Below are 72,089 nucleotides of genomic sequence, written 5' to 3' on the forward strand. Positions count from 1 at the left end.
TATTTCTCTGTGCACAATGCAAATAAATATATATAATTTTGATTATGTGATTTTGTTTTGTTTTTTATATATATAATCTATCTCTCACTGGTAAAATTTACCCAGCCTAAAAATTCTAGACTGTTCATGTCTTTGACAGTGGGCAAACTTATAAAATCAGCAAGGGATCAAATACTTATTTCCTTCACTGTATGGGCAGTGATGTCAGGGGCTTCCCCAGAGAAGAAGTCCCAGAGCAGAGACTATACTAGCGCTCTGCTCCAAGACTCCTGCTCTGGGGAGCCCCAGACATCACTGTCCATATATGGACAATATGTCAGGAGCAGAACACGAGTCCCAGGCAAAGTGCTAGAAGCGGCTCTGCTCCAGGACTCCGGCTAGGGAAGCCCCTGACATAACTGTCCATATATGGACAGTATGTCTTGAGCAGAGCAGGAGTCCCAGGCAGAGTGCTAGAAGCGGCTCTGCTCCAGGACTCCGGCTGGGGAAGCCCCTGACATCACTGTCCATATATGGACAGAGATGTCAGGAGCAGAGCTGCAGTCCCAAAAAGAGTTCTAGTAGCTCTCTGTCCGGGTCTCCTGCTCTGGGGTTGCCCCTGACATCACATTCCAGTCCAGGAGGATCCCCTGACGTCACTGTCTATGGACAGTGACATCAGGGACTCCTCCAGCAGAGGAATCCCCGGCCAAAGCGTGGCATCTACAGGGGGGCTATGTGGCATCATCTACAGGGGGGCTGTGTGGCATCTGGTACAGGGGGCTGTGTGGCATCATCTACAGGGAGGGCTGTGTGGCTCTATCTACAGGGGGGCCGTGTGGCTCTATCTTCAGGGGGGCTGTGTGACTAACTACAGAGGGCTGTGTGGCACTATCTACAGAGGGTATTGTGCTATTATCTACAGAGGGCACTGTGGCACTATCTAAAAAACAGTGCCCTATCTACAGGAGGGCCATGTGGCACTATCTACGGGAAGCAGTGTGTGGCAATAACTGCAAGGAGCAGTGTGCGGCAATATCTACTGAGAGCAGTGTGTGGCAATATTTACAGGGCGGCCATGTGGCATTATCTACAGGGAACAGTGCGTGCCACTATCTACTGGGGGCAGTGTGAAGCACCATCTATAAGGGGCACTGAGTGTGGCACTATCTACGCTGGTTTTTACACTATCAGTAGTGGTCAGCACATATCGCTTAGCCCTAGTGATAATTTGATATTATTGTACTGATGCATATATATTCCATGATGTGTTACGATACGTGTCTCTGTTTGCAAATTTTTGAATCAACTATTGGTGTGATATAATATATTGTAACACTCCCACGAATCAACTATATACATATATGCTGGTCACATGTATCGGAGTGGTGTTTGCACATGCGCACACCACAGGAACGCTTTTGAGCAATGTGGTGTGTTATATGCATGACGCTTGGGGCGTTTCTTTGTCGGCCTCTTACTTTTTGATTTGCTCCGGATGTGTCACATCCCTTTAATCAGCTGTGACTGATTAAATTGGTTAGCTGATCACACTTGTGATTGGTGGCTGGTCACATAAATACCTCCCTTTAGACTCTCTGGCACCACCCCCAGACAAACTCTCTTAACCGAAATGTACGATGGGTGTGACGCCAGACAGCACAAATCTATGGGTAAGTTGCTTATACTATATATCCACATATACTTTTATGTAACCATTTGTTTGGGCCTGGTGCTGACTGCATCTTTGCCTTCAAATGATTACTCAGACCTGGGACTCTGCATATTATCTAGAACACATTACATGTCTCCTGGGTTCATATATTTCATACACTATGTAGAGCACTGAATGTGCTTTCATGGTTGCAGTTACTCCAAGCCTTACTCATGATACTTCCAAAACACATATATGTTTATTTATTATCCAACTATTGACAACTGTCTGGCCTCATCTGCTTCACACTGTGGTAATCATCTTTGATTTTAATGTGTGTGTTTTCTATATTTTCTACCAATAAAATTACATATTTTATCAGTATAAGCATGGTTTTGACTCTATTTTTAGGTTTTTATTCTGATTATGTTATGAGTCACCACTGACATCACCCGTAGTCATTTGCGTTTTCTAATATATGCCCTCCCCCCATATAATATATTATCTATGACCTACTGATATCTATTAAGTTTCTTTATAGAGTGGTATTTGGGTTGTCCTCAATATTGGTTAAGTATAAAGTGAGATATCACCTGCCTGTATACAACAGAAAAACTAGAGAGAGATACTGGCTACCAAAATAGTTGTCAGCCAAACTAGTGCAGACATTTTTGTTAGTTTATTTGTAAGCAGAAATTCTGGAAAGCCACGCCCCATCATATAAGCCACACCCACAATTTGACAAACCCACCAAAGACACCACACCCTAAGTGTCCCTGGAAAAAGATTTCAAATGTTGGCGACAATGCATCAGGTACGATCAAGGAAAAAAGTAATTTTCTAGTCCTCATGTGATCATTTTTATTATAATGTTATAGTGTTATTTATTATAATGTTAAGCCGCACCCATTGAAAAAATAGTGGCTAGATCAGCTGAAAATTGTAAAAAGTGGCAATTATTGTGCAAATATGTTGTGGGCCATATTTAAAGACTTTACCTTAAAGGGGTTGTCCCACTATTAAATGTTGTTGCAATATAATTCAGCATTTAAAATGAATTTGGTCTCATGCACACGACAGTAGCTGTGTGCACGGCCCGTGATTGCGGCACGGACAGCTGCGGAGTGTCACCTGATGGGGCTGCCCGCAAATCATGGACCGTGCACACATTGATTTCAATGGTTTCCGGCCAATGCACGGACCGTGGAAACCACGGTCGTGTGCATGGTCCCATAGAGATGAATGGGTCCGCAATTCACCCGCAGATTTGCCGTTTGATGTTCAATCTGTATAGTAATGTGCCTGTCCTGCTACTGAGCGGATTAAGGGAGGATGCACATGCTCAGTTCGATTCTTCAACTGCCACCAGCCAATATAAATGGCTTCACTGCAGTAGAAAGAACACGCCCCCTCAGCTGCAAACCTGAAGAAAATCTAGCAGAGCAATTGAAGCAATGAAAGGGGAGAGCTCTAAATCCATGTAAGACACAGGGCTAGTTTTAGCTTTGTTAGAAAAATGTTGTCATGCATTATATTATGTCTGTTTGTTTATTTTTCCCATTAATTCTGGGACAACCCCTTTAAGTGGCGTAAACCTTATATTGAAAGCTCCCCTTAGGCTTTTAAGGATGATTTAAATATCTTAAATTCTGTAGTGGCTACCTACAGCACAATTAAGATGCAAAATGTGTTCTGCAACTCGCAAATGAAATCTTTGCCAACACATTAGACATTAAAACTGGATTTAACCCCCTTCCTGACATCCGCTGTATATATACGTCGGGTGGGGGAGTATGGAGCGGGCTCACGGGTTGAGCCTGCTCCATTGAACGAACGTGTTGGCTGCGTGTTACAGCCAACACTTCCGGGTAACGAGCGGGATCCCACTCGACCACAATCCCGCTCGTGTAACCCATTAAATACCGCGGCTAATAGCGACCGCAGCATTTAAATGACTAAAAACAGGGCTTCTTAGGAGACTGTCAGTATCACAATATACTGCAATACATTAGTATTGCAGTATATCGTGCAAGTGATCCAGCGATCACTGGTTCAAGTCCCCTAGGCGGACAAGTAAAATAACAGTAAAATAAGTTGTTTTTTTTAATAAATAAAAAAAAAAAGTAAAAATAAACCCTTTTCCCATTTTCCCTCAAGCACAATGTTGAAAAAAATGAAAAATTAACATAACTGGTATCGACGCGTCCGTAACAGTCTGAACTATGATATATCATTATTTAGTCTTCACGGTGAACACCGTAAAAAAATAATACAATTTAAAATGTCAGAATTTCTGTTTTGTGGTCACTTCATTTCCCACAAAAAATGAAATAAAATGTGATCAAAAAGTCTCATGTACCCCAAAATGGTACCAAGACAGTTTGCCCCACAAAACATAAGCCCTCATACCGCTAAATAGACGGAAAAAGTTATGGCTGACAAAACCAAGACTATGGTGACAACTCAAATTTTATTTTTAACAATCATTTTTTTCCTGGTAAAAGTAGTAAAACATAAGAAAAACTATATGAATTTGGTATCGCTGTAATCGTATTGACCCGCAGAATAAAGTTAACATGCCATTCTTACTGCATAGTGAACACTGTAAAAACAAAGCCACCCAAAATATAATCAGTTGGCCTGATGAAGACATCAGTTCGATGTCGTAACGCGTAGCCTACCTACCAATAAAACATATATTTATTTATATACCTTGATTTTAAAACTTCATTACAGCAGCGCCGTTATAAGTCCTTATTTGGTCTTTTTCTCACATTACTCTGGCGGTAACAATCCTTGTTTCCCGGATCGGACCTTGGCAGCAGCTATTCTTCTATTAACCCATGCACACATCAGACTTGTGCCTGACCTAGCACAACTCCTATAGGTGAGCTTATACCTCACCCTGTGTTTTATTTTTGTTTTTTACCATTTTTATCTGCACTATTGTGGCGCCGTGCATTTTTTTCTTTTTCTCCCTTACAACATAGAAGTTTAACGTATACTTGTGATGGATGCCGTACAGTAGCATCCATCATCCATAGGGTACCATACTAAAAAAAAAAGTATGCTGCGCAGTATATTCCACCCTTCAAAACAAAGGTATACCTATGTTTACCAGCCTATGGAGGCTGAAAGAACACTATATATCAGGCTAATAGATCCCTATGGACACGTTTATCGTGTATGTCAGGAGCTTTCCCGACGTTCACAATAAACGTAGTGCAGAAATGTGATCTGAAGAGTGCTTCACAGTTGAATAAAAATATGCAATGAAAAGTCCTCCTACACATTGTAAAAACATTAATTTATTTTTCTATTTTGACAGATCCTGCAGATCTTGATGAAATCTTCTGACGACTGATGTCTATAGAGCCTGGTAAACGCTTAGCTAAAGGCTGCTGTTAGCAGAAACAAGCATTCAATAGGATGGATTTTGCCTGCACAATCCTTTAGATTTCCTCAGATATAAGCTTCACTTTTGGGTGAATTGCTTCTGCACACTGCCCTCTATTCTCTATTGACATAACATGCCAAGTCACATGTTCATAGGAGAATTAAGATTGATCGTTCAGCTGATGATCATACATGTCTATGGCTAACTTACTCACTTGACTGCTTTACAATTAATAAAATATATATATATTTTTTTTCAATGTAGTTGTTATAAAGGACTTCCATGTTGCCATGGAGCTCAAATGAATGGATTATGTACATACTATTACTGCATTTTAATCCTACATGATAACCATATAGATGAACTCAACATGGAGCCACTTGGGGGTCTAAAATAGACAATTTAAAGTAAGGGGAAATCTTACAAGGCACCTTCTGAGAAATGACTAATTTGTACTTTAGGCTTAGTGTCTTCAATGAGATATAATTCTCTGTAAGTGATTATGTTGGAGACATTGTAAAGAAAATGATGGGGAATTAAACAGTAATAAGATTTTACAGAGCATAAATGTAACATATTGTATCAAATTGGAATATATTTAAGATTCAATTTTCAATGTACAAAGGAGCATAAATTAGGACGTGGAAACAGCAATAAAATTATTGTAAGAGGCGGGTTTATGGTTACATATAATACCATGGGTTTAGACAGACTGCGTGTTGGTCTGATCCAGAGAGATTGAGAATGTGTCAGGCTCAGGAAGGATTAGCAAAGGCTTAATAACCTCAAGTTTAGGACAAAGAACAAGTCATCCAAGAGGATATTGCAGGAGATGTTTGAAGTTGTACTGCAGGACTGCACATTTTAATGTTTTTCTAAATCCTTTGTAATAAAAAGTGTAATTGGTCATTTTAATTCTGATTAAAGTTTCCTAAAGTTGTCTATGATTAATAAAGAATTTAAAGGGTTTGTCCCAAATTCATTCTTTTTCCTAAAAGCACAGTACACTTTTAACTTCTGAAAATATACTGCCCCAAGCATAAAAAAAACTTAGTTTGATCTTCCCATTTATGTATTTCGATTCCTCTTCTCTCGTTGGGGCAGCTCTATTCATAGAGCTAACTGAGCGGTCTTGTTGCTCCTACCACAGGTATGCTGATTGTAACTTGGGAACTACAGTTCCAAAAAGCAATCTGTGTCTATCCTTGCCTGAAGGTAACGCCCTTTCATTGGTGGTTCAAGTGGATCTTCCAGTGCACACACTTGGCTGTGGCTGTCAAACAGCCGAGTGATGCATACCGCTTGTATGGGAGAGAGATATGGCAGAAAGACACAAGAACGAAAGAATGGGGATACTCCTCATATGCAGAGATCAAAGCACAGGGAGAGCCAGCTATTTAATAAGCAGTACGCATGATGTGGGAAGACAAGCTGGATAGAGAAGAAGGGTATCTGTCTGACAAAGAAGATGGCATGTGCAACGTTTGATGTTGGCAATTCTAAACTAAGGTGAGGCAGATACAGGCTTTTTGTCACCTAAACATGTCACCGCGGCTGTGTTTGCTAGGCTCTGTAACAGGGTGATGACAGACACACGTGCATGCTTACGTCACCACGCCTGGGGGCGGCGGTGTGTCTATAAAACAGCGGTGAGCCTGCCAAACTGGGTTCAGTATTGGGAGAGAGTTAGGAGTGACCTGAACTGCATTCTGTGAAGAGAGGAGAGTGTGGTGGCTTTTGAAGGAGTGAGCATGTTGCCATTTCCATTGCTGTGGTGGGCCGGACTAGAGAAGCGCTGAGTTTGAGGAACGGACTGGAACTGAGGTGTCATATGAGGACTGGTGAGAACTTGCCTAGTCTGTACCTGTTCTAGGGCCCGTGGCTTCAGCAAGGTCCCGGAGGACATGAAGTCCTTGGGTAGGAAGACCACACTGTGGAGAGAGCTAGCTAGGTAGTTAGAGGAGGAACATAAAGTAGACGCTCAAAATAGTCAAAGTAAAGAGTGAGCCTGCAGTGTCCAGCCAAATGAAAATAAGTTATAAATAGCCGGTTCTCTCTCTATGTCTCATGGGTTATTCAGATGACATTAGTGCTGAGCTCTCTTGCTGATCTTATGCTCTGTTCATATCTGCGTCATGGGTTCCGCTTAAAATCCCTAAACCAACATAAATAAACAATTAACCTTTAGACCTCCAAGGATATTTATCAACTTACTAACTACCAGGAATATTATTTATTAATTCCTAGACCACCAATGATATTGTCTATGTAATGGAATCACTAGTTGAGCAATTCCCCAGAGTGCAAGTTATGGAATTGCTCTGTAAGTGATTCCCCAAAGGCAGCTGGAGACTGTCTGAATAAAGCATGCAGGTAATCCGCTACCTCAATTCCGTCACTACTCTGATCAGCAGAGTCTAAGGCTACTTCTATGGTCTTCACCAGAGCCCACCGCAAGGCAGGTTCGATTTGGCTGCATAGAACCCAGGTTGCATTAACAGAATACAGTGTTGGACAGGAGGTGCAATGCTTGCAATACCAGAATGGAAACCAGACAGACAGAGGGTAAACAGCAAACAGAATAACTAACCAGGAGAGGCTATAAGTCAAAATCAGAAAGCATAGGAATATCAGGACTTGCAGCAGTCAAAACCAGCTCAGAGCAGAATGTCCAAATCCGAGAGCAAAGGGTTAATCCAAAGACAAGCTGAGGTTCAGTTCCAAGAATCTAAATAGTTAGGTGATACAGGGTATAGCCAGGAGCTTGATGAGAAACTTGCATACACAAAGAAATTCACAAGCAACAATCAAAGAACTGGACCAGACTTAAATACTCCACCCTAGAGTCTGATAGGAAGAAGACTGAGAAATTATATTGGCTCTGCAACTCAAACCAGAGCCACCCAGAAGCTAGGCTAGTAGGCATGACAATATTAAAGAAACGGACATTTCCTAACAGTCTTTTTATGCTGGACCACCAGGGATAATATTGATTGACCTACTGTTTATTACTAGGTCTATTACACATTATGGTCGTGAGAATATGCCATTTACTACACAGTCCCCCATCCTCAGAATCCAAAGCAATGACTACTATGCCGCTCTGACATGATGTTCATGAAACACAACCTTGATGTGTTTGATTTTATTAGATTGGACACATATTTTTGCCATCGTAAGGGCACATTCACATGCTTATGTTTTTTGTAATTAAAGGGTAACTAAAGTTTTTCGGAAAACTTCTGACATGTTATAGTGACATATCAGAAGTTTTGATTGATGGGGGTCTGAGCACTGAGACCCTCACCAATCGCTAAAACACAGTGGCAGAAGCGCTCGCGTGAATGCTGAGCCACTTGGTTTCTGATCGTCTTTTCTCAGAAAGCCGAGCAGTTGGTGTACAGACTCAATAGAAAGTCTATGGGTCCGTACACCAACTGCTCGGCTTTCCGAGAAAAGCCGATTAGAAACTAAGTGGCACAGCGCTCACCTGAGTGATGTCACTATGACTTGTCAGAAGTTTTCTGAAAGTTTAGTTACCCTTTAACATCTCTGTTAACATCAGTAAAAAGATGTATATACAAAACAGGTGGAGACATTCTACATGCTCCGATGCACATGCATTTTTCAATAAAGACATTTAATAAATACATATGTTGTGTCTGATAGAAAGCACTATATATTTATTTAGGCCTCATGCACACAAACATATTTTTTCCCTCCCGTAAATACGGGTCCTTGGTCACACGTATTCGACCCGGATTGCACCAGTATTTACGGACCCATGCCCGTAAATACGGGTCCGGTGTCACCAGTATTACACCCGTATTTACGGGCACGTTTTCGCTGCAAAATTGCACTGCACTAATCGGCAGCCCCTTCTCTGTATCAGTGCAGGATAGAGAGAAGGGGCAGCCCTTTCCGAAGTAAAAGTAAAATAAATTCATACTTACCCGGCCGTTGCCTTGGTGACGCGTCCCTCTCTTGACATCCAGCCCGACCTCCCTGGATGACGCGGCAGTCCATGTGACCGCTGCAGACAGTGATTGGCCTGTGATTGGCTGCAGCGGTCACATGGGCTAAAACGTCATTCCGGGAGGCCGGACTGGAGGAAGAAGCCGGGAGTTCTGGGTAAGTATGAACGTCTTTTTTTTTTTACAGGTTGATCTATATTGTGATCGTTAGTCACTGTCCAGGGTGCTGAAACAGTTACTGCCGATCGTTTAACTCTGTCAGCACCCTGGACAGTGACTATTTACTGACGTCGTCTAGCAACGCTCCCGTAATTACGGATGCACACACATAGTCACCCGTAATTACGGGAGCCCCATAGACTTCTATGGGCCTGCCCGTGCCGTAATTACGGCCTGAAATAGGACATGTTCTATATTTTTCAACAGCACGGACACCTTCGCATACGGGGAGGTACACGTGGCCAATAGAAGTCCATGGGCCCATAAAAACGTGCCGTAATTACGGGCATTTTTACGTTCGTGTGCATGGGGCCTAACACTGTGTCTTTAATATGCTGCAGGAATTTTACTGTTTTCTATAGTCATGTTATTTGCTCTGTTCTAAAGTCATGTGATACTTATGGTGTTGGCTTCTTTGTTCTGACTTGTGACTGGAAATCCCCTACCAGGATCCTATCCTCATGTACATTCAAAGCAGACAGGAGTGGCTAAAGTTCTATTTTTTGGTCTACTTGAGTGGTACAGCGTGTTTAGCTGAGAGATGTGTTAGGGTATGTTCACACGGCGGGGGTCCGTAACGGCTGAAATTACGGGGATGTTTCAGCCTGAAAACATCCCCGTAATTTCAGCCGTACCGGCATGTGCAGGCGCTTGAACGCCGCGTCAATTACGGCCGTAATTAGCGCTGCTATTCATTGGAGTCAATGAATAGCGGCTCCAATTACGGCCAAAGAAGTGACAGGTCACTTCTTCTACGCGGGCGTCTATTTACGCGCCGTCATTTGACAGCGGCGCGTAAATATACGCCTCGTGTGAACAGACAAACGTCTGCCCATTGCTTTCAATGGGCAGATGTTTGTCAGCGCTATTGAGGCGCTATTTTCAGACGTAATTCGGGGCCAAAACGCCCGAATTACGTCCGTAAATAGGCCGTGTGAACATACCCTTAATGTGCAGAGCTGCTAAGCAGTATGGAGAAGTGGCCCCAAAGTTCATTCCTAGTAAGACCAGCTTCCGAGGATTTCGGAGGACAAACTAGTGATCTGCTTTAGGATGAGGGTACGGAGGTAGCCATCTTTATCTTGAATCTGATAACTTGCTGCAGCGTTATATCCCACAACAATAGCCATTGAAAAAGTTAAGATAAAGGATCTTACCACTGTGTATTCAATACATTAAAAGTCAAGATAAAGACGGCTACATCTGTACCATAAGACAGCAAAAATTGCTGAAACCGGGAGCACACAAGGGCCATACAAGCCTGAGGGCCTAGATACAACAGATGAGCCATAAGCATCTGGGATAGTTATTGCGAAATTACAAGCACCAAGCACTATCCATATGTAGGGAAAGTAGCAGGTAAGAAAACCTTCACTTATCAAGACTTGTGCCTCTGTATCAGAAGAAATCATTAGGCTGTGTTCACACAGTTTTTTGCAGGAGGAAAATTCTGCCTGAAAATCCGTTTGAGATATTGAGGCAGATTTTGACCTTCCTGCACGGCGTTTGCCGTTATTTTCGCCGGGTTTTTTGCAGCGTTTTTCGCTCGCGCCCATTGAGTGCTATGGGCCAAAAACTCAGCGAAATACGCTTTCTCTGCCTCCCATTGATGTCAATGGGAGGTCAGAGGCGTAAACGTGCGGAGATAGGGCATTTCCCTTCTTTCTCCCACGAGGCGGTTTTACCGCTCGCGGGAGAAAACCACCTCTGCCTCGCATTGAAATCAATGGGAGGGATTTTCGGACGATTTTTGACGAGTTTTGCGGAGTGGTTTCCGCGCCAAAAATTTTGTCAAAATACTCTGTGTGAACAGAGCCTTATGCTTATCGTGCCCAGTAAAGATACTGTGAGTTTTGTTTACAACTGACAACTTGTCTCCTGGACTATTTTGTGTTATTTGGGATACACCACAACAAACATCTACTATACACAGCTTCATCTTATTTTCACTAGTACTCGTGTAGGAAGCAGTAAAAAAATGGCCACTGTGAGAGGCGGGTCAGTGACAAGACCCAAAGCCTCGCCTAGCATCTCCTTAACTAGCACTCGTACCACACATTCATATAGGTCCTATGTTGTTCTGATGACAAAGGGCCAACCCCTAAATCTATGGCATTAGCGAGGAAAAGTTTTTAAAATACGAACTGTCTGGTGAATAGGTAATTAGTTGTCCGGTAGTGGACAACCCCTTTAAAAAAAGACTTTTATCGATGCACTTAATACATTTCAATTTTGCTAACCATAACATAATTCTTCTATACATATATATGTTTTTACAACATAAAATGTATGTTATTAATAAATGTTTGAGTTTTAAAAGTGTGCAAACTATACCTTTGCATAATTTTAGATCCAGGTCATGTACTATAAAACATGACTGTTTGCTATGGAATACATGGACTTGAGGAAGAAATCGATACAATTTAAAAATGCATTGTCCCAATGAAAATCTTTTTATTTTACCTTTAGAGCTTTATTTAACAGCAGATTTTTTTTTAATTCCTCATTTTTTTTAATAGATAGGGCTTGTTATCCCCTTAATGACCGCCGATACGTCTTTTTACGGCGGTCATTAGTGGGCTTTATTCTAGAGCGCCGCTATTCTACGTCGCTGCTGTAGAATAAAGTAAACAGAGCAGGGAGCCGTGAAATCTCCCTGCTCTCAGCTGCCAGAGGCAGCTGAGGGCTGGGGGCGTCCCTGCTCTGCCGGGTGAGATCGATATTAGTATCGATCTCACCCGTTTAACCCTTCAGATGCGGTGCACAATAGCGAGCACCGCATCTGAATGGTTTTGGAGAGAGGGAGGGAGCTCCCTCTCATCTCACTGACACCCGGCGATAAAATCGCCGAGTGTCTGTGTCTTCTATGACAGCCAGGGGTCTAATAAAGACCCCCAGGTCTGCCTGGAGCGAATGCCTGCTAGATCATGCCACAGGCATGACCTAGCAGATGCCTGTCCGTTTTAAACGGACAGGCAGTAATACACTGCAATACAAAAGTATTGCAGTGTATTATAATAGCGATCGGAGGATAGTGAAGTCCCCTAGTGGGACTTGTAAAAAAGTAAAAAAGTTTAATAAAGTTAATTAAAAAACAAAAGTGAAACCAAAAAAATGAAAAACCCACTTTTTCCCCTTACAAAATGCTTTACTATTAAAAAAAACTACAATAAAGCAAAAAAGTTACACATATTTGGTATCGCCGCGTCCGTAACGACCCCGACTATAAAGCTGTTACATTATTTAACCCGCACTGTGAACGCCGTAAAAAATAAAATAAAAAACAATGGAAAAATTGCTGTTTTCTGTTAATCCTGACTTTAAAAAAATGTGATAAAAAGTGATCAAAAAGTCGCATCTACTCTCAAATGGTACCAATAAAAACTGCAAGTCGTCCCGCAAAAAACAAGACCTTATACAGCTATGCCGACGCAAAAATAAAAAAGTTATAGCTCTTTGAATGTGACAATGTAAAAATGTAAAAAATGGCTTGGACATTAGGGCCCAGAATGCAAGCAGGGGGAAGGGGTTAACATGGTGAGAGCATGGTGTGTTGTTGCTTGGCATAGCAAGCAGGGTAGCCCGCTCTATGAAATATCAAGGCGTCACAAATAGGCTTCTACCTGGCTATACACGTTGTGCCTCATAACGTACACACTATCCCTCCATGTTTCACACACTTGCACCCCATTATCCATTTATTTCTATTGAGGCACTTCACTCATTACTGCCCCCTATATTTCACTTATAGTATTACACTTGCACACACACTAGTCATTTATTATTTCTTACTACACATCCCATGCACCACACACCACTCCCCTCAAGACTAGTGGGAATGGCTATTATTATTTAAAGCACCTGCTCACACTCCTTCATCAGCGTTTCTGACCTGGCTGTGTCCATTTGTAAGTATGGCCTTTTTCGGTGTTCTTGTTAACATCACGTTACAGCCCTAGGTTTAAGCCAAAATCATACATAGACTCCGATTCCCCCTGGGTTATGCCAAAAATGTGTCCTTTTGGCAAATGACGGGCCAGCATACCTTATTTTTGCAGTATTGAATAGCGTAGCAAACTAATGTACGTTTTTACAATGGTAGCCTACTAGTGACGTATACCACTGTATGTCTATCCAGTGGAATACTTCGCAGTCTTCTGGCTGATGTATACTTTGGGAGATACTTCAGATGTACCGTATACCTCCGACATAGGGCCGTTACATGATGTGAACACAGCCTAAGGGGTAGTTCACACAGAGTATTTTGAAGCTGTTTTTGACGTGGAAACCGTGTCGGAAACCGCACCAAAAAATCCCTGAAATCGCGATCGAGCAGAAAAAGAAGCGACATGCCCTATCTACGGGCGTTTCCGTCTCTAAACTCCCATTGACAACAATGCAGTTTTCACCGTTTCTTGGCCGCGGTGCTCAATGGCCGCGACTGACAAACGCAGCAAAAAATTTGGCAAACAGCGTGCAGGCAGGTCAAAATCTTTTCTCAATGATTTTTCCGGCTGCAAAAAACTCAGTGTGAACAGGGCCTTACAGTCCAGTCCAGTAATGAGCCATGCACATGTGTGATCATCTGCTGACCATGGCAGATTCTTGATGAACAACGTAGGATCCTGTACAATGACAGCAAAATAAGTGTATTTTCTGGCTCAACATTCGACAGACTGATTATTATAATTTTGAAGAAACCTAAATCTCTGAAGCATGTTTTTAACCACGTTAATGGCCAATAAATGGTCCCCTGTGACCCGTGAGAAAGCCACAGGCAGGGGCAATTTGAGTGTAGACAGCATGGACATTTCCTTCATTGCTTAAAAAACTCTTTGGTGATATTACTCTTTGGTGATATCCTTAACCCTTTACACATTTTCATGGTTGTGACGTTATTTGATATTATATACAACTATACTTTCTTGTATGTGGCAAATACTTTGTATCTGATATTTTGTTATAGGCACACTATTTGCTACTTATATTCCTTGGAAGTTTGGTTCGGGAGGCAGTAGCGTATCGGGGTATGCACCCCCATGTACCTGTTAGGTGCTTTTTAAATGATTGTAGTCTTTGTCTGTGTGTATGTTTATTAAATCAATTAAAACGCCTTTGTACTTTTTGGAATATAGCACAATTGCATTTTTTGACACATCTTTTCGTCTTTGTTTTTCATATTGTTTTCAGATGTGTGGCAATTGATGCCCCAGTATTCGTATCTGTGTAGGGCTAGGTGTAGTTGCAGCAGGGAAAGTAGGAGCTGCAGGAGCGGCAGTATGGAACATGACGGACAGGCAAACACCAGCAGTGGCATCATTGGGCTGGTGTTAAATAGCCAGTCCACACTGTCAGCAATGGCAGATTTTTTAATTGGCATCAGGTGTGTAAAATTGGTGGTTTTGTGTGAAAATCCTCAGAGGGGGCTGTATTTTACATCCCTGGTGTGCTGGGACAGGTTGGTGGAGAAGTTTATGGTGCACCGGCCCTTTAAGAGTGGAGGCAAGCGTGCACACCCTATGCACATCAGCTGGGGAAGAGAGCAGTGTGCGCCGCCGTCTCTGGGGGAGGACAAGCCGGCAAAGGCTTCAGTGTACTGTGGTCGTGGCTACCGGTGAGTGTGGGTATTCCGGCGGTCAACGATCGCAGATATTACAGCAATTTATAGTGGTTATGACTCATATGACATCCACACTGTCATCAGTTATTCTTTTCTATCCCTGTGAGGAAGAATTGTAGATATTTATTACATTTCTCATATAGAGCAGAAAATTCAGTCAGACAAAAGTTCTCTTAGTCGTTTCTCCATTTATTTCACTTTATTGAATATTTGCAATCAGAGATTGGAAAAGGTATCAACATTTAATAAAATAATGTCCAGAGAATATTTATTGGATAAATGTTCAAATCCGGTACAAAACATTGTGTTGTGTTGAAAGAGCGCTGGGTGCAAATCGTAAACCCTGTTGGATTCTTTGTGCTCTATAATATTCGCTCAGAGAAGATAAGGGCGGGTTCACACGTGGCGGAATTTCACTAAAATTCCGCTGCGGACACTCCGCAGCGTTAATCCGCAGCGGTGCCGTTTGTCCATTGACTTACACTTTAATTTAGCAGTGTTCGTTTAGACGAGGCGTAAAATTCCGCTGCGGAGCATAGGCTGCGGAGCGGAATTTGGTGTCCGCAGCATGCTCTGTCTGTTGCGGAGCAGTGGCGGACTCATGGCGGAATTTCTCCATTGACTTCAATGGAGAGTCAAAATTCCGCAATGAAGTCCGCAGATCTTATGTGTGCTGCGGAGCGTATTGTTTTTACTACCATGACATTTCTTCATTCTGGCTGGACCTATGTATTTCTAGGTCTACAGCCAGACTGAGGAAGTCAATGGGGCTCCCGTAATGACGGGAGCGTTGCTAGGAGACGTCTGTAAATAGTCACTGTCCAGGGTGCTGAAAGAGTTAAGCGATCGGCAGTAACTGTTTCTGCACCCGGGACAGTGACTACCGATCTCAATATACATGTATCTGTAAAAAACATATAAGTTCATACTTACCGAGAACTCCCTGCTTCTGTCTCCAGTCCAGCCTCCCAGGATGACGTTTCAGTCTAAGTGACGGCTGCAGCCAATCACAGGCCAAGCACAGGCTGCAGCGGTCACATGGACTGGTGCGTCATCCAGGGAGGTCGGGCTGGATGCCGAAAGAGGGACGCGTCACCAAGACAACGGCCGGTAAGTATGAAATTCTTTTACTTTCCCTAGGGAAAGTGCTGTCCCTTCTCTCTATCCTGCACTGATAGGGAGAAGGGAAGCACTTTTCCCGCAGTCCGCAGCAGCTAGTCCGCATCAATTTTCTGCACATTTTGTGCAGATCCGCAGCAGAATCTGCAACGCAGATTCTGTGCGGCATTGATGCGGACAGTTGCGGAGCAAATCCGCCACGTGTGGTCATGCCCTAAATGTACTTCCAGAGTAACATGACATTTCTTTTCATTTTCCCATTTTCTGCATATCACATCAATAGTCTACAAAGTATTTGAAAAAAAAACCAATTTATTTATAGTAGTGTTCTTCACTTGGGTAGATGTTGTGAAAGGGTTTTTCTTCACTATGGAAAGGATTCTGCGATCATCCACCATTGTTTCCTTCCGTGGACGTCCAGGCCTTTTGGAGTTCACGAGATCACCAGTGCGCTCTTTTTTTTCAAGAATGTACCAAACTGTTGATTTGGCCACTCCTAACATTTTTGCTATCTCTCTGATGGATTTCTTCATTTTTTTCAGCATAGCGATGGTCTGTTTCACTTGCAGTGAGGGCTCCTTTGACCTCATGTTGTGGGTTCACAGCAACAGCTTCCAAATGCAAATGCCACACCTGAAATCAACTCCAGACCTTTTGCCTGCCTAATTGATGATGGACTAATGAGGGAATAGCCCATGCGGCCCATTAAATAGCTTTTGAGATAATTGTCCAATTACCTTTGGTCCCTTGAAAAAGAGGCAGCTACATATTAAAGAGCTGTAATTCCTAAACCCTTCCTCAAATTAGGATGTAAATGCCCTCAAATTTAATCTGAGAGTCTGCACTTTAAGCCCATATTGATTATATAACTGTATATTCAATACGTTTTGGTAAACAACTAAAATGCCAAAACTTGTGTCACTGTCCAAATAATTCTGGACCTAACTGTATGTATGCGGTTGGAAACTGGGGGGGGGGCTGAATTGGGTACACTTGTTGGATGGATATGGTCCATCAATGCCTGCGAACTCCTTCATATGTGGAACCACCGACATGGGATTCCTTTTACAATACCAGATGTGATGCTGTGTTGATCCGAGTCCTCCATTATAGATGGAGGGGGAGGAGGATCGGAGCTCCACCTTAATGTGCGTTTAGTGGGACATATGGAAGGAGATATGGTTCATGATATAGTGATCTGAGCCTGATGTGCCCTATCTCTGCAAATGATGCAATATTGTTGTGTGTATTACTTGGCACCTGTCCCATTTATATACAGGTATTACGTAGTCAGGTTTCAGCCACCACTGTCAGATAATCTGTATAGATTATAATCCTTGTTATAGTAATATATCCTTATACTAGCAATAGTTAATTCCGCTACCCAGGAAATAGCCATGTGACGAGGGGTCGGGACCTGGGTTGCCAGGATACGGACAACGCCATTTCCCTGGTGAACAGTTTGCGCATGCGCCAGTAAATGAAACACGGATGTGATGTGCTCCATCCAGTGTAGAGAAGCTAGAGACACTGCTGCTTGGCAACCGGACGCTTCGAGAGTGCTCGCTTGCACAGTTCCAACTACCAGATGCCGTCTGCAATGTATACTTGACAGAATGCAATCTTTGCTAATTTTAGCTCCTATTTTCACCTCTTAACTTTAAGGACACATTGTTGATATTAATACTGATAGTATTATTTGTGTATGTACATTGAATATGCATATTATGGATTTAATTGAATTGATAACTGATTTGCATATGTAACACTATAAATGCTTGACTCTTGCATGATGCAATAACTTGACAAAGACCTCATGAAGGTTGAAACATTGCAAGTGCTCCAGTCTTATTTATTTTAACCTACACTTCACATGATTGGCTTTCCGAGATGGGGAACTACCTGTAAGGCATTATGGAGAATCCAGCAGGCCAACACCTGAGGTTATGTGATTCTTCTTCTCTGTCTTCTTGTCTTCTTCTGATCTGTAAAGTGACAGCCCCCATTTTTAGCGATACCTGCGATTTATGTCCCTGTCTCGTGAGTCCATTCTATATTTAATTCACGACAGTATCCTTCTGGCCTTAGGGGCAGCTGATTGACATTGCATGCTGTTATTTAGTCTATGATCTACAAGTACAACCAGATCCCTGCTAACAAGTGACTCTCCCAGTTTAACTCCCCCCTAGGACATATGATGCATGCAGGTTTTTAGTACCCAGATACATAAATTTAAATTTATACATTCATGTATCTGAAAATAGAAACAGAGAAATTAATCCGATACTCTATATAATTAATAGATAAGTTGAATAATAGAGTTACCAGCACTGAACCTTGGGGTAGACCACGTATAACCAGGGACCATTCAGGGTAAGAATCATTGACCAGAACCTCTGGATACAGTCCTTGAGCCAAATTTTAATCCAATTACAGACTATAATTTCTAAACCAATAGACCTTAATTTACTCATTAGACATCCATAAAAAACAGTGGGCCTTTGCAAAGTCCAAAAACATTATTTACACAACAGCCCCTCTGTCTGGGCTTCTACTCAGAGCTTTATAAAAACCAATTTGGTTGGTTTGACAACTTCTGCTCTTAGTAAAACCGTGCAGATTGTCATATACTATTATATGTCACATACTCCTGTATACTGTATATGTTATGTTAAATCCTGCTGACGATCCAGTGGTCCCTGCCGGGCTTTATTTACTTGACCTGCATTGATGATGTCACACACATCCACGTGAACACTACAGCCAATCACTTGCCTCAGCGGTCTCGTGCCATACATGCATCATGCTTTTTTTTAATCACATTTCCTACTTCAGAGTTATTTTTCTAAACTCCCAGAAAACCTGTTTAATTATTATTAATTAAAGAAGCACTCCAGCAATTATTTTTTTTTGCCTATATAGTGCAGCATAGGCTATAGTTTAAAAATAATGTATCGACTCTTATGTATGCCTTGTGAATACTTGTTCTAGTTAATGTGCCATTTATGGGTTGTCTGCCAGTCTCATCACACTGCACTTGCTTTACTCTGAGTCCTATCTAAGTGCAGCAAATTATAGATCAGTGACATTAACTTCTGTCTTTATACTGCAGAGTCTCAGTTTAGTCCTATGTGCAGCTTCAGTCTGTCCCCTCTGCCTCCTGCTTGTGATAGGTTTCTATCTCTTTCAGTTTTTACACAGGAGACACTGCACTCTCTGCACACAGCACTCACGGATAGTATAGACAGGCAGTGTGAGTCAGGGGAGTTTTATAACTCTGCAATTAATCATTGCATCGACTCATCTATCACTCCTGGTGCCTAAGATAGGGCAGAAATATTCTCATCAGCAGCACTATATACATAGTGGGACATAAACAGGAACAAGGAGGGGGGAGCTGGGTGGGGATGGATGGGGTCTCAGAGCAGCCAGGAGGGATTTGATGGGTTATTATGTAATCCTGTAGTCCACAGGAAGTCATCCACACAGGAGAAATTACCTCCTGTCTACATATGAAAGCAACGTCTATTTTGGTGGTCAGACTGAGATCACATGACACAGCTGCCCATAATGAAATGATTAAAAATGTATAGGTGTAACTGAGCTGGGAAGAAAAAAATGACACTGCTAGAATAATGCTGGTGAGTTAGAATTGTATGTGCAAAAAAAATAATTCCGGAGTGCTTCTTTAAACTGAACACTGCTTGTCACTGTACCAAGAAAAGACAAACAGTCTCACTTGAGTAACAACAGATAGGGTTTTTCTCCGACAATGAGAACTTTCAGAGGAAAATTATCCACCATTCATTTACATGGAATATGATATGTTTCATTTGAAAAATACAGTATCCAATAATGACATCAGTTAATTTGAAGAAAGCCTTAAGTGTTCCAAGAATTACTCAAGTATTTATTCTTTCTGGAGAATGATTTATTTCTGTCCTGCCATGGACTGTGTTGAAGGGAGGTGTTTGGGGAGTTTTTGAAGTTTGATAGACAAGATTGGAAAAAAAATTTGAACAAAGGACATAAAAAAATTCTATAGGTGTTTATAATAGAAATAACTACTTCTTGTACATAGACATATAAAGCACATGGTGAAGGGGCAAGAACATAACCAAGCCGCATTATTAAAAATGAGTAGGTTCAAAGTGTCATGTCACAAGTTGGCTAAAGCCCTATAATTGTAACCCTTTCAGGACCAAGGATCATTGATGCCTCAATGCTCAGGCCAAATGTTTCATGTTTGGCATGCATTGCTTTTCACACCAATATCTTTTTTTTTTTTTTTTTAAATCAACACATGTTTTCATAGTATACAAACAAGTAACACATGAGACAATAACATCCCACCCACCCCCCTTCCCAACCCACCCACTTGCAAAGAGCACTATGCACCGCATGACTTTACCAAATTGCATCAAACCTCCCAACAGTTCCCTACCTACGCACCATCTCCCTGCAGATAATATCAAGTCTAGTCCAATAGCCTGACAGATACACTGTTCAGATGGGAAGCTGACGGCAACCATGGTGACTTCAACCACTCTGTCCATTGGCCTTCAAACTTTTTAACCACGTTTGAGGTAAATTGCCTTTTCCAACTGTATAATACCATTCATATGATTAACCAATTCACTATATGCAGGTGCAGATGAGTCCAACCACCTTATAGCTATCAGCTTACGAGCCTGATATAATACTTTTTGGATTGCCAATTTTTGGAAATTAGTAACTTCAAGATCCTCCACATAACCCAGAATACCTATGGAGCAAGTGACATCCGAAAACCAAATACCCTATCTATCAATGCGAAAATCTCTTCCCAATACCTCTACAAAACAGACACCAATATATTTTTAACAGCTTTGCATGCCTAAACTATTTTTAGCATGTTTTTTTCAGGACATATAAGGCTTAAAATATGTGGCCTTATTTGAGAAATAACCTGAATATTTTTCCGTTAAAAGCAGACAAATGGTGTACAATGTGAAAAAATGTCTTTGCTACTTTTGTCATACCTAGGTCCTCTACCGAACACATATATTGAATTACTGACAGCTTACCTATAGTATGTATCCCATTGTGGGATGTTGATGTAATCTTTGACAGACATCATTGTGTGTTATTTACTGCTTCTAGACTCAGTTGCTTGGGCTTTGCGTTTTTCTCTCTATGTTATTATGTTACTGATAGCTTATTCAGTATACGTTGTTCCACCATGGGTTTAAAATTAATAACCATTTGATATTCAATCAGCTAGATTTATATATTAGCACCATTGGCATATTATCACTATGTCCTCCCCCAGGTATATTATTCTTGCACTGTATAATCAATTTTTAATACATTTTTATGTATTGCATATCTAATAAAGTATTTTTTGCACTTTGTCTAGTGTGATTACAGAAGTTTTCTCTGTAGGTCTACTTTTGTCTAAAGCGAAACAAAAATTATATATACACTATAGTACATACATATATTAAAATATGCTTCTCTGTTTCTTCTGATTACAGGGACCACATATTTTATTAGTTTTGTGTACATTTCTGTTTTTCAAATGCATTTTTGCATGGCTTATTTTATGACCCCTTAGTGGCTTTGTAGTTGACCAGGGGTTGTAAAACATTAAAAAAAATCCACCAACGAGGAAAATAGACATCTCAGGGTATTTATTAAGGTATATATTGGAAAGTAAGTGCTTTTTGGTTAGTTTCCAATTTTATTAGAAGATAGTGGAATAAAATAACAAAAAAAATTGTTTCAATTTGGTATTGTTTCACCTGTACTTTTTTTTGTACACGCTGTATGCTGGCAGGTGATGTCTCACTTTATCACTAGGACTAGGTGATGGGCAGTGGCGGATTAAGTAGACCATAGGCCCTGAGCTGTTATCCAAACTTGGGCCCCCCTTCTCCACCGCCACCCTGTAACTATTGTTAACACTTCCTTTTTGTCCAGACATTAACAAATGGGTGTTAAACTCCCCTTGTCAAAAGGCTGTGTCCCCACATACTGACAGTCTCCAACCATCGCTGACAGTATCGCACCGTGTAGGGACACATTCTCCTGACAAGGGGAATAGTAACACTTATGTGTCTATCAGTCCTGGACTGCACAAAAACTTTGTGAAATACAAGGATTTCCTATAATAAACATGTCAGTAGAGATGACAGATTGTCTATAAATCTAGTGACTCACAGGTGACGACGTAGTTTTTTTCCCCTTTTCTTCTCCATCCAGTCCAGACTTCATGACGACTTTTCCCAGCCATGACCCATTTCTGCAGAATTTGCCACTCAGATGTCTTTGGCTCCTCACTTTTCCAACATTTCCACACCTATAAACAAAGATAATATTATCATGGTGCCACACACTGTGCCCCCTAAATATAATAGCACCAAACACTGCGCCCCTGAATAAAATAGTACAAACACTGTGCCCCTAAATATTATAGCACCATAGACTGCGCCCCTGAATATAATTGTGTCAAACACTGTAGATAGCACCACACACAGCCCCCTGTAAATAGCGCTACACAGTCCTCCCCCTCTGTAAATAGCATCACATAGCCCTCCCCCTCTTGTATATAGTGCTACACAGCAATCCCCCTTAGATATAGTGATACACAGCGCTCCCTTCTATATAGTGCTATACAACAATCCCCCCTTGTATATTGTGCTATACAGCGTCTCCCCCCTTGGACCTGCAGCTCTTGTAATTGATCAGTATAATGTCCCCCATAGCTGCCCTCACAGTATATTGCCACCCATAGCTGCCCCCACAGTATAATGTCCTTCATAGCTGCCTCTACACAGTATAATTTTCCCCTTAGCTGACCCTACACAGTATATTGCCTCCATAGCTGCGACACAGTATAATGCCCCATAGCTGTGACACAGTATAATGCCCCATAGCTGTGACACAGTATAATGCCCCCATAGCTGCAACACAGTATATTGCCTCCATAGCTGTGACACAGTATAATGCATCCATAGCTGTGACACAGTATAATGCCCCCATAGCAGTGACACAGTATAATGCCCCCATAGCTGCTACACAGTATAATGCCCCCATAGCTGCTACACAGTATAATGCCCCCATAGCTACTACACAGTATAATGCCCCCATAGCTGTGACACAGTATAATGCCCCATAGCTGTGACACAGTATAATGCCCCATAGCTGCTACACAGTATAATGCCCCCATAGCTGTGACACAGTATAATGCCTCCATAGCTGTGACACAGTATAATGCCCCGATAGCTGCTACACAGTATAATGCCCCCATAGCTGCAACACAGTATAATGCCTCCATAGCTGCAACACAGTATAATGCCTCCATAGCTGCAACACAGTATAATGCCCCATAGCTGCTACACAGTATAATGCCCCCATAGCTGTGACACAGTATAATGCCTCCATAGCTGTGACACAGTATAATGCCCCCATAGCTGCTACACAGTATAATGCCCCCATAGCTGTGACACAGTATAATGCCTCCATAGCTGTGAGACAGTATAATGCCTCCATAGCTGCCCTCACAGTATATTGCCACCCATAGCTGCCCCCACAGTATAATGTCCTTCATAGCTGGCTCTACACAGTATAATTTTCCCCTTAGCTGACCCTACACAGTATATTGCCTCCATAGCTGCGACACAGTATAATGCCCCATAGCTGTGACACAGTATAATGCCCCATAGCTGTGACACAGTATAATGCCCCCATAGCTGCAACACAGTATATTGCCTCCATAGCTGTGACACAGTATAATGCATCCATAGCTGTGACACAGTATAATGCCCCCATAGCTGTGACACAGTATAATGCCTCCATAGCTGCTACACAGTATAATGCCCCCATAGCTGCTACACAGTATAATGCCCCCATAGCTGCTACACAGTATAATGCCCCCATAGCTACTACACAGTATAATGCCCCCATAGCTGTGACACAGTATAATGCCCCATAGCTGTGACACAGTATAATGCCCCATAGCTGCTACACAGTATAATGCCCCCATAGCTGTGACACAGTATAATGCCTCCATAGCTGTGACACAGTATAATGCCCCGATAGCTGCTACACAGTATAATGCCCCCATAGCTGCAACACAGTATAATGCCTCCATAGCTGCAACACAGTATAATGCCTCCATAGCTGCAACACAGTATAATGCCCCATAGCTGCTACACAGTATAATGCCCCCATAGCTGTGACACAGTATAATGCCTCCATAGCTGCAACACAGTATAATGCCTCCATAGCTGCAACACAGTATAATGCCCCATAGCTGCTACACAGTATAATGCCCCCATAGCTGTGACACAGTATAATGCCTCCATAGCTGTGACACAGTATAATGCCCCCATAGCTGCTACACAGTATAATGCCTCCATAGCTGCTACACAGTATAATGCCCCCATAGCTGTGACACAGTATAATGCCTCCATAGCTGTGAGACAGTATAATGCCTCCATAGCTGCAACACAGTATAATGCCTCCATAGCTGCAACACAGTATAATGCCTCCATAGCTGCAACACAGTATAATGCCCCCATAGCTGCTACACAGTATAATGCCTCCATAGCTGCAACACAGTATAATGCCTCCATAGCTGTGACACAGTATAATGCCTCCATAGCTGTGACACAGTATAATGCCTCCATAGCTGCTACACAGTATAATGCCTCCATAGCTGCTACACAGTATAATGCCTCCATAGTTGTGACACAGTATAATGTCCCATAGCTGCGACACAGTATAATGCCTCCATAGCTGCGACACAGTATAATGCCTCCATAGCTGCTACACAGTATAATGCCCCTATAGCTGCTACACAGTATAATGTCTCCATAGCTGCGACACAGTATAATGCCTCCATAACTGCGACACAGTATAATGCCTCCATAGCTGCAACACAGTATAATGCCTCCATAGCTGCGAAACAGTATAATGCCTCCATAGCTGTGACACAGTATAATGCCCCCATAGCTGCTACACAGTATAATGCCCCCATAGCTGCTACACAGTATAATGCCCCCATAGCTGTGACACAGTATAATGCCTCCATAGCTGTGACACAGTATAATGCCTCCATAGCTGCGACACAGTATAATGCCTCCATAGCTCCGACACAGTATAATGCCCCCATAGCTGCTACACAGTATAATACCCCCATAGCTGCAACACAGTATAATGCCTCCATAGCTGCAACACAGTATAATGCCTCCATAGCTGCAACACAGTATAATGCCCCCATAGCTGCTACACAGTATAATGCCTCCATAGCTGCAACACAGTATAATGCCTCCATAGCTGTACACAGTATAATGCCCCATAGCTGCGACACAGTATAATGCCTCCATAGCTGCTACACAGTATAATGCCTCCATAGCTGCTACACAGTATAATGCCTCCATAGTTGTGACACAGTATAATGTCCCATAGCTGCGACACAGTATAATGCCTCCATAGCTGCGACACAGTATAATGCCTCCATAGCTGCAACACAGTATAATGCCTCCATAGCTGTGACACAGTATAATGCCCCCATAGCTGCTACACAGTATATTGCCTCCATAGCTGCTACACAGCATAATGTCCCCATAGCTGCAACACAGTATAATGCCTCCATAGCTGTGACACAGTATAATGCCTCCATAGCTGCAAGACAGTATATTGCCTCCATAGCTGCTACACAGTATAATGCCCCCATAGCTGCGACACATTATAATGCTCCATAGCTGTGACACATTATAATGCATCCATAACTGCCTCTACACAGTATAATGTCCCCATAGCTGCCTCCACACAGTATAATGCCCCATAGCTGTGACACAGTATAATGCCTCCATAAGTGCGTACCTAATAAATAAAAAAACCTAATTACTTACCTATCCCGGTTCCCACGACGGTGGTGGATGCTTCTCCTCCTCTGCAGTCCCGTGACCGAGCCGCTCACGGCAGAGTGAATGCTGGAGCAACTGAACCCAACCCAGCATTCAACCCAACTGAATCTGCGTCCTGCGGACGCAGATTCAGTTGGAAGCAGGACAGCGCGGCAGCTAGCAGCGCTGCATAGTTTTTTAAAATTGTCTGCGGTTTGCCCATACTATAATCCACCATTGGTGATGGGTGCTAACCAGCAATGATAGTGCCACACTCAGTGCCCCTTGTAGATGGTGCTCCACACTGCCCTCAGTAGATAGTGCCACACACTGCTTCCTGTAGATAATGCCACAGTGCCCCCTGTAGATAGTGTCACACTGCCCCCTGTAGATAGTGCCACAATGCCCTCTTTAGATGCAAGACCCCCCATAGATAATGCAACACCCCCTGTAGGTAATGCCACAGTGCCCTTTATATATAATGCCACAGTCCTCTTGTAGATATGCCACAGTGATTCCATAGATAATGCCACAGTGCCCTCTGTAGATAGTGTCACAGTGCCCTCTGTAGACAGTGCCGCATTCACTGTAGATTATGACACAGTTCCCCCTGTAGATAATGCCATAGTGCCCTATGCAGTGCCCCTGTAGATAGTTCCGCACACCCCCTCTGTAGATAGTGCCACACCCCCTGTAAATAATGCCATGGTGCCCTCTTTATGTAATGCCACAGTTCCCTCTGTATGTAATGCCACATTGCTCTCTGTAGAGAATGCCACAGTGCCCTCAGTTGATAGTGTCACAGTGCCCTCTGTAGATAGTGCCACAGTGCCCTCTGTAGATAGCATCACAATGCCCTCTGTAGATAGCGCCACAGTGCCATCTGTAGATAGTGCCACAGTGCCATCTGTAGATAGCGCCACAGTGCCATCTTTAGATAGCGCCACAGTGCCATCTGTAGATAGCGCCACAGTGCTATCTGTAGATAGTGTGATACCCACTGTAGATTATGCCACAACGACCTATGCAGTGCCCCTGTACATAGTGCCACACACCCTCTCCTTGGTAGCGCCACAACCCCTGTAAATAATGCCACAGTGCCCCCTGTATGTAATGCCAAAGTGCCCACTGTATGTAATGCCACAGTGCACTCTGTACAGAGTGCCACCCCCTGTAGTTAGTGCCATACACCCCCTGTAGATAATGGCATCCATATATGGACAGTGATGTCAGGGCCTCCTTCTAGAGCGGAATCCCCGGCCAGAGTGTTGCCGATACTCAGGCTGGGGATTCCACTCCTAGAGGTAGCCCCTGACTTCACTGTCCATATGTTTTAATTAGTTTAATGCTGGTTCCTACCATCCCCAGTTATATGTAGGCTTAGTCCCAGTTTTGGGTGTATGTGCAGAGTAGGTCCCCACCTATGGAGGACGCCTTGTCGTGGCAGGTGGGAAAACACTTTTTGATCAAAATGTGCACTAAGAACCTCCCTATTGTAAGTAGATTTAGCATGTAATGCATATTTATTTATATTTAGCGGTTTAGGTTACATTGGTGTTCGCAGTGTGCTGTCGCCATTTTTTTGTGTGCCATATATGGACTGTGACATCAGGGGCTCGTCTAGGAGAGTATCCCCGGCCAGAGGATCGGCAACGCTCTGGCTGGAGATCCTAGAGGGAGCCCCTATGGCACTATCTACAGGGAGGGGGTGTAGCGCTATCTAGAAGTGTGTGTGTGTGTGTGTGTGTGTGTGTGTGGCACTATCTACAAGTGGATGTGGCATTGTCTACAAGGGTGTGTGTGGCACTATCTACAGGGGAGTGAGTGTGGCACTTTCTACAGAGAGGTGTGTGTGTGGCACCATCTACAGGGGGTGTGTCACTGTCCATATATGTACAGAGACGTCAGGGGCTCCCACCAAGAGCGGGATTCCTGGTCATAGTGTTGGCAATGCACTGGTCAGGTATTCTGGTCCAGAAGGAGCCCCAGACATCACTGGAGGGGAAGCAGAAGGGGAGGTGGGCTGTCAGGGAGAGCCCCTGACATCGCTGAAGGGGGCTGGAAGGGGAGGGGGGGCTGAAAGGGGGAGTCCCTCACGTCACTGGAGGGGGAGCAGAAGGGGTGGGGGCTGACAGGGGAGCAGCGTCCTACTGACTGCACTGTGATCATCATAAATAGTTATTTTATGATGGTCACAGTATTGATAATGGAACCATTTGATTCCGTTATCACAGGGGAAGTCGCTGTCATTAGCCCTGCATGGAGGAGCAAGCGGTGAAATGCCTCTGACAGCGCGATCACCTCGCGCTTCAGAAGTAGTATTCACATCACTGTGATCATAATAAATAGGTAATTTATAATGGTCACAGTGGTGATAACGGAATTGGTTACGTTATGACAGAGGAAGTCCCTAAACATACCCCTGCACCAAGGAGGCAGCAATGAGCACTTCCGAATGGGCACACTCTGCACTTTGCTGACTGACTTTAATTAACGTCGCTGCAGCACTGGGTATCGGCTGCAGTGACATAAATAGCCAGATCAGCAACGTGTAGGGGTTAAGCTGAATTACTGTGGAAAGCCATTTGATTTCTATCAATCTATGGCTGCTGACCTTGCTTAGAAAAAGTAGCCCTTGAAACCAACACAATATAATACAATATAATACATTAATTGCTGCTATGGTAACTTGCCAACTACTTCCTCAAGCCTTATTACATTGTTCAGGTACATTCATGTCCATTGATCGGTATGTCTAAACAGATTGTGTATATATATATATATATATATATATATATATATATATATGGACCATCAGAAACGGTATCTCTAGACAACGTGTTAGAGTGGCGCTGAAAAATCATCACAATGTAAGAATTCAGCTTATAGAATGTTTTGTCCACTGACTTTTTAATTTATTCTTTTCTTATTCAGCAGATATGCTATATTCGTTTTGTTATTTATTTGTATTTATATGTTTTGTTTTATGTTTTACCACTTTTAAAAAATAAAACTATTTGCTAAATGGAAAAAAACCTCGCCATATTCTGAAACCCATAACTTTTTCATTTTTCCATCAATTTAGCTATGTGAGCTATGTTAAATTTTCTGGGGCGAGCTGTCGTTTTAACCTATACCATTTTGGGGTATATGCGACTTTATGATCACTTTTTATTTCATTTTTTTGGAGCGCTAAGGTGACAAAAAAACTGCAATCTGCGTGTTTTATATATATATATATATATATATATATATATATATTTTTATTTTTTTTTTAAGGCAGTCACCGAGCGGGTTAAACAACGCTATATTGTGATAATTCTGACTTTTACGGACGGAGCGATACCAGTTATGTTAACTTTTATTTTTTTTAACATTGATTTAGGGGAAAAATGTGAAAAGTTTTTTTTGTAAAACTTTTAATACTTTCTTTTTTTTAAACATAAAAAAAAACTTTAACTGTTTTTTACTTTTTTTATTAGTCCCCCCCCCCCCCCCTCTAGGGGACCTGAAGCAGTAATCGCTGGATCACTTGCATGATATACTGCAATACTAATGTATTGCAGTATATCGTGATTCTGACAGTCTCCTTTGAAGCCCTGCCAGAGGCAGAGCTTCAAAGGAGTACAAAGATGGCGGACCTGGGGGCCTTTGTTAGGCCCCCAGGCTGCCATAACAACCGTTGTTACCGGCTAATCGTGCCGCGGGGGGGGGTGCGATGGTGTGTTTGAGGGTGCGCCCCCCTGATTCTAACACTTTAAATGCCGCAGTCACCATTGACCGCAGCATTTAAGATGTTAAATGGGCGGAATCAAAGTGAACTTTGATTCCGCCCATGCAGTGAGGTGTCGGCTGTGTAACACAGCCGTTACTCGCTGTGTATGGAGCGAGCTCTGCCCATGAGCTCGCTCCATACTTCCCCTTAACCCTTATCACGTACAGTTATGTGATAATGCGTTAAGGGGTTAATAAACATAACTTTGATTAAATATCACTTATAAGAAACCACACACATTTAAAAGCCCAATGCAATCTGATACTTAGAGTGGTCAGTAAGTCTGAGATAACTAACAACTGCTACGGTGTCTATAGAGTAGCCACGCTGAGTGGTATCTGAAATAGTGGCTGCAGTCCGCTATATGGTAGAGAGAGAAAATGCCGACTGATTCTCTTGTACTTAAAGAGGCTCTGTCACCAGATTTTGCAACCCCTATCTGCTATTGCAGCAGATAGGCGCTGCAATGTAGATTACAGTAACGTTTTTATTTTAAAAAAACTAGCAATTTTGACCAAGTTATGACCATTTTTGTAGTTATGCAAATGAGGCTTGCAAAAGTCCAAGTGGGTGTGTTTAAAAGTAAAAGTCCAAGTGGGCGTGTATTATGTGCGTACATCGGGGCGTTTTTAATACTTTTACTAGCTGGGCGTTCTGACGAGAAGTATCATCCACTTCTCTTCAGAACGCCCAGCTTCTGCCAGATCACGCTGTGACGTCACTCACAGGTCCTGCATCGTGTCAGACGAGCGAGGACACATCGGCACAAGAGGCTTCAGTTGATTCTGCAGCAGCATCGGCGTTAGCAGGTAAGTCGATGTAGCTACTTACCTGCAAACGCTGATGCTGCTGCAGAATCAACAGAAGCTGGGCGTTCTGAAGAGAAGTGGATGATACTTCTCATCAGAGCGCCCAGCTAGTAAAAGTATTAAAAACGCCCCGATGTACGCACATAATACACGCCCACTTGGACTTTTACTTTTAAACACACCCACTTGGACTTTTGCAAGCCTCATTTGCATAACTACAAAAATGGTCATAACTTGGCCAAAAATGCTCGTTTTTTAAAAATAAAAACGTTACTGTAATCTACATTGCAGCGCCTATCTGCTGCAATAGCAGATAGGGGCTGCAAAATCTGGTGACAGAGCCTCTTTAAGCATGTTTTGCTACATATCTCGCATCCTCAGGGGTATTATGGATAAGGATCTACTCTATAGACACTGTAGCTGTTAGTAGCTGTTAGTCAACCCAGACATACTTTTAAAGGAATAAGGCAGCACATCCAAATATAGGAATTTTATTTACACACACTATGGGAGTAACATACATAAGACTGACTGGCATGGAGAGAGCAGGGAAGGGCCTGTGTATACTTAAATGCTCCCTGAGTGACGGGGTGTCTACAAAACTCCACTACATGCCCACAAAAATGGCTGACTATGGTTTTAACTTCCTGAACCATAGTTGCCAAGATTTTAACATTTTTTCCAGGGACACATAGGGTGTGGCTTCTTTGGTGGGTGTGTCTTATAGCCATGGCTTATCTGGTGGGAGTAGCTACTGGGGCATGGCTTTCTTCGCAGAATTTCTGCATACAAATAAACAAACAAAAATTTCTGCCCTAGTTTGGCTGACAACCATTATGGTGGCCAGTATCTCTCTCTGGTTATCCGGTTGCTTACAGGCAGGTGATGTCTAACTTTATCACTAGGGCTAGGTAATATGTGCTGACCAGTACTGGTAGCGTAAAAACAAACATAGATAGTGCCACACTCAGTGCCCCTTGTAGATGGTGCTCCACAATGCCCCCCGTAGATAGGACCACACATGGCCCCCCTTTAGATAGTGCCACAGTGCCTTTTGTAGATAACGTCACACCCCTCTTGTAGATAGAGCCACACAGCCCCCTGTAGATGGTGCCACACAGCCCCTTTTGAGATAGTGCCACAGTGTCCCCTGTAGATAGTGCCACGGTGCCCTCTGTAGATGGTGCCACAGTGCCCTCTGTAGATGGTGCTACACTCACCCCCTAGTAGATATTGCTACACACACACACACACACACACACACATACACACACAAACACCATTGTAGATAGTGCTACACACACCCCCTTGTAGATAGTGCCACACACCCCTGTAGCTAGTGCCACACCCCCCTGTAGATAGTACTAAACCCCCCTGTAGATAGCTGTCCATATTTGGACATTGACGTCAAGGGCTCCTCCAGGAGAGGAATCCGTGGCCAGAGCATGGGCAATGCTCTGGTTGGGGATTTCACACCTAGAGGGAGCCCCAATGGAGCTATCTGCGGGAGGGGGTGTAGCGCTGTCGACAGAGTGGGGTGTGTGGGGCGCTATCTACAGGGGGTGGCACTATCTGTAGGGGTGTGCACGGCACTTTCTACAGGGGGTGCATGTGGCACTATCTACAAGGGTGTGTGTCACTATGTACAGGGGAAGCCCCTGACCTCACTGTCCATATATGGACAATGACGTCAGGGGCTCCTCCAGTAGAGGAATCCCCGGCCAGTGCATTGGCAACGCTCTGGCCGGGGATTCCGCTCCTAGACAGGGGCTCTTCTAGGAGTGGAATCCCTGGCCAGAGCATTGCCAATGCACTGGCTGGTGATTCCTCTTCTGAAGGAGCACCTGACATTACTGTCCATATATGGGGAATGACGTCAGGGGCTACCTCTAGGAGCGGTTGGCAAATGTCTGGACGGGGATTCTGCTCCTGGAAGAGTGAATGGCAGAGCAGGGAGTGGATAGTTTCCTGCTCTGCCATAGTATTCAAATGTATCTACACCCTGAGGACGCAGATACAATTGAATAAGGCAGTTGCCGGGACACATCCGGGACAATAATTTGCTGGGACTGTCTCTGTAAATTCAGGGTTTGGCCTGAGCAAGACGTCAGTTCGACGTCGAAACGCGTAGCCTATTAACAATAAGACTCCATACACATTACCCATCACGGTAGTTGTGTAATTTCTACGACCGAAGCAGCGCCGGTAGTCCCGTTTTTCCTACTCCTAAATTGTTCTGTAAATTCAGGACAGTCCCGGCAAATTTGGGACTGTTGGCAACTATGCTGAACTCAGTTACAATGGGAAGAGCAGTGGTGCAGCACGTGGAATATTGTGCAGTCCAAGAGAAGAGGAACCTTATTGAGCAGATATAATTTTTATTATTTAGTCGGAGAACTCTTTAATAGCATTTTACAAAATTTGCCATTTTTTGCAGTGATGTTTACTGCCAGCACAACTGAAAAATAAGGGAAGACAAGACTATTAAAAGCCAAATGTTGTCTGACAGTGACATGTTGAGTTTTCTGTCCCCAACTTCTGCTAGTTGTGACAATTGTGGCTACAAGCTATGCTAGAAAAATAATTGCATAGATTACTAAACATTTAATCATCCAGCGGGGCAGATGACATGTCTTATTAGAGAAATTTGTTTGACTGAGAGGCCTTGTGGGACAAAAATAAACAGATGAGCACCATTATCCCCCAAGCTTCATAGTGCAATGTCATATGTGGCCTCTAACTGTGTGTGATGTGTAGTGCTGAATGCTGACAGCAATTTTAACATTATCAGAATTAATTATATTAATACATATGGGTGACCACATGAATTGTACAGGCAGATGCATGTAAGAATATTTATTTTTTAATAGTATACAATAAGTTAGGGCCTGTTCACATCAGCGTCGGGCTTCTGATGAACGGAAAGCCAAATGGAAACCATAGCTTCCGTTTGCATTACTATTGAATTCAATGGTAATGCTTTAGTTGCAATTGGTTTCCGTTTGTTTCCGTTCCGTAAAATCTCCATTTTTTTTTTTCACAAAAGCAATGGCGTAGTTGACTATGCTATTGCTTCCGCAAACAGAAGCTATGGTTTCTGCCTGGCTTTCCATTCATCGGTTCCTCCGACTGAAAGGTCGAACGAAACCCATGAATGGAAGCCTGACGCTGATGTGAACACACCCTTAAAGGGTACAACTGAGTGGTAACATCATATATATATATATATATATATATATATATATATATATATATATATATATATATATATGTTGTACATCTCCTGTTTAGGAAAAATTTTATTAAAGAACTAGGTCAGAAGCTTTCAAACATTGTTCTGTGTTACAAATTACCTCAGCGGTAGATGATTGTTAATGTTTTTGGAATAATTATTACATCTGTTAAACGGCTGTAAATTAAAATTTACATTATAATATACATCATTGGAGTCTTCTACAGAAATCTGCCTTAGGTCAGGTTCACACATTTAGGTATTGGTGGAGCCAGGAGCGGACATACCATTGGTGCAACCTCTGCAGCTGCACAGTCCCCAATAAGTAAGTGGGATCCACTGCCACCTAATAAGCAGATGCAAGGGTGTGCTCTATGCTGAGATATGGGGACCCTCTGCTGTCTATGTCCACCCCTAGCACATCTATTTACTCATCTAGGACATTTTCCAGAACTGCTTCTATGGGAAAACAGTGGTTATGTTTTTCATGCATTTTTCATGGATGTGGTATCCCCACTGAAATCAATGGGGGAATGATACATAAATTGTCAGGGAAAGGAAATGCTATTGTTTTAGAAATTGTACACAGCTATATTACTACAATCCTATTCCTACAGGGTAAGATCTGGCCACTGGTAAATCTATAACAAAGCCAGTACATATAAACTCTGCCAGGCAGGTTACTATTCTAAAATAGACTTCATCACTGAAAAGAGTTTTACGCAAATGTCTAAGTGTACAATAAAAAAGTGTTCATTATTATTATTCTTAGTAGTAGTAATTTAGAGACATTGCCAGAGGTATCTTCATCAGCTCCCACGCAAATATAATGCACAATGACTAATAGTAGATCTTGTCATCAATTGCGTTTTAGTCCAGTAAGCAAATAAGATCAGAAATGTTTACATTTTAATTTAAATGTCTAATCATGGTCTTAAAAATTCTATGTTTTAGCTGCTATTTATTTTGTTTATTGCTGGTTGCTATAAGTTTTTGCACTATGTAATGAGTTTGAGGTAATCTGACATCTTCAGATTGAGTGTATGGCTACATTCACACGACATTTTGAATCAGTGTGTCTTCACATTTTTATCCATTTCCAGCCTGTCTGTCCGTTTTTAATTGCCGTTTGTCATCTGCTTGGCATCCGTTTTTCATGGCTGTTAAAAAAAATTGATGGATTTCATTTGTCAGGGTTTTTTTTGTCCAGACCCCCTGACAACACCACAGTGCCCATGTAGATAGTGTCCCAATGCTACTGTAGATAGTGTCCACATAGATAGTGCCAGTGCCAACATAGCGCCACAGTGCACACTGTAGATAGTGCCACAGTGCCAACTGTAGATAGTGCCAGTGCCCACATAGATAGTGCCACAGTGCCCACTTGGATTGTGCCACAGTGCCCATGTAGATAGTGCTACCGTGCCCATGTAGATAGTGCCATAGTGCCCATGTAGATAGTGCTACACACTGTACCCATGTATATAATGCCACAGTGTCCCTCTAGATAGTTCCAATATAGTGCCACAGTGCCCATGTAGATAGTGCCACCCCCTCCTTGAAGATAGCGCCACACGACACCCCTGTAGATAGAGCCCCACGACACCCGCCTATAGATAGTGCCGCCAGACACCCCCTGTAGTTAGCGTCAGACACCCTTCCCTGCAGATAGCGCCAGACACCCAGCTTTAGATAGCTGCAGACACCCTCCCCTGTAGATAGCGCCAAACACCTCCCCTGTAGACAGCGACAAACACCCCCCTGTAGATAGCACCAGACACCCGACCAGTAGATTGCGCTAGAGAACCCCCTCTCGATAGTGCCATGTACACCCCCCCCCCTCCATTGGGGCTCCCTATAGGAGTGGAATCCCCATCCAGAGCATAGCAGAACCTGATCCAAAGTCCTGTGATGAAATCCAACAAAGAGAGACGAGGCAGCACATCCGAAAGAAGTGAGGAATTTAATCACCCAAATATGCAACGTTTCAATCCAATAGGACCTTTCTCAAGAATGCTTGAGAAAGGTCCTATTGGATTGAAACGTTGCATATTTGGGTGAATAAATTCCTCACTTCTTTTGGATGTGCTGCCTCGTCTCTCTTTGTTGCATATATGGATAGTGACACCAGGGGCTCTTCCAGGAGCAGAATCACTGGCCAGGGCGCCGGCAAACCTGGACGGGGATTCCGCTACAGGAGGTTCCCCTGATGTCACTGTCCATGTATAGATAGTGACGCCAGGGTATCCTCCAGGAGCAGAATCCCCGGGCAGAGCATCGGCAACGCTCTGACCGGAGATTCCGCTCCAAGAGGATTCCCTGACATCACTGTCCATATAGGGATTTCGGCAGTAATATCAAGGGCTTCAACGGGCTCAGTGCTTATAGTAGTGCTGTGCCATGGGAGTTCTCTTGGCCAGGATCATTAATTAACGGCAATCACAAGGGTTGATACCTAAAGAACGTCCGTTAAAAACGGATCCATTGAGTTCTATGGGGGCCTTTAAAATAAAAACCCGCTGTGTGAATACAACCATAGAACTACATTGTTCTAAAGATGGCTGTGTGACGGCCATTAAAAAAAAAGTAGTTTTTCACTGTCGTGTAAATGTAGCCTAAAGGAGGGAATAATTTCCCAAAAGGCCTCCTTCACACAGCAATACATTAGTCAGTATTTTGCTTCAGTATTTGTAAACCAAAGCCAGGGGTGGAACCTACACAGAGAAAAAGTATCATATAAAGATTGGTACTTCTTCCGTATTTTGGGCCCACTCCTGGTTTTGGCTTCCAAATACTGGAGCAAAATACAGACCTAAATACTGCCATATAAAAGAGACCTTACAGCAAAGGCCAAATGGGTATAAACTAACAAGGACCTGAACCACCAGTGAAGGATATCAGGTAACAGCAACACATATATTGAGACAAGTTAAAGGGAATCCTGTAAATCTTCTATAAAATTTATATTTTATTCTGTTCATCTAAATACTGATTGCCATGAACAGAATGTAATCATCAGAAATATGAGCCTAGAAGATCCAAGCAATGCTATACTCATTTTATTTTCCTGCATATCTGATTTATGGGTAATGAACTGAAAACTAGGCAATGTTTTTATGGAAGCAGAAACAGTTTTCTAGTTGACCAGAAGGCAACTGTCTGAAATGATTCAGAGGAATTTTCACAAGTAATCATGTTAGCAACCCAGTCAGGCTATAGTTATGTCTAGCGCATGACCCTCTGCAAATGGTGGCTGTGTGTCTGAAAAAAATAAGTCTATTTTATGATATCTTTTAAGTTAAATTATTAAATAATTTAACTATTTCTACCAGAGGGGTAACTTGAAGCTCTTGGGCCACAATGCAAAATCTATAACAGGGCCCCCACCTGCCATGTATCATTTAGAATACTGGTACCTTCTTATGAGGCTGAGAGGCTTTTGGGCTCCCTTAGTCTCCAGGGCCCGGGTCCGACTGTTACCTCTGCAAGTCATATAGCTATACCCCTGATTTCTATCGTTCCAACCCTAGCTCTCCAAAAGGTATTGGGGGGAAGTTAACAACGTTTCAATGCCAGTTTTCTGGCATAGAGATGTCATAAACGGCCCAAAAGTCGCAAAAAGTTTAATTTTCAGGTTGTTTCTCTCAACACTTTTTAAAAAGAGTGGGCAGAACTTAGCAAAAGGGGGCCACCAGCAGCATGACGTATTAACTGTAATTATCCCGAAACTATAATAATCCAGAAACTGGCAGAAATTATAGCGGAAATCTATGCTAGCTCCTGGCTGGCGTTGATTTCATTCAGCGTCTCATGGACAGCTGAGTTGCAACAAATTTATTAAGAGACGTGTGCTTCCTAATACATTTTTGCATCTTTCTCAATCTTGTTTTGTTTTTTTTAAGACTGGCACTGTCTTATGGCATCTTTCCCATTGATCCTATTGCCACTGTGGCTTGAAATGTAACTGTTTTACATGATCTTGGCATCTCAGAGTATGTTCCGAGCCCCAAGCCATAGACCCCTTGACTGTCAAGTGACCTTAACCCCTAACCCACCATTTTCAAGAATAACAAAGCGACTTGGGTTGGATTAATTTTGGCAACAGCAGCAATTTTATTAACAAACATAATAAAAGAGAAACGTCATTTTATATATAGAAAACATCATTTTAAATGACGAGAAAGGGGAGTCCTTGGAGCTACAACATCTGGCCCCAAACTGTCCACTCATGTAAAATATTACCCCCAGCCAATTCTTCACCAGCTCAGGGGCACCATTAACAACCACAGATAGCTGATAAAACTATAAACCAGTCCCTGGGTCACCACCCGGCAGGAGCCTAAAATTAGGCCAGACCACCATGCAAATTATAATTTGGGAGGGACCATACCCCTGATGATTCCTCCTGCACAAATTTACGACCAACGCCAAGGACCCCCAATCCACCTTCACACTGCCTCGATTCCACACCACACCAAACAGTCCCACTCATGCAATAAACCTGCAATAAAAAGAAAAAACAAGGAGGAACACTGAAAAACAACAGAGAAGTAAATTACCATAATAAGCAAATAAAATGAGGGAGGGATGGCGGGACAAACTGACACCTGCTGTCGGCTCTGTTAATGGCGCAAATCACTCTCTGCTCTGACCTTTTTATCACCCCTGCATCCCCCTTTAACTGGTTGCCGACACAGGACGAGAATGATCGTCCTGAGCGGCGGGTACTTCGCGCATTAGGACGAGCATTCTTGTCCTGTGTGACAGCCGTCTCTGCTCGCAATCGAGAGCGGGGAAATAGCTTTAATACACAGCTACGGCCCTGCTCTAACAGCGGAGATAAGAGAAACATCCTCTCTCCGCCGTTAACCCCTTGAATGCCGTGATAAAAGCTGATGGCGGCGTTCAAGGAGGGGGACTGCACTTTGATCGCGTCACAGAAAATAACTGACAGGATCAAAGCCCATAACTTGTACGGCCAGACAGCCCAGGGTTCATTGAAGGACCCCAGGGCTGTCTGAACATATTTCCTGTTAGGACATACTGAGGTATGCCCTAACAACTGCCTGTGTACAATTAGTACACAGGATAATGTACTGGCATATAGATCTATGCCAGTACATTACAGTTCAAAAATAAAAATAAAAATAAAATCCCTTTATGGGATTAATAAAAAAAGTTAAATAAATGTAAAAAAAAATGAATGGTAAATAAATAAATAAAAAGTAAAAAAAATACACAGAAATTTTTTTTATAATAAGTCCCAAAACCTGAAATAATATAGACATATTTGGTATCGCCACAACCGTAACAACCTGTACAACAAATGTATAATATTATTTATGATGATCGGTATATGGTGTAAAAAAATATATATTAAAACTGCAGCGGAACTGTTTTTTTTCTGCATTTTCGCCAAAATAAAAATGTATATAAATTAAACGATAATGTATTTGTACAAAATGGTACCTACATAAAGTACAACTCGTCCCGCAAAAGACAAAGTCTAATACAACTACGTCATACAAAAAATAAAGAAGTTATGAGAATTGGGATGCAAAGAGGGAAATATAAAAAAATTGTTCTGTCCTCAAGGCCAAAATTGGCCGTGTCCTTAAGGGGTTAAACCCCCTATTATTTCCCCTCCTACCATAGTTAGTTCTTCCCTACCTGTAACCCTGTTCATGCTGGCCTACTCTTATGGCTTTCAGCCTAGGTCCAGCCATTACTGGTCCTTTGCAAGAAGAAATAAGAGAAGACTTCTTACAACCATAAACACTCGGGATATTTAGAGACTCATTGAAGCTATTCATTTTGTATGGAAGAAATTGAACCTGCTCGCAAGCAACTGTACAAAAAGGTGATATCGATCAACAAACTGGCCTCAGGTCTTATGACCATTCTATTGGATCCCACAACTTTATGTGGCCAAATCTATGGCTTCACGTCATAGTGACAAAGCTGGTAGCATTTGACAGTTCTTGTATAGTTTTGTTTTTCTGAGTTTCTTAAAACATTTTATTTTGCATTTTGTTATAATTTTATAGATTGATGACCAGGAGAATAGCTAAATATCTATATATCTTTTCTGAGGTTCATCTGCTCTAAACATACAATACGTTATGAACTCAGAGGAAACTCGCCACAATCCGTCAGCCATTACCACTGCCAGCTGAAGTGGTTTGTGCAACGCTCGTACAATCAGCGTAACAAACAGTTAAAACACTTCACTTCTTCACTGCCCAGTTCTCCACACATATAAACATAATGCCCTGAAATGTCTTGCTGGGAGGTGTTTTTATTTTGAGATTTATTAGACACGACCTCACGGAGGAGAAACGATTATTTAATTAGCTCCTGACCACCCGTGGACTATCCAGTCTCTGCTTGTCCACACTGCAGATTTAAAGAAATGTCCTGCTGATACTGATGATAAAACCAGACCGATTACGTTAGCTTAAGTTTCTAAAGCTATGTCTGGGTACCGCTCCAAAGGGCGAAAATACTCCTTTAATAATAAAAACAGTCAATCTGCTTAGGAGGGGCAAGTTGTCCAAACATAATTTGTATTATTTATTAATTACTTACAGGATAAGATCAATTTTTCTAGAGAAAACAAATATTTAACATGATTTTTATTAAAAATTAGGTGTAGATAGATTTATTTTAGCATCCATCCTCCCATGCTCCTTTATCATAACTGACAAGCTGTGACATAAAATATAATGGGAACTGCACGAGTGTTTAGTGTCGTCTTGGTAAATGTGGCTGTACCAACACTTTTATTTATTATGAATCTAGTTTATGAAATGTAGTACAGAAGGAGAGTTTGCCAGTGTATGACATATTAACCCCTTAAGTACTTGGCCTACTTTGGGCCTTAAGGACACAGCAATTTATTTTATTTTTTTTAATCTCTGCATCCTGAAATCCATATGAGGATTATTTTTTTTTTTACGGAAACAGTTATATTTTTACAGGAACTATTTTGAGGTACTAATGTATTTATCAACTTTTGCAACTTTTATTTTTGGAAGAGGATGGTAAAAACAAACCTGCAATTTCGCTATTGTTTATTGGGATTTATTTTTACTGCATTTACCAAGCGTATTAGTTTTTCTTATATTTTACTACTTTTGAACAATAAAAAATAAAATGTTGCCACATTCCAAGACCTTAACATTTTTATATTTTCGTCAAAGGAGCTTCATGAGGGCTTGTTTGGTACCATCGGTTTCATTTCGGGGTATATACAACATTTAAAAAAAAAAAATTCCGGTGGGATGAACAAAAAGCAGCTATTCTGGCATTGTGTTTTAGTCTTTTTATTTTTACAGTGCTCACTGTGTTAATTTTATATTACAGGTTGAGGCAAAACCAGTTATGTGGAGCTATTTTAGTTTTTTTAACATGGTGTAAGGAAAAAAGTAAATTTTTTTTTTGGTCCACTTTTGACACTTTGATTGCTCAAACACTCAAATAATACACTGAAATACTTCTTTGTAATGTTACACTGACATGCAGCCTAATAGGTCCCGCCATTATTAGATCCCTGGCTGCCATAGTAACCCATCGGTATTGCGCAATCACGTTGCAGGAGTGCTGGTGAGCATACTAAGTGAGCCCCTCCATCTGTAAAACCCCTCAGGTGCCGCGGTCAGTTTTGACTGCAGCATCTTAGAGATAAATCATAGGGAGCGGAGACAACAGTACACCATGGAGCCTAAACAAATAACTAGACATACCATCAACATAGGTATTGGAGATAAAATGCAGATTTTCAATATGTCCTCTGTCCAGCTGACCCTACACCAAGAGACCCTTCTACGGAAGGGCTTATACTACACCCCTACTACTTCATTTGATGAGTTCACCTGGACGAAGGACATTAATTTATTTGCAAGGAAACTTGCCCTATTAAAACATTTTAAAAGACATCCCTCTGAATATGATTCTATTGAATGTACTAAATCATGTACTCTTCGAGAACTGGAAGACCTGGCAAATGAAAATGTTATCAGTGCTGATATAGCCACTGGTCCCTTCTCATCCCTGCGCCCCAAATCACGGATGACACCTCCATTCTCTCAATACGCACACATTGACATATTTGCCAAAATGGTTAGCAGTGAATTAGAAAGATTGAAAGCTCACAAAACAAAAACTCATAATAATCTCAGTATGATGGAACAAACCGCTGTGGCTGAACTCTGTAAAAATGAAGATATTACCCTAAAACCCTCTGATAAGGGAGGTAATATTGTCATTATGGATAGGGTGGACTATTCATCTATGGTCCATAGACTGCTGAATGATACCACCACTTATATCTCCATGGAAATAAATCCTACTACCAGCTTTCTAGATGAACTACGACTTCTTCTGACTGATGCTAAATTACAGGGTCTAATTTCTATTGACGAGTTCAAAAGGATGTATAATCCCAGTCCCACCATCTCGACCTTTTATGCACTGCCTAAATTACACAGATGTATTCGTCCCATGCCGGGTAGACCCATTGTGTCTGGCAATGACAATCTGACTCAAGGTATCAGCATGTACGTAGATGAAGTCCTTTCACCCTTTGTCACAGCTCTTCCTTCATATTTGTGGGACACTAAGGACACTCTCACCAGGATCCAGGAAATTAACGTTACTACCACCACCATGCTAGCAAGCATCGATGTTGAATCTCTTTACACCAATATCCAGCATAATGTAGGTGATTATGCCATTCAACATTTGATGCCATTCAACATTTTTTGAGCAAGAAAGGTATTCAGTTTCAGGCTCACAATAAATTAATTATATCACTTCTTAAATTCCTACTTACACACAATTTTTTCTTATTTGATGGTAAATTCTACCATAAACTTAAAAGCACTGCCATGGGCACTGTTTGTGCACCCACATATGCCGATTTAATTTTAGGGTGGTGGGAAGACACTTTAGTATTCACTTTAGCTTTTTTTCACACCTCATATTCTTTTCTATGGGAGGTATATAGATGATATTCTTATTTTCTGGGATGGTGACAAGAACCTTTTCTCTGATTTCATGGATATCCTAAATACCAACAACATCGGCATTAAATTTACGTCTGAAATACATGAAAAAGACATTTATTTCCTTGATTTCAAAAACTCCTTGGATCCTGGTGGCAGTGTCCACACAAATATACTTCGGAAATCCACTGCTACCAACAGTTTTCTACACTGGGAGAGCTTCCATCCACCTGCCCTTAAAAAGGGCATTCAGATTGGTCAATACCTGAGAGCGAGAAGGAATTGCTCGGATGAGAATACTTTTAAACAGGAATGTGACAGTTTGTATCTCAAATTCTTAGCACAAGGGTACCCTAAAAAAGTTCTACATAGAGCATATGCAAGAGCCAAGGCCACCATGAGAGAAGATCTTATATACGGTGCTAGCAAAAAATCAATTACATCTTCGCCTATTGTTAGATGTGTGGGGAATTTTGATGTTTGTTCCTCCCAAATCCACAGTATTCTATGCAAACATTGGCCTATCCTACATGCTGATTTAGATCTTAGAGAGGCAATCTCCAATTTTCAGAGTATTACATACCGTAGAGGTAAGAACCTCCGAGAATTCCTGGTTCACAGCCATTTTTCTACACCCTCCATCTCACGAAAGACCTGCCTCTATTCCCCGGTTATAGGCTCTCATCCTTGCGGGAGATGCTCCTTCTGTCCTTATATGTCTACCATGAAGAATTTCTCTAATCTGTTTTATGGCAAATCTTTTCAGATAAAAGAGTTCATCAATTGTCAGAGCAGTGGAGTAATATATGCTGCCAAATGTCCATGCCCCAAATTATATTTTGGAAAAACTGTCCAAGAACTACGAAGAAGGATTTCGAAACACATAAGTACCATCAATACCAAAGAGGATACTCCCCTCTCTAGGCATGTTCGATCTTTCCGCAAGGGGATTACCACCTCCCTACAGTTGTGGGGCATCACTCAACTCAAACTAGGGCCCAGAGATGGTAATCTGGACCAAAACTGTTACAGGAAGAAGCTAGATGGATACACAGACTTAATTCTCTGACCCCTACAGGTCTCAACGAGGGTTTTACCTTTGTTGCTTTCCTCTAAACGGACTGTCATACTTCCTTCTTAGCTTCTTCATTTTATCTTATACCATACTCTTGCCTTATTCTATTAGCAATATCTGGTATTAATACAAATTCCAGAAATAGCTATACTTTATATCTTTTAACTATGGTCTGATTCACACCTAGATATAATCCTCCAATCTGGGAGATTGAATGATTTATCTATTATGCATTACAAATGGGAATTCCATCCTGGGATATACACATATTCTTTTCACTTCTCTTACCCATTAATATCTGTGAATAGATATACTACTGACCCTACCATCCTAGATATAACAATCATCTCCTCATATAGTCTCTATATCAACTACAATCAGTATCATATTTGGTACCTCTACCAGAGTGAAATATTATGACTATCACTGATCAAACTGTCCATGCAGCTATATTGTATGAGAGTATCTCATCATCATTAGGGATGCACTGTTTACACAAGTTTTGACATTATGTCAATCACTGTATCAGTAATACTTTTCGTCCAGTCTAATTTCTAAGTGTAATGTCATGCGCAGACACTCCGATGCCCATTTTTTCTGACAAACATTTTTGCTGCTGTACGCATGCGCTATTCGGCTCCTGTGATTGCCCGTGAGCCCCGTCCCCTGAATGGACGGCATGCATGTCCATCACAGAGGCTGTAGGTATGACGCTCTCCAAGCATTTTCATTGGTTTGGACTACACCACACCCCTATGTACGTCACCTCCGAGGTTTTAAAGAGAGGGAATTCTCGTGTACGCCATCATTAGCCCCATTAGACCCCTGAAGACACTACGGTTGTAGCGAAACATGTCGGTGGGGGCTTCTGTTCTAATTTTAATTCAGAGTCAGGCCAACCATGAGACTGATAGTATCAGCATAACGTACGACTGCCGCCGGTATTCCACACTAGTGCTCAAGCGCACTCCACACATCTAAATCCGATCACGTCTCTGTACTTACCACATTGCTGGTCAACTCTGGCTATTTTTAATTTACATGTCGTATGTCTCACTTTGTTACTTTTTTAGTTATATCAAATAAAAGTTAATTATTAATTAATTACTCATACGCTGTGATAGCTGGGAAAGCTGGGTACTGTGTCCTATGAGGCACATTTGTTCTTTGCATTAGTTGTTTGTTGCCTGCCAGCTATTACGGTCATCCATATTTCTTGTGAGACAACAGTTAAGTGCCACTGCTGGTGGTGCGAACATGGCTCCAGAGCCTGTGCCATGCCCGTCCATGGTAGTCTGGCTCCCGATGCGCTATTATTATAGTGAGGTGCAGGAAGGGTTGGAGTAGGGCTGAGCAATTATGACCTAAATAAAACTCACGATTAATTGAACATGTAACCTCGATTATGATTAATGAACGATTAATTAGGCCACACCCCTTTTGGTATAACATGCCCCATATTTGCATGCTACACCATTGAATTAATATTTATTCCCTGAGCCTGCTGTATACCACTGCATATAATATACCCCCTGACACTGCCCCCACACAGTATATTGCCCCATAGTGCTCCCCACACAGTATAATGCCCCCATAGCTGTCTCCACATAGTATAATGCCCTATAGCTGCCCTCACACAGTATAATGCCCTCAACAACTGCCCCGCGCTGCATAATGCCTCATAAAATAATAATATACATATTCACCTTACCCCGTCACAATGACGAGTAGAGGAGATCCTTCTGCTCCTCTGATCTCTGCGGCACGGCGCAGACAGGCGCGATGACGTCACTGCCTTGCGTCCCATGACACATAGTGAATGGTAGAGCAGGGACCTTATGGCTCCGTGACCTACCATTGCATTCAACTGTGTCTGCGTCCTGAAGATGCAGATACAGTTTAAACAGAATTTTTTTTTTTATAAAACGGAAATTCGCAAGAAGATGTTGATTAATTGCGCTGAATTTCGATTTCGATTATTTTTCGATTAATTGCCCAGCCCTAGTTTAAAGTATACCTGCAGTTAAATAGACTTTGCAAAGTAATATTTTTTCTATTTTTCTACTTTTTAGCCAGCACAACTTCTAAACAGCAGCAGGGACTGCGGGTTGCTCATAACTTCAGTCATCTACAGTACGGGAACGAGCACTACAAAATGTAATGTAACCCTATGTACTGAAAATGGAAGCTAATGAGACAGAGCAGGGCGGTGTTCTACAGTTTAGAAGCTGTACATGCTAATGAAACGATATAAAAAAAAATATTATCTTGCAAGGTTGCAAGGTACTGCAAGGCTCCGTTTTACTTTATAACTCGAGGCACCTTTCGGCAGTTAACCCCTTAGATGCGGCGGTTTAGAGCAGATCGGAAGCCCCCACATGAAATCACGGAGGCTGGCGATGGTTGCAACTGGAAGCCAGACAAGGGCTGCAATGTACAGAAATGAAACCGAGAAAGAATACCTATTATTTAAAGGTCATATAATCAATATATATCAATAATCATATGGGAACCCATATATATAGCATAAACACCAAAAAACTTCCCTTGAATGCTACAATAAGACCACATCAATCATTTGAAAGAAAAATACAAAAATCTTTTATTAGAGACAAACAACACAGTTGATCAAGACTATTTACAAATTACAGCCATAAAAACAAAATGTACAAACTGTACATGAAATGACAGTGTTTAATCATAAGGCAGGGCAACAATGGTGGTACTATGCATACAGATATCAATAAATAAAGATCAATCGATATAGATCAAATTTATATATACATCACTACATGTATGCCAAAATTACACATCCTAGGACCATGGTCAAACCGCAATAGCATCAATAGTATTATATATCGACACACCAAAAAAGACCCTATGATACCACACACTTCACCCACCATGAGCCATATTTTACTGCCACAACACTGTCAGAACACCCCAACGCGCGTTTCACACCTGGATTCGTCAGGGGGTGCTGAGTGAGTGTGACAAAAGGACCTTTATAGACAGTGCACAGCTGATAGTGTAACCCCATTACCTGTCCATAGAATGTTTTTTGGTGTTTATGCAATGTACAGAAGCCTATGAGGACCAGCCGGTCCTATGGTCCTCATAGGCTTCTGTCAGACTGACTGTCACGTCACAATGACAGAATACATTACACTACGTATGTAGTGTTATGCATTCTAGCAGCGATCAGAGCTGCAAGTCTCGTAGTCCCCTAGTGGGACAAGAAAAAAAAGAAAAAAAAAAGAAAATAAAAATGTTTTAAAAAAAGTGTAAAAATAAAAGTTGTGTTACATAAACAAAAAATACTTTTTTTCCTATAATAAGTATTTTATTATACGAAAAAAATTAGCACGTTAAAAAAGTACACATATTTTGTATCACTGCATTCGTAACGACTATAAAACTATAATGTTATTTTTCTGCACGTTGAACACCGCAAAAGAAATAGGTAAAAAACAATGCCAGAATCACTATTTTTGGTCACCACCCCTCCCAAAATAGTACCAATAAATACTACAACCCGTCCCGGCAAAAAACAAGCCCTTACACAGCTTTTTTGACTGAAAATTAAAAAAGTTATGGCTCTCAGAATATGGTGAAACAAAAAATAAATTATTTTATTAAAAAAAGTGATTTCATTGCACAAACGCTGCTAAACATAAAAAAAACTATATTCATATGGTATCGTCGTAATCGTACCGCCCTGCAGCATAAAGTAAAATTGTAATTTATAGCCCAGGGCGAATGTCGTAAAAAAAAAGAATAAAAAACATTGTCATAATTTATGGTTTTTGGTCAACTTGCTTGCCAAAAAATGGAATAAAAAGTGATAAAAAACGCATGTACCCCAAAATGGTACCAATGAAAACTACAGATTGTCCCGCAACAAATAAGCCCTCACACATCTCCGTTGGATAAAAAATAAAAAAAGTTCTGGCTCTCAGAATATGGTGATGCAAAATGTGCAGAGTGTTCCAAAAGCAGATAAGATCGGGCGCCATTTATCAGTGCAACAGCGGCCACATGTCTATCAATTTTTATTTATTTACCGCATTATTATACCCTCTTATTATGCCCTGATGTACTCTGCACAGCTTACATATGTCCCCACATTGTAAACTGAAATACCAGCAAAACCCCAAACAGAACCACCAAGCTAAATCTGCGCTCCAAAAGCCAAATGCCGACCCCCTCCCTTCTGAGCCCTGCAGTGTGCCCAAACATCTATGTACGTCCACTGATATGGCATCGCCATCCCCGGAGAACACAATATTTTATGAGGTATTTTGTCTTCAGTGGCACAAACTGGGCATAACATATTGTGCATAGTGCAAATGGCATATCAGTGGGAAATTTTAATTTTCACCCAGCACCATCCGTTGCGCATTAACCCCTTCTTGCACCATGACTTAATAGCATGTCGTGGTGTGGGGGTGATGTATGGAGCGAGCTCACGCGCTGAGCCCATGCCATACATTGCGGGTGTCAGCTGTGTATTACAGCTGACACCCGGGACTAACGGACAGGAACATCGATCGCGCTGTTACAGAAGCCTGTAAAAATGACAATATACTGCAATACATTAATATTGGGGGGGACGAATAAAAGGTGTAAAAAAAAAAGTTAATAAAGTTATTTGTGAAAAAAATTTAAATTAATATTTAAAGTCCAAAAGAAAACCCTAACAAATCGTTTTTACTTTGTAAAAGTAGTCAAAAACAAAAAAATATATATCAATTTGGTATGACCGCAATTGTATTGAGTCGCAGAAAAAATGTAAGTTGTCGTTTTTACTGCACGGTGAAAGCAGGAAAAACAAAACAAAAAAAACTATGGAGGAATCACAGTTTTTTCCAGTTTCAGCCTGCAAAGAATTTTATTTCAGTTTCCATGTACATTAAATGGTACTTTAAATGGTGTCAATAGAAAATACAACCCCTCCCGCAAGAAATAAGCCCTCACAACACTTTATTGACAGAAAAATAAAAAAGTTATGGCTCTTGGAAGGCGGGGAGTAAAGAACGAAAATAAAAAAGCCAAAAAATGGATCAGTCCAGAAATTTCTAATAAAAAAACATTTATGACCACATGTGGGGTATAGCCGTACTCGGGATAAATTACTTTACAGATGTTGGGGTGCTTTTTCCTCCTTTATTCTTTGTGAAATTTAAAAAATTCTACATTTTAGTGGAAATAATGTTGATATTAATTTTCACGGCCTAATTCTAATAAATTCTGCAAAAGACCTGTGGGGTCAAAATGCTCACTATACCCCCTGGATAGATCCCTTAAAGGGAACCTGTCACCAGCATTTTAGCTATAAAGCCAGCAATACCTGGTGAAAGTGGGTGAAAAATCATTGTCATCTAAGCTATAAATATGTTCTAAGTAAGCTCTGTAGCTTTAGTATTCAGTTTTTCAGTGGTCCCACGCCGTATGCAAATGAGCAGAAAAGAGTCAAATCTTCATATGAAAAGAGTCAGGTTTTCATTCCTCCAGCATCTCAGAGTGGACTCCACCTCCTTCTTTTTGATTGACAGCTCTTTAGCCAGTCAGGGCCGGACAGGTGGTGGCAGTGGGCGTGGTTAAGAAGCTGCATCCCAGAGGGAAAAACAATTACCATAAAAGGCGGGAAAAGTTTAAACGACTATATTTACTGACAGAGGAGGACTTCAGGAAAGAAGAGAACAGGAACGAACTCTGGACAGCTGCGGCCATTGAGGGGTCAGGCGAGTTTAACAGGTAAGATGGAGTCACTTTTGGGGGGTTTCCACTGTTTTGGTCCCTCAGGGGCTTTGCAAATGCGACATGACACCCGAAAACCATTTCAGCTAAATTTGAGCTCCAAAAGCCAAATAGTGCTCCTTCCCTTCTAAGCCCCGCTGTGCGTCCAAACAGCAGTTTATTACCACATATAGGGTATTTCCGTAATCGAGAGAAATTACTTTACAAATGCTGGTTTTTTTTTCTCCTTTATATTTTTCTGAAAAAAAAGCAGATTTTAATTTTAAACAGACTAATTCAAATACATTTAGCAAAAAAACTGTGGGGTCAAAATGCTAACTATACCCCTAGATAAATTCATTGAGGGGTGTCGTTTCCAAAATGGGGTCACTTTTTTTTTTTTTTTTTTTACTGTTTTGGCACCACAAGACCACTTCAAACCTGACATGGTACCTAAAATATATTATTTTAAAAAAGGAGGCGCCACAAAATCCACTAGGTGCTCCTTTGATTCGGAGGCCTGTGTTTCAGTCTATTAGGACACTAGGGCCACATGTGGGATATTTCAAAAAAAAAAAACACTGCACAATCTGGGCAATATATATATTGAGTTGCATTTCTCATGTAAAACCTTCTGTTTTAGATAAAAAACAGTATTACAAATGAATTTTGGCAAAAAAAATGAAATTTGTAAATATCACCTCTACTTTGCGTTCATTCCTGAGAAATGCCTATGGAGTTAAAACACTTTCTGAATGCAGTTTTGAATACTTTGAGGTGTGCAATTTTCAAAATGGGGTGATTTATGGGAACTTTCTAATATATAAGGCCCTCAAAGCCACTTCACAACTGAACTCGTCCCTGAAAAAATGGCCTTTTGAAATTTCTTGAAAATATGAGAAATCGCTGTTAGGGGAGATACAGACGGACGTTGCGTTTTTGCGCGCACAAACAACGCTGCGTTTTGCGCGCGCAAAAACCATTTGACAGCTGCGTGTGTCACCCGTGTCTGATGCGCGGCTGCGTGATTTTCGCGCAGCCGCCATCATAGAGATGAGGCTAGTCGACGCCCGTCACTGTCCAAGGTGCTGAAAGAGCTAACTCTTTCAGCACCCTCGACAGTGAATGCCGAACACAATATCGAAAAACCTGTTGAAAAAAAAGAAAAAGTTCGTACTTACCGAGAACTTCCCGGCCGTTGCCTTGGTCACGTGTCCTTGGTGACGCGTCCTTGGTGACGCGCCTCTCGACATCGGGCCCCACCTCCCTGGATGACGCGCCAGTCCATGTGACCGCTGCAGCCTGTGCTTGGCCTGTGATTGGCTGGAGCTGTCACTTGGACTGAATTGTCATCCCGGGAGGTCAGACTGGAGGAAGACGCCGGGAGTTATCGGTAAGTCAGAACTTCGTTTTTTTTTCTACAGGTTCATGTATATTGGGATCGGAAGTCACTGTCCATGGTGCTGAAACAGTTTAACTCTTTCAGCACCATGGACAGTGACTATCTCCTGACGTCGCGTACCGATAATTTTTTTGCCGGGTTCGGCCAAAACGAGTTCGGCCGAACCCGGTGAAGTTCGGTTCGCTTGTCCGGCTTCGCTCATCGCAAAGACACTCCGTTTGGATGTTCGGAAACAGAAAAGCACGTGGTGCTTTTCTGTTTACATTCATCCTTTTGACAGCTGGTGCGCTGTTTCAGTCGGTTCGCACGGAAGTGCTTCCGTGCAACCTGCGTGGTTTTCACGCACCCATTGACTTCAATGGGTGCGTGATGCGCGAAATACGCAGAGTTATTGAACCTGTCGCGCTTTTTGCGCGCAGAGTACACACAACCCTTGGCAACAACGAATATAAAAATTGAACCCCTTCCTGACATTTGACGTATTGATACGCCAAAGTCGGATGGGGGAAGTATGGAACGAGCTCACGGAGTGAACCCGCTCCATACGATGCCGAAGTCGGCTGTATGTTACAGCCAACATTTCAGAATAACGAGCAGCATGGTTGCTATGACTTCCTGGGGGCCTAGTAAAGGCGCTACCATTTCAGGCTACAGTGTGGGGCCATTATAACGTTCATCCTTATGGGTAAGCCTACCTTAATATCTCTTATGCTATATACAGATCTATTGCGATCTACACATGCTATGTACACCTGACTTCCTTTCTGGCAACTCTGTTCTGATCATGACATTCTGGTCTTGATCTACTCATGCTATGTACACCTGACTTCCTTTCTGGCAACTCTGTTCTGATCATGACATTCTGGTCTTGATCTACTCCTATTACTTAAGCGTAAACTTGCTGTGGAATTTTTTTGTATCTGGGCAATTTTGAAATATATGGTCAATGATTGACCTTTTTTCTCTTTGTAACCTTTATAAATTGCGTTGTCACCACCAAGTCGCAGTTACGCCCTTACTATACTACTTAGATTGTGTTACCTGTGATTCATACCAGACAGTGAACTATTGCCAGGGAATTCTGTTGGTGGGCTAGATACCCCAATTTCTATTTGCTTGAAGCCACCACACTGCTTTTCTTTTTCGGATCCTCCTTTGAATTTTATATATCAGTATTTTATGTTGTATGTCCTAATAAAATTTGTCAATTTTTATCATACTTGTGGCGTAATGACTTCTTTTTCTCTAAGTTTTCTATGATGTAATGAAGTTTGCTATGTTACTTATATACAATGAGGTGCTTGGACACTTGTTAAAGGCGCCTAACTTGCAACTCAACCTGGTAAGTCTTTATATTTATAAAGTACAATATATCACGAGAAAACAATCTCAGAATCACTTGGATAGGTAAAAGCATTCCCAAGTTATTACTTCATAAGTTAACACATCTCAGATTTTAAAAAATCTGCTTCGTCCGCAAGGCCAAAAAAGGCTCAGTCCTGAAGAGGTTAAGTGAGCGAGTATGGCTAGCTTTCTAGCAGGTGTGCCAGATCTGGACAGGTGGAGCACAGTAGCCAAAGACGTGCTCTCAGAAATGGAGTACACACAACCCTTGGCAACAACGAATATAAAAATGGCATTGAACCCCTTCCTGACATTTAACGTATTGATACGCCAAAGTCGGATGGGGGAAGTATGGAACGAGCTCACGGAGTGAACCCGCTCCATACGATGCCGAAGTCGGCTGTATGTTACAGCCAACACTTCAGAGTAACGAGCAGCATGGTTGCTATGACTTCCTGGGGGAGTGGGCTGGTTATAAAAATGGGGGGGGACCCCACGTCGTTTTTTTTTTTGAATTTAACAAATTTAACAATAGACGTTGGGTCCCCCACATTTTTTATAACCAGCCATATACAAGGCCGCAGCAGTCTGGCATTACATGGGTGGGAAGGGCCACTGGTTTTGTCCATTCCCAGGCTAATAACACTGTGTTGTATGTGGCTGGTTATGATAAATTGGGTGGAACCCCATGTCTTTTTAAAAAAAATAATAAATAAATAATTTAAAAAAATGATGTGGGGTCCCCCACACTTTTATAACCAGCCAGATACAACACAGCAGCAGCAGCCTAGCATTACAAGGGTGGGAAGGTCCACTGTTTTTGGCCCTTCCCAGCCTCATGATACCAGCCTGCGGCCGCCCCAGAGCCCGACCATCACAACAGATGGTCGGGTACTGGATCGTACCTGGCTCTTCCCGGCACCCCTGGTGGTGGTGGGTACGGGGTAATAATGGTGGTTAGTTTTAGCCTCTGCACCGGCTAACACTAAGCCTCGCCTTAGTAATGGATGTTGTCACTCAGACAGCGGCCATTACTAAAGTGGTAGTAATAAAATTTGAAAAGAAAAAGACAAAGATATAGATAAAATATTTTATTGAAATAAAGCACCCCCAACACAACCCTCATTAACCATTTTATTGTAGAAAAAAAAAACGTCATCGAAGTAGTCCTCGAAACCGACGTAGTTCAAACACCAAACCTGTAAAAAAAAAAAAAAAATGAAATTAAACATGTAGTAGGCTTAGATTCAGTTTAATGTGTGATACTGACTGTTATACCATGTATAGAAGCCTGCCGCGAAGTTGACTTAGATACAGGGCGGCAGCAGACAGTATCATACATGGCCATACAGACATATATACAAACAAACATACATGCAAACATACATACATACATATATACAAACATACATACATATATACAAACATACAAGCATACACATATATACATGCAAACATACACACATATATACATACATACATGCAAACTATCATACATACATGCATACACACACACATGAAAACATACATACATACAAACAAACATGCAAAGATACATACATACATATATACAAGCATGCACAAATATACATGCAAACATAAATACATGCAAACGTAATTACATACATGCACATATATATAAACATACATGCAAACATACATGCAAAAATAAAAACATGCAAACATACATACATGACAACATACATGCAAATATATACATGCAAATATACATACAAACATGCACATATATACATACATGCACATATATACATACTTACATGACAACATACATACATGACAACATACATACATACATACATACATGCAAACATACATAAATGCAAACATACATAAATGCAGACATACATGCAAATATATACATGCAAATATACATACAAACATACACATATATACATACATGCCAACATACATGCAAACATACATGCACATATATACATACATGACAACATACATACATGCAAACATACATACATACATAAATGCAAACATACATACATACATTCATGCAAACATACATACATGCAAATATATACATGCAAATATACATACACACATGCACATATATACATACATGCCAACATACATACATACATGACAACATACATACATGCAAACATACACACATGCAAACATACACACATGCAAACATACATACATACATACATGCAAATATATACATGCAAATATACATACAAACATGAACATATATACATACATGCAAACATACATGCACATATATACACACATACATGACAACATACATGCATACATACATACATACATACATGACAACATACATACATGACAACATACATACATGCAAACATACATTCATGCAAACATACATACATGCAAACATACATACATACAAATATACATTCATGCAAACATACATACATGCAAACATACATGCATGCAAATATATACATGCAAATATACATACACACATGCACATATATACATACATGCAAACATACATGCACATATATACATACACACATACATACATACATACATGACAACATACATACATGCCCAAAAAAAATAATAATACGTTCATACTTACTTTCCTCCTGTCCGGCCTCCAGCGATGACGTTTCATCCATGTCGCCGCTGCAGCCTGTGATTGGCTGCAGGGGCGGTCACGTGGGATGAAGCGTCATCCTGACGTGCGTGACCGCCACTACAGCCTGTGATTGGCTGCAGCGGCGAAAGGGATGAAACGTCATCGCTGGAGGCCGGACAGGAGGAAAGTAAGTACGAACATATTATTTTAATTTTTTTATTACATTAAAATTTTATTTTCCGCGCGCCGAGCATGTACTGTCAAGGTTGCTGAAAGAGTTAGTGCAGCCCATTAACTCTATCAGCACCCTGGACAGTAGCATGCTCGGCGCACGGAAGTGACAGGTTCGGTCCGAATCGAACTTTTTTGTGAAATTTGGCGAACTAGCCGAACCGAACTTTTGAAAAGTTCGCTCATCTCTAACCTGAGGGAACAAATATTAAAACTAAAACATGATGTTTGAAGAAAGAAGCCATTTTGCAGGGTGTTATTGAGAGATTCCAGCAATCCATTAGTGATAGAAAATAATTTAAAAGGGATGTACAGAAGTTTAAGGAGAACATAGCCTATTCATTCTTGACTAAAAATAATACAAGAGAGGCGGAATATGATATTTCCTCCTCGGAGGCTGATCTTTCTGATACGAACAGAGATCGTCATAATTCAGATAGAGGGAGAGGCGCCTACAGGAGTGGAAAAGGAAGGTCCAGGACCTATAGACGTGGGATGAACCTAAGAGGTGGTACACAGGGCAGGAGGGGGATGGAACAACAAACATCAAATATTACTTATTTCGCCCAGACGGCCCCCAGTCAATACCCCTTACGGAATCAGAATCCAACAGGCCAAAAGCTGTGACATCAGATAAAATGCAAATTGGCAATTTATCCACTAGAGTCCTAAATGAAACTGAGACTGATATCCTCTGGAAGGGCCTTTCATTTGCCCCCACAGAAAAATATGACCCCTTTGTATGGATCAAAGATGTTTCCCTTTTCATTAGAAAACTACAGTGGCGCAAGTTCTTTGTCGCACGGGATAAACGCACTTGCCTTGAATACAACCTAGAGGCCAGTGATTTATCTGCGGTTCAGTCCCTAGCGGAACTTATGGAGACTAATGAAAGGGATAGATCTTGAGGTCCGTTCACAACCCTCAACCCAAAAAGTACACGTATGCCACCACAGGCTGATCTTAGAGATCTTCTCCCAACTGGTCATCCAAGATCTAGAAAAAATTGAGGAGTTGCACAGTGGATTTAAGAATCTGACTAGAACAGGAAAGGAGACACTTAAGAATCTGGAGCAAGATAAAATCATAATTATAATACCCTCAGACAAAGATGGAAACGTGGTGATCTTGGACTAAAAATAGGTCTCTTTGTCTGGAACTGTTGGCTGATGAAACTTTCTATAGAAAAATAGAAAATAATCCCTCCTGTGTCTTCCAAAGAGAGCTAATGGCCCAATTCACATCACCCTTCCTTTCCGCTGGGGGGGTTCAGTCGGGGTTAAAAACCTCAACGGAAACGCAGTGATCTGCGCTATTGATTCTGTCAAAACGACGGAACCCTGTCACAAACAGAAACCATTAGTTTGGTTTCCGTCACCATTGAGTTCAATTGTGAGGGAAACGGAAGCTAAGGTTTCCATTTGCCTTTCCGTTGAGGGGTTATCCTGACGGAAACCTCTGACGGAACCCCTCAGCGGAAAGGAATGGTGATGTGAACACAGCCTAAATGATCTCCTACTAAGAGCATTGTCCTCCAAAATAATCAGTAAAGACAATTATGATTTCCTATATCCTACATCGCCGACTTTTGCAACCTTTTATTCACTCCCCAAGATACACAAAGGTCTGGACCCTTTAAAAGGGAGACCAATTGTGTCAAGGATGGGTAGCATCAATCAGAATTTGGGGATATATGTTGACACTATATTACGTCCCTTTCTTGAGTCTTTAAAATCATACATCAGGGAAACATCTGATTTATTACTAAAGCTGGAAGGGATTGAAATGGACGATAATATGCTTTTGAGTTCAAGTAATGTAGAGGCTCTTTATAGCTTAAGTCACCATCATCTTGACAAAGTTCTTTCTTGACACCAGAGAAGTTCATCTATGGCCACACAATGAATTTGTGCTTGAACTTCTAGAATTCAATCTTACCAAAAATGTATTTGTTTTTTATGGCAACTACTACCACCAGCTATGGGGTACTGCTATGGGCAGCCCATGTGCCCCTACATATGCCAATTTACTCCTGGGCTGGTGGGAGGCCACTGTCATTTTTTCAGAGGATCTCAGCCATTGGCAGGAGAATATCTGCCTCTGGCTGAGATTCATTGATGACATTTTCATTCTGTGGAAGGGCATGAAGGAGACATTCATGGAGTTTGTTAAGTGTATCAACTTTAATCATGTTGGGTTGAAATTCACTGCTATAATAGAGGAACATTCACTGGCATTTTTGGATGTCTTGATTGAGCGTGACCATAAAGGCTTTATCAAAACAGAGGTGTTCCGCAAGGCAACTGCAGCAAACCGCCTCCTGAGATTGGAGAGCTCTCATCCTTATTCCCTCAAAAAGGGAATTCCTACAGGGCAATACCTCCATCTCAGGAGAAACTGTATGAAAACTTCAACATTTATAAAACAGGATCACGATCTTCGCACATGTTTTAGGAACCGGGGGTATCCAGATCAAACCGTGAGAGAGGCTTTTGATATAGCAATCAGGAAAGACAGGAAGACCCTATTGACCTCTAGAGTAAAATACTGGGGAAGTTAAACAATTTTGAGTCATAGGTGTATATGATGCGGCACACATTGAGGTGCGGAAGATTTTGGAGAAATATTGGGGGATCCTTTTACAGGATCATGACCTCGGGAAGGTCCTGACCCCCCGACCACAGATCACTTTCCGGAAGGGGAGAAGTCTGAAAGATATACTAGTCAATAGTGTCACGAAGGGTCTGTGGATCCACTGGCCAACAGCTGGCCAACAGGGCGCAGGTCAATGTCTGTAGTTTGTATAGGTACCTGTGGCAGCTCGGACAGCAGTAAGGCAGGCTCGGCTGGGACTAGGCAGCAGGTAGACATCAGGCGAGGTGAAGCAGGTCTGACGTGGGATACAGCACGACACAACTTTGGCACAGCACAGTGCTCGACCAGGATAGTATGGAATGCAGGGAACAGGAACAGGAACACACTAGGAGGCCATCACATAGACAAACTTGGGAAACATCAACAACGCTCAGGCATAGAAGCAGGGGGCTGGATCCCTCTTATAGTCCAGGGTACTCACGGGTTCAAAGTTCATAAAAAGTCCGGCTGAGGTGAGTGGAAGCGTCTCCGGAGGAGGAGGCTGGGGCCAGCACTTGCCAACTCGTGGCTGCGGCTGTCAGGGGGGATTTGAGCTGACGGCCCGCGTCCACGGACATTACAAATAGTCACTTCACTCTCCCATTACGAAAAGATAACTGGCTCACACAAAGACATTTGGGCACGTTTAAATGTAGTACGTGTGTCACAAGTGCCACCAAGTCAAACCCACTCGATCGTTCTCTAGCCTCATCCACTGGGGAGCAGTTTGAAATTAGGGAATTCATAAATTGTAAAATGAAAAGAGTGATGTATCTTTCCCAATGTGGGTGCCCCCTGGACTACATAAGGAAAACGAAACGTGAGTTTTGCCATAGAATTAGGGAACACTTCAATGATATAATCAATAAAAGAGATACATCAGTATCAAGACATGTACATTTGATGCATAAGTGGGATCCCAAATCAATGAAGTTCATTGGTATTCAAGCTGTTCCCCAATACTGTAGGGGAGGTGACTGGAACAAAAGTATCTTACAGATTGAAAGTCGGTGGATCCATAGAATTAAATCAGTGCTTTATTTGAACATGAACGTTTGATTTATTGTCTCTTCTCACTAATAATTGAGTTGGCTTATGGTGTGATATGATCATGTGTGATATGATATGATAATTACAGTAGTGCCTCAAACTGGCATATCGGGTTAAACATGGGGCTGATGACTGGGGCAGAATATGGTGCCGGCTTATTGCGCACAGTACATCAGTAAATGCCAGTTTTCTGCCCCAGATTATTTGTACCCAACCAACATTCAGAATCTTAATCCTGTGTCTATGACTACAGTTTTCTCTTAGCCATTGAAAATCTGCATCAAAAGCGCAGGTATACGCACGTAATTCCGCAGCTAAAGCCGCATCATATGGTGCGCTTCTTGATGCGTTTTTTGATGCATTAATTTTGTGCGTTTTTCCATTTTGAGGCATTTATGGGTGCGTTTTCATGCTGCGTATTTTGGTGCGATTTTCCTCTGCACTGGGCAGGTGTAATTCACAGGCGGAGACGCAAAATAAATTGGCATGCTGCGGATTCTAAAAAAACACACCACAGGTAAATTTCAGTCCTAAAAAATACTGCGGCATCTATATGTGATTTCTTGGGGTCTCCTTGGCTGTGCAGATGCTGTGTTGCTGCGGACTTTCCGCATGCAGATTCACCTGGCGAAATCGCGCGTGGTACGCATCATGTGCATGGACCCTAAAAGTTAACATATGCTCGTGAACTTTGACTGGAGCAGAGGGTGAAGCTTGTGTACTGTGGACGATCCATCAGTGACATGCCCCAGACTATTTACGCTCAATAAATAAAATACATTTTTCTATCTGCAATACTATCCCTTCTATGCCAAACCATTTGGAGTTATATTAATACGACCTTACTCTAGCACTGATTGTTATTACACCTCTGTTCTTTGATCTGACAGCAAGCTTGTTTTGTTTCTAAACTAGGGAATGCGCTGACTGGTTCCCATAGCGACACTACGTCACCACTATAACCCCGCCCCCATCCAAGGCAGCTGAGCCACATCAGAGCACAAGCCGCGCCTGCCCTGCTGCTGATTGGACACGAAGGGGATGTGCGTGAGTCATGTGTGGGCGTGATTTAGGGTATTTAACAGCGGAAACGCTGAGTGATCGTGGCCACTGCCAATCATGAATGCATCACGTCCAGGGGTGTACCTAGCCCGTCTGCCGCCTGAGGCGAACTGTAAAAAGGTGCCCTATCAGAGTTTTCTCATTACTAGCTTTACACATCAAACACGCAATATATACATTTTTTAAATAGGAAAACATTTGATGTATATTTGTTAGGCCCTGTTTACACGGAGTATATTGACGAGTTTTTGGGCGCGGAAATCGCTCCGCAAAACTCGTCAAAAAGCGGCCGAAAATGCCTCCCGAGAAAGAAGGGACATGCCCTATCTTCGCACGTTTACGCCTCTGACCTCCCATTGACATCAATGGGCGGCAGAGAAAGGGTATTTCGCAGAGTTTTTTGCCCGCAGCACTCAATGGCCATGAGCGAAAAACGCGGTGAAAATCGCGGCAAACGACGTGCAGGAAGGACAAAATCTGCCTCAAAATCTCAAACAGAATTTTGAGGCAGTATTTTCCACCTGCAAAAAATTCAGTGTGAATATAGCCTTAAAGTGCTGTTTGAAGTATGGAAAATATTTAAAGAATTATTCTTACTGCCAATCAGTGCAGTGCAAATAGTCCGGTCTGCACTGCACAGCCCCATATCTTTCCTCGACAGCCAGTCTCATTTGCGGCGTCACTCTCTGCAATTACATTCAAGCCAGTCCAGGATGGATCGCGCTTAGTGCTGTTTTGAAGCGGCACGTCCTGGGCCGGTTTCTTTGCTCTACCTGCTGTATTGTAGTGATCTGCCTGTGCTGGCTTGATGCCAGTGGTGGATAAATATGATCTTAGGCCCTGGGCTGTACACAAGTTATGGGCCCACACCCTACACATAAGTATCACCTACATGTCAAAGTACATCACATGACACTCTGCAGACTGTCTCTTAGCCTGATCATCTGCTGCCACACTCACACTTCCCCACAGCCCCCACCGCAGTAATGTACATAGATTGTAACACCAACATTACCAATAATACCCCATACTGTTACGGAATAATACCCCATACTGTTACTGAATAATACCTCCATACTGTTACTGAATAATACCCCATACTGTTACTGAATATTACCCCCATAATGTTACTGAATAATACCCCCATACTGTTACTGAATAATACACTCATAATGTTACTGAATAATACCTCCATACTGTTACTGAATAATACCTCCATACTGTTACTGAATAATACCCCCATACTGTTACTGAATAATACACTCATAATGTTACTGAATAATACCTCCATACTGTTACTGAATAATACCTCCATACTGTTACTGAATAATACCCCCATACTGTTACTGAATAATACCCCCATACTGTTACTGAATAATACCCCCATACTGAACCTGAATAATACCCCCATAATGTTACTGAATAATACCCCCATACTGTTACTGAATAATACCTCCATACTGTTACTGAATAATACCCCCATACTGTTACTGAATAATACACTCATAATGTTACTGAATAATACCTCCATACTGTTACTGAATAATACCTCCATACTGTTACTGAATAATACCCCCATAATGTTACTGAATAATGCCCCCATACTGTTACTGAATAATACCCCCATACTGTTACTGAATAATACCCCCATACTGTTACTGAATAATACACTCATAATGTTACTGAATAATACCCCCATACTGTTACTGAATAATACCTCAATACTGTTACTGAATAATACCCCCATACTGTTACTGAATAATACCTCCATACTGTTACTGAATAATACCCCCATACTGTTACTGAATAATACCTCCATACTGTTACTGAATAATACCTCCATACTGTTACTGAATAATACCTCCATACTGTTACTGAATAATACCCCCATACTGTTACTGAATAATACCTCCATACTGTTACTGAATAATACCCCCATACTGTTACTGAATAATACCCCATACTGTTACTGAATAATACCTCCATACTGTTACTGAATAATACCTCCATACTGTTACTGAATAATACCTCCATACGGTTACTGAATAATACCTCCATACTGTTACTGAATAATACCCCCATACTGTTACTGAATAATACCTCCATACTGTTACTGAATAATACCTCCATACTGTTACTGAATAATACCCCCATACTGTTACTGAATAATACCTCCATACTGTTACTGAATAATACCCCCATACTGTTACTGAATAATACCCCATACTGTTACTGAATAATACCTCCATACTGTTACTGAATAATACCTCCATACTGTTACTGAATAATACCCCCATTCTGTTACTGAATAATACCTCCATACTGTTACTGAATAATACCTCCATACTGTTACTGAATAATACCCCCATACTGTTACTGAATAATACCTCCATACTGTTACTGAATAATACCTCCATACTGTTACTGAATAATACCCCCATACTGTTACTGAATAATACCTCCATACTGTTACTGAATAATACCTCCATACTGTTACTGAATAATACCCCCATACTGTTACTGAATAATACCTCCAAACTGTTACTGAATAATACCTCCATACTGTTACTGAATAATACCCCCATACTGTTACTGAATAATACCTCCATACTGTTACTGAATAATACCCCCATACTGTTACTGAATAATACCCCATACTGTTACTGAATAATACCTCCATACTGTTACTGAATAATACCTCCATACTGTTACTGAATAATACCCCCATACTGTTACTGAATAATACCTCCATACTGTTACTGAATAATACCTCCATACTGTTACTGAATAATACCCCCATACTGTTACTGAATAATACCTCCATACTGTTACTGAATAATACCTCCATACTGTTACTGAATAATACCCCCATACTGTTACTGAATAATACCTCCATACTGTTACTGAATAATACCTCCATACTGTTACTGAATAATACCCCCATACTGTTACTGAATAATACCTCCAAACTGTTACTGAATAATACCTCCATACTGTTACTGAATAATACCTCCATACTGTTACTGAATAAAACTACCAAACTATGATCACATATTACTACAACATTGTGTCAGAAAAAACCCACCATACTGTTAGTGAATAAATCACACTATATATAGACCAATATTACCACCATATAGTGACCTTATAGAGGTAGATGCCAGTTATACACAAGATATCTGCAAACCATATAAGTGATTACAGTATAGTTATATCGAGTGACTTATGTGGCAAATTTACGTTTCTTTAAATTTTTATACTGCTTTTTTTTGGTAGGTTCCGCTGGAGCGTTTGGACTACGTCGTAGATTCATTGGACTACTCCGATGATCTACTTTTTTAAAAAAAATAAAAATGGTGAAAGAGGGTTGCATGGGGGAGTTTAGATTTCAATAAAAGTTTTTCTTGTCTGTTTTTTTTAATGCTTTATTATGGCCTTAGTAATGGCTGCTGTCTGATTGATAGCGTCCATTACTAAGAAGGGGCTTAGTGTTAGCCGGTAAAAAGGCTATCACTAACCCCTATTATTACCCCGGTTCTCACTGCCGCGAGGGGAGTACGATCCAGTACCCGACCATCTGAAGAGACGGTAAGGCAGCAGGGCGGTCACAGGCTGGTTTTACCAGGCTGGGAAGGGATAAAAAATGTGGCCCTTTCCACCCTGGGAATGATAGGCTGCAGCTGCTTTATTGTATCTGGCTGGTTGTGAAAAATAGCAGGAACCCCACGTGTTTTAAAAAAAAAAAATAATAGAAAAAAAATTACGTGAGATCCCCTCCATTTTTCATAACCAGCCAGATACAATAAATCAACTGCAGCCTAGCATTACCAGGGTGGGAAGGGCCATGGTTTTTGGCCATTCCCAGCCTGATAGTACCAGCCTGCGGCCACCCCAGTACCCGCCCTTCTCTTCAGACGGTCGGGTGCTGGATCGTACCCATCTCTTCCCGATACTCCTGGTGGCGGTGGGTACCGGGGTAATAATAGGGGTTAGTGATAGCCTTATTACTGGCTAACACTAAGCCCCTTCTTAGTAATGGACGCTCTCAATCAGACAGCTGCCATTACTAAGGCGGTAATGAAGTATTAAAAAACAGAGACATAAAGAAATTGATTTTATTGAAATGACAACTCTTCCACACAATCCACTTTAACCCCTTCCCGCTGCTGGACCTACTATTAGGTCATGGCAGCTGTATCGTTCGCGCTCCATGACCTAATAGTACGTCTCGGCAGTAACGGCTGTTTCGGCCGTCCTCCCGACACATACAGGAGCTGTGACAGCTGCTGTCTTGTTCAGTAGCTGTCACAGTTCCTACAGCGGGGACCGATCGCTGTGTCCCCGCTGATTAACCCCTTAAAAGCCACGTTCTATAGAGATCGCGACTTTTTAGGGGTTAAGCTGCCATCGCCGGCCTGCTACGCGATAGCGGCCGGCGATGGTGACTATGGCAACCGGACACCAAACAATGGCATCCGGCTATGCCATAGACGGAAGCCTAGTGGGTCCTGACAACGTCAGGACCCACTATGCTTGCTGTCAGTGAGTAGCTGACAGCTCTAATACACTGCACTATACATGTAGTGCAGTTTATTAGAATTGCGATCAGGGCCTCCTGCCCTCAAGTTCCCTAGTGGGACAAAGTAAAAAAGTAAAAAAAAAGTTAAAAAAAGATGTGTAAAAATAAGAAAATAAAAGTTTTAAAAGTATTAAAAGTAAAAATCCCCCTTTTTCCCTTATCAGTCATTTATTATTAATAAAAATATATAAACAAACAAATAAACTATACATAATTGGTATCGCCGCGTCCGTAACGGCCTGAACTACAAAATTATTTTGTTATTTATCCCGCACGGTGAACGCCGTAAAAGAAAATAATAATAAACCGTACCACAATCACAATTCTTTGGTCACTTCACCTCCCAAAAAATGGAATAAAAAGAGATCAAAAAGTCGCATGTACCGAAAAATGGTACTGATTGAAACTACAGTTCGTTACGCAAAAAATAAGTCCTCGCACGGCTTTATTGATTGAAAAATAAAAACGTTATGGCTCTTAGAATAAGGTAACACAAAAAGTGAATGATTGTTTACAAAACGTATTTTATTGTGCAAACGCCATAAGACATAAAAAAAACTATAAACATATGGTATCGACGTAATCGTATCGCCCCGCAGAATAAAGTGAATATGTCATTTATAGCGCACGGTGAACGCAGTAAAAAAAAAAGAATAAAAAAACAATAGTAGAATTGCTGTTTATTAGTCACCACGCCACCTAAAAATAGAATAAAAACTGATCAAAAAGCCGCATGCACCCCAAGAAAACTACAATGGATTCCTCAAGGGGTCTAGTTTCCAAATTGGGGTCACTTTTGGGGGGTTTTGGCACCACAAAACCTCTTCAAACCGGACATGGTGCCTAATAAAAAAGAGGCCTCAAAATCCACTAGGTGCTCCTTTGCTTCGGAGGCCGGGGCTTCAGTCCATTACCGCACTAGGGCCACATGTTGGATATTTCTCAAAACTGCAGAATCTAGGCAATACGTATTAAGTTGCGTTTCTCTGATAAATCATTTTGTGTTATTAAAAAAATGGTATAAAGAGGATTTTCTGACAAAAAAAAAATGTAAATTTCACCTCTACTTTGCTCTAAATTTCTGTGAAACACCTAAAGGGTTCATAAACTTTCTAAATGCTGTTGTGAATACTTTGAGGGGTCTAGTTTCTAAAATGGGGTATTTGATAGGGGTTTCTAATATATGGGCCCCTCAAAGCAACTTCAGAACTGAACTGGAACCTAAAAAAATAAATAAATGAGGCAATCCTTCACTTCTTACATTATACTGATAATGAGCCGTGCCCACCCCGAGATGACCCCAGTTTTGACCGTTTGTATAAACGGAGACCCCTATTAGACCGTTCCAGTGCCCGGTTTTCCCAAGCATTTACCCCCGAGAAGCGTATTTCTATTGATGAGTCCTTGGTACATTTTAAAGGGAGGGTTCAATTCCGCGAGTACCTGCCGGGTAAGAGAGCAAGGTATGGCGTGAAGATGTATAAGCTGCGAGAGTGCATCAGGGTATACCTACAGGTTTAGGCTATATGAAGGGAAGGCCACCCCCAAACCAGACTGCATCCTGGACTACAATAGGTACACGGGAGGGATGGACTTGTCAGATCAAATCCTGAAGCCCTACAGCGCCATGCGGTGTGGTATAAGAAGCTGGCCGGGCACATCATACAGATGGCATTGTACAATGCGTACGTGCTACGTCGATGTGCAGGCCAGACGGGAACTTTCCTGGAATTTCAAGAGGTGATTATCAAGAACCTAATCTTTAGGGACCAAGAAGGGGGGGTACCCAGTACTTCTGGAAGCGGGGCCACACGCATCGTACCAAGGCGGCAACACTTTCCAGGAGAAGTTCCCCAAACTGGCAAGAAGGGAAAAAGTCAAAAGAGGTGCAAAGTCTGCTATAAGAGGGCGATAAGGGATGACACAATATATCAATGTGACACGTGTCCCGAATAACCAGAGCTCTGTATGAAAGTCAGTTTTAAAATTTATCATACATCCCTTGGTTTATAATTTACCCCAATTTTACTTACCCTGATGCACTCCGCACACCTTATCCCCCCTCGTCTTTCCCCTCTGAGCCCTGCTGTGTGTCCAGGCAGCTGATAACAGCCACATGTAGGGTATTGCCATACCCGGGAGAACCCACATTATAGTTTATGGGGTGTAGGTCTCTGGTCAAAATGCTCACTACACCTCTAGATGAATGCCTTAAGTGTGTAGTTATTAAAACGGGGTCACTTCTTGCGGGTTTCAACTGTACAGGTACCTCAGGTGCTTCTGCATACATGACTTCGCACTAGAAAATCCCCAGTAGGCCAAATGGTGGTCCTTTCCTTCTGAGCCCTCCCATGGGCCCAAACAGCAGTTTATCACAACAAATGGGGTATTGCGGCACTCAAAACAAATTGCGCAACAGAATGGGGTATTTTGTTTCTTGTCAAAATAAGAAATTTTCAGCCAAAACTACATATTATTTGAAAATAATAATTTTGTTTTCATTCCCAGCCCAATTCAAATAAGTTCTGTGAAAAAACTATGAGGTCAAAATGGTCACAACACTCATAAATGAATTCCTTGAGGGGTGTAGTTTCCAAAATGGGGTCATTTGTGGTTTGTTTCTATAGCTTTGATACCTCTGGGGCTCTGCAAATGCGACATGGCACCCGAAAACCAATCCAGCAAAATCTGGACTCCAAAGAACACACAGCGCTCCTTTCCTTCTGAGCCCTCCCATGGGCCCAAACGGCAGTTTATCACCACAAATATGGTATTGCCGCACTCAGGACAAATTGGGCAACAAAATGGAGTATTTTATTTCTTGTGAAAATATGAATATTTGAGCTAAAATGACATATTATTGGAAAAAATATATTTTTTTTTAATTCCCAGCCCAATTCAAATAAGTTCTGTGAAGAAACTATGGGGTCTAAATGGTCACATTACCTATAAATGAATTCCTTGAGGGGTGTAGTTTCCAAAATGGGGTCACTTCTGGTGGGTTTCCATTGCTTTGATACCATTGGGGCTCTGCAAATGCGACATGGCACCCGAAAACCAATCCAGCAAAATCTGCACTCTAAAGAACACACAGCACACCTTCCCTTCTGAGGCCTCCCATGGGCCCAAACGGCACTTTATTGCCACAAATGGGGTATTGCTGCACTCAGGAGAAATTGGGCAACAAAATTGAGTATTTTGTTCCCTGTGAAAATAAGAAATTTTGATAAAAAATTACATCTTATTGGAAAAAATATAATTTTTTTAATGTCACAGCCCAATTGAAACAGGTGCTGTTAAAAAACTGTGTGGTCGGGGGCGTGGCCAGCTATGGGAGAGTGAAGACGTGCTCTCTCCAGCTCCTCTAAGGGTATGTTCACACGGCGGGGGTCCGTAACGGCTGAAATTACGGGGATGTTTCAGCCTGAAAACATCCCCGTAATTTCAGCCGTACCGGCATGTGCAGGCGCTTGAACGCCGCGTCAATTACGGCCGTAATTCGCGCTGCTATTCATTGGAGTCAATGAATAGCGGCTCCAATTACGGCCAAAGAAGTGACAGGTCACTTCTTTGACGCGGGCGTCTAGTTACGCGCCGTCATTTGACAGCGGCGCGTAAAAATACGCCTCGTGTGAACAGACAAACGTCTGCCCATTGCTTTCAATGGGCAGATGTTTGTCAGCGCTATTGAGGCGCTATTTTCAGACGTAATTCGGGGCAAAAACGCCCGAATTACGTCCGTAAATAGGCCGTGTGAACATACCCTAACAGCGTGTCCAAAATCGGCTGACATCCACTCCCAGATATGGGGAAGAATTAAAAAAAAACAAAGGCAGCAGCCCCTTCATGCCCCTCATCGCCCCAGCGCGATATCGGGGATTATTTTGGGCGACAGCCCCAGATGCAGCTGCGGGCTGCGACGCGGGCTGAGGCCGGTGGTCAAGATGGCCGCCCGACCTCCTCAGCTTCAACTGCCCAGGGCTCAGGGGCGACGGAGACGACACCAGGACAAGTTCACTCACCTTCTGATGTGCAGCCCTCGATGGTTCCCGGTCCTCCGTCTCCTTCCCGGGCGGTGATAGTTCCTGCGGCACGGCCGACAACGCCTGCCGATTTCCAAGATGGCCGCCGGGACCATGAGGCGAGCGGATACGGGCCTGCTCTGGAGAGCACGGCCCTTCTTTCAGCTGATCCGGAAGAGAGAGGACCAGCACAGAAGGTACTAGACCCAGAGGCACCAGATCCCCGGTCTAGCTGGGAGGCATTGGGGGCCCCTGCAGCGGCGGATGCCGTTCCCCTGCCGCAAGACCATGAGGCCTCTCAAGATGGCTCTCTGGAGGGCCTGCACATCCCGGGACGACACCCTCCCCCGTCACTGCGCTCATGGCCTGCGGGCCCTCTCCTGCCGAGACCCGACAGCGGCATACTTCCATCCCTGGGAATGAGAGACACCACACCTGCCCAGCCTGCAGGTCTGCAATTGGAGGAGCTAGCTAGGAGGCACAGTGAGTACCTAGGCCCTGAGCCTCCCATCACCCAGCTCACCTCACACCCTATGGGACTGATAGCTCCAGTGCTTCCCCTCCCGCCCAGGGACCCTGGGCTGGTGGTGGCCTCTCCCTCGTGGTCCTCGGGCTCCGCATGGCACAGCTTCCCCAATGCCCCAACAACCACAGCATTGACCCTGCCTGTGGGGTCTCCCCATCACCCTGGGAATATGCCTGCATTACGTGCAAGTGGCCAAGGTCCTCAAGTACACCCACTCCCGTCCCCTGAAGTGGACACGCCAGCCAGTAGTGGGTTAAGTTTTACCGACCCGTCGTCTGGATCTATGTGTGAAAATCGGCCGGCGACTCTCTCAGATATCCGCCAGCTTGTTCAATTATTGCCTACTAGGGCTGATATGACTTCCTTTGCCAGACAGATCGTTGAAGAATGCAAGCTGGAGTTTGCACAGTTTCGTGCTGAACTTTCCTCACTTTCTACGAGGGTGGACACTCTTACGCAGGAACGGGTTGCTGATAATGCCACTATTGCAGATATCCAATCCACTATCCAGCAGCACTCAGCTCAGTTGTTCACTTTGCAGCAGCACCTTGATGATATTGAAAACCGCAATAGGAGGAACAACCTACGTGTTAGAGGATTGCCCGAATCTGTTCCTGCGTCTGATCTGTTTTCGACTCTCTCCACCATCTTCAATACTTTACTTGGCCGTCCGCCGAATACCCATATAGAGATCGACCGGGCGCATAGAGCTCTCCGCCCTGTAAGTGTTGACGATCCTCGGCCGAGGGATGTCATCTGCCGAATCCATTTTTATGCAATCAAGGACTCTATCCTGCAAAAAATCCGACGGCAGCCCATCATTCTCCACCAAGGCACGCAGTTACGTATTTTGCCGGATTTATCTCGACATACGCTGGCGCAAAGAGCTGCTCTCAAACCCCTGCTGGAGATGCTTCGGAATCGGGACATCATCTACAGGTGGGGCTTCCCGTTTGCCCTGATGGTCCGACAGGAGGGCCGTACCTACACTGTGCGATCCCCGGCCGACCTGCCTGGTTTCTTGCGGGACTTGAACCTTCCTCATGTTGCACTTCCGGAGTGGCCCTCGTTGTTATCCTCTGCTGGCGGGGGATCGCGGGGGAGACGCCCGTTCTCTGGGCCCCTGGCTGTGGTGGAGGGTCGCCCTCCGCGTGGACCTCGCAGACGATCTAGGCGCCGACAAGAACGGGACCCTACTCCACCCATGGAATCAGCCCGTTCGGCGTGATGACCCGGACTGCCGCTCCTGGAATTCCTCCTTTTACTTACTTGCTGTCTGATTTCAAGATTACTTGTTGCTATGAGTATTTCCTTCAGATGCCTTCCAATATCTTCCTCTCTCGTTATTTAAAATGTGCAAATGATGTTAAGCTGTTAATACTTATATTATTATACGCTAAGGAGTGCGGATAACTCTTATGCGTAGTTGTCACCTTCCCCCTGTAGGTTTTGGACCGAATTTTTGGTCCTCTGTAATTGTGCGATTAGCTTGTGCGGCAGTGGTTTTCGTACTGCCTTTTTGGTTTGATTTTATGTTTGTGTTTTTCTCTAATGCTCTGTTCTTTACTCCTAGCTTGTCTCCCTCCTCTGCTTCCCTCCTGGCGATCCTGGACTCAGATCCTTTGTGCGCTACCCGGCATACCTCAGCGAGCCGTTTAGCCTGCATCCATGGCTGACCTTACTATTGCCTCCTTCAACGTGAAGGGGCTGAATGTTCCTGAAAAGCGGGCGCAAATTTTACACCATCTACACAAGCGTAAGGTACACATCGCATGCTTCCAGGAAACACACTTTAAGGAGGGACATACCCCTACTATCAAGCACAAACATTACACTACGTGGCATTTCAGTAATAATCCCCTTTCCAGATCGTGCGGAGTTGCCATAGCCCTTCACAAGTCTCTCCCCCATCAGGTTGTCAATCTTGTTGTGGATCCCGATGCGAGATACCTCATCTTAGTGCTTAATATTGGTGGGAGGGAATTCACGGTGATTAACGCTTATGTTCCTAACCAGGGTCAGGTGCCCTTCATTCTCCAACTTATAGAAACCGCCCTTCCGGTGGTCCGGGGGACTGTGGTGCTGTGCGGAGACTTTAACCTTACCCTGGATCCGACGGTGGATAATTCTACTGGTCGCTCTAGTGTTGCATACGGTGCTATTAGGCGGGCGAAGCGTGCTCTCCTACAACTGCAACTGTGTGATGCATGGCGTATTCAACATCCCACGGATAAGGATTATAGTTTTTACTCCCATCCGCATGGCACCTACAGTCGCTTGGATTACATTTTCCTTCAGCAACATGCTGTCCCCTGGGTAGCCTCTACGTCCATTGGCAGTATCCTGTGGTCTGACCATGCCCCGGTATATTGCACCTTACATCTCCCCTTCATCACTAAAGGCCCCTGGACTTGGAGACTGAATGAGTCCCTGCTCCTGGATGGGGTGTGCCAGGCTGATTTGCTTCAAGCGGTGGAACATTTCACACTTGATCATGCCCAGGATGACACGTCCCCATTGGTTCGGTGGGAAGCCCTTAAATGCGTTCTCAGGGGAGTCCTCATAAAACACGGGGCGCGCCTTAAAAGAGAAAGGGCCCACTCCCTTAAAGTTGCTCTCCAAAAAATTAGCGCTCTTGAACTGGCTCACAAACGTGCGCTGTCTCTTCCGATTTTAAGGGAGTTACAGGTTGCCCGACAGGACGCTAGACAGCTGTTGGACTCTGCCCAGCAGCGCGCTCTTCAAGTCTGTCACAGTAAATTCTACGAGTTTGGCAATAAGAGCGGACGTATGTTGGCCAGAGCTTTAAAAAATAGAATCGCCCAGTCACACATCCCAAATACTAAGGCTCCTTCTGGCCAAGTTGTTCACACGACCCCAGAGATAGCGGAGTGCTTCCATAGCTTTTTCTCTGATCTTTACAACCTTGACCCTCCCACCTCCGCCCCCTCCCATCCGCCGGACCGGGATTCTTTCCCATCTCCCTTCACACAGTTGTCGGGGGAGATAGCTGATATGGATTTCACTTCCTCGGAGCTCCTCAGGGTTATAACCGAGCTTCCTGGGGGAAAGAGTCCTGGCCCGGATGGCTACACTGCCAAGTTTTACAAGGTGTTGGCGGACCGGTTGCTACCGCTTTTGTTGTTAGCTTTTAACTCTGTT

The sequence above is a fragment of the Rhinoderma darwinii genome, chromosome 2 (assembly GCF_050947455.1).
Source record: "Rhinoderma darwinii isolate aRhiDar2 chromosome 2, aRhiDar2.hap1, whole genome shotgun sequence".
NCBI lineage: Eukaryota > Metazoa > Chordata > Amphibia > Anura > Rhinodermatidae > Rhinoderma > Rhinoderma darwinii.